At 44.9% G+C, this 61,155-nt stretch overlaps 1 protein-coding gene across 1 annotated transcript; it reads right to left on the bottom strand.

Annotated features, from left to right (window-relative positions):
• Positions 1 to 3,882: 3,882 nt before the first annotated feature.
• LOC126531558 (sodium-coupled monocarboxylate transporter 1-like) lies at positions 3,883 to 47,093 on the bottom strand. The gene is made up of 17 exons (XM_050179121.3): positions 46,542 to 47,093; positions 30,222 to 30,413; positions 29,113 to 29,181; positions 28,254 to 28,305; positions 26,585 to 26,652; positions 25,575 to 25,655; positions 23,015 to 23,088; positions 20,711 to 20,851; positions 18,816 to 18,945; positions 18,138 to 18,226; positions 14,650 to 14,759; positions 14,210 to 14,277; positions 13,208 to 13,294; positions 10,902 to 11,062; positions 9,465 to 9,562; positions 8,427 to 8,557; positions 3,883 to 7,761 (listed from the first exon to the last, which is right to left on the bottom strand). Exons 1-17 carry the CDS (start codon positions 46,686 to 46,688, stop codon positions 7,651 to 7,653), a joined length of 1,809 nt encoding a protein of 602 aa, XP_050035078.2. The 5' UTR covers positions 46,689 to 47,093; the 3' UTR covers positions 3,883 to 7,650.
• Between the last annotated feature and the right edge of the window lie 14,062 nt (positions 47,094 to 61,155).

Raw genomic sequence — 61,155 nt, 5'->3', positions numbered from 1 at the left:
TTGTATAGTCAGATGACATTGTATCGGACATACGCATTGTATCTCACATGGTATCTGACATGAAACATATGTAGATATGGTTTAAGGTTGGGCGAGTTGGTTTGTCATTATTGCGCCCCGTCTCCTTTCTCTTCTTCTGCTCGTCTTTTGGACCGTGGAAATAATATATAGATACCTTTTTTTTTTTAACATTTGCTTTCTGCAAAATGCAATCTTCGTCTCTATTTCTCTCTCTCTCGCCCTACCGCTCTCCTTCTATTTTTATCACCCTTCCCCTCGGGCAGTGTAGCCAACCGGAACTGCCTCTGGTTAACATCCCTGCCATTCTATGCATCATTTTCTCCCTCTCTCTATTTGCAGGGATTTCATTTTTCAATGAGAAATAAAGAATGGGGGGATTGAAGGCGGGACGATACAGCAGCATTTCAGGGCACCCATCTGCAGTGGGGACCTTTGTTCCTACATCGCAAGTGGGGACATACTTTCCGGGGGACATATTTACCGGGGACTTTTTTTCCGGGGACTTTTTTTCGGGGACTTTTTTTCGGGGACGTTTCTTCCGGAACCCAGAAAGATGCACATGGGTCAACATTTCTCGCAGGAAATTATCGTGCCATATTTTTGGTGAAGGAAGTACGGTGATTACATCAGATGGCTTGATTTTCTCGAGACCCAGTTCTCTTGCGACATTAAACGAGGGGCATTTGCTAAAAGACAACGCTTCTGGCGTTGTTAACATGTTGTTCATTTTTATATTTTTTTGTATACTTGAAAAGGGCGTAAAGGAGGGATACCTGGATACCTTGCAATGGTGTCGACTGCTTCTTTTCACCCGTCATTGAGGGTAAACAAATATAGGAAGGCCATTCAAAATTTCGAAGTGAAGAAATTTGGGTATCAACCAACCAACGAGACAGCCTGCCGCGTTGCAGACCGATCGGGGAGGGAGGGAGGGAGGCGAGAGTGTTATACAATACCCTTTCTGCTTCTCTCTCTCTCTCTCTCTCTCTATATATATATATATATATATATATATATATATATTAACGAGAAGAAAGGGGGTTAACCGAGGGGCCCGATTTTTATTAGTCATATCATAAGAAGCCACCAAACAACGACATGTTTGTTGGCTTCTTATGATATGACTATATATATATATATATATAAACGCATTAAAAGCCTGGAACTTGCATTTCGAGATTAGGGTATAACAAGCGCCCACCACTAGTGATGGCAAGAATGCGACTAGCGATGGCAGAAGCCATGACAAACCGTTCTTGCAAGGAAGACTTGTGAAATCGGACTCGGAACACCCATTTTCGAAGGCGTGGCTGTGCCGCCGCCTGGCGCAGAAGCGTGAAACGATAGCACGAAGCCAGTTATAACGTGGTCTCCGAGATCTCGTACGCGGCGTAACGACCTCATTTTAGACCCTCTTCCTGACCATGCCCACGCGTAACTTAAAGCGCGGATCACGGAGTCAATAGTTCAATTTTGTCCTTATGGGAGGCGTGCGCAGCGCATTCAGGACTGCTCAAGATTCAGAGCGTAGTTTAGGTGCCTGCAGCTGGCAGTTTGCGCTTGTTCTTGCTTGAATCTTCACTTTTCTCGCTCCGATTCCCTTGCCTTTTAGTAACATGGTCTGTTGCGGGGACAACTGTGCCTATAATCACAAAAACGCACGCTTGAATTGTTCGTAAGAGCAAGTTCCCGCCCATCCTTACGTTGGACATATTATATAAGGCGGCCGGCCAACGGAGAAAGAACACCTACGAACGAGAATCCTTGGGAATTTGGCCCAAAATCCATATACGGGTGCGGGCAACGCGCATCATGATATCCACATAGGCGCTCTGCAAGCTTTAAATCTATCGTATGCATATGTACTATGGCACATTCCGCTAGGCACACCCTGCGGAGCGTCGACGCACGTTTAAAAAATTAGATAGGCCAGTATCCTAAAGAAAAATTCTTACGCGAGAGACGCAAGCCAATCGCAATGGCGTGCATATTATTAGCGAAGGCAGCCACCCATCGAGAAACAGCACTCACGAAGTATCCTAAAGAAAAGTTCTTACGCGAGAGACGCAAGCCAATCGCAATGGCGTGCATTTATTAGCGAAGGCAGCCACCCGTCGAGAAACAGCACTCACGAATTACTATTGATTTCTCGTCCTCTTTCGCCGGGGCAGGGCAGCTCTCTCTCTCTCTCTCTCTCTCTCTCTCTCTCCCGATACAAAACTCCCGATACAGCTGTCTGTTGCTCAACACGTGCTCCGTAAAAGTATTTTTCCGAGCGTGAAAGAAGCTCGTGAATACTCGCAAGATCGCCGCGCGACTGGCTGCTGGAGGCACTTTCCGTGTATTCGCGGCTTTCTTTCACGCTCGGAAAAACACTTTTTATGGAGTACGTGTTGAGCAACAGAAAGCTGTATCGGGAGTTCTTCATGTCGCTCTGCAAGTTTCTCATTGACACTTTTCATCTAATTATAATATTTGGGAAGTTGATTAATTAATGAAGAGTAATTTTTGACTAGACGGAATGCAAAAAATAATCCGGGTATCTCCAAGCGACGCCAAACAACATTACCTTGGTTCTGTCCAGCTACGTGGCATATGCACATTTTAAAATCTTGGTGCATGACAGCTGGGACATTCTATATAGCGTTGAAAAAGGCGGAATAAGGCTATCAACGTCATATGGATGTCGAGTACAATTTCATTGCCGTTTTGCATGAACGTTCGACTGCTTGGACTTGAGAGAGCGCTGCGCGAGCGGGCACCGCTCTCTGAAGTCCGTGTGGTCGAACCTGTCATTACAATGCTTGTCATTAGAATGCTGCAGAAGGTCATAGATGCTTGTTTGCAGAGCGGCCTTATAGAACTGGAACCGAATTCAAGAAGGTTTTAATCAGCAAACGCTATATTCAATGAGCCGGCTTCCTTCGTTAAAGGGACACTAAAGCGAAGCAATAAATAAGTTTAGACTAATGAAGCATTGTTTGAGGACCCTGCATGCAGTCATTTCAAAAGAACAGTTTGATTATTAGATGAGAAAATGAAGGTCCAAGTATAAGTATTTGAATTTCGCGCCGAAACCCCAGCGCCGGCACGTCAACGTGACGTCAGGGATTCCAAAATGTGTTTTCGCATTTGGGCCGCGTTGGCTGAGTAAAGGTTCCCGAAAGTTGCCATGTTTAATATTTGGTTCCTTTAGAACATAATGTAGTCAATCTGTACCGCTATGTATAATTAGTAGGCCCTAGAAGATGCCATCAAAATCCAAGACGTCACAGCCCCCAGGTGCGGGAACTCAAGTAGGCATCGCCACCCGTATTTCGTTCTTGCGCTTTTTCTGGCTTACCAAACGTCTTATCGTTGTAAGAGTGGTGTTTCTGGTGTTGTAGAACGGTAATTTACTTATGCAGAAGAAATCATTTTTCACTTTAGTGTCCGATATCGCGACTGCCTGGCAGCTGCCCTGCGAACAGTTCTAGTGGGAGTCTTGAGGGCACTTCTGTAAATACGGGCATATGGCGGGGAGAGGAGGGAGGGACGTAAAGAATGTTTAGTCGCAACTGCTTAGTTAATTACCTGATTCCAGTGAAAAACCGTAGAATGCTCTTCACTTGAGTGTGTGTGTGACGATGGAAAGAAAGGAGGTGTACGCTCACTAATGCGGTGCTGATAAGAACATTTATGCGAAGTGCATCGTTGACATCGCACGTTCGGCGTGCGGTAAAGGAGCATTTCACTGAAAAAAATAGTAAAAATTTTAGAATTTTACGTGTCGGAACCGCGATCTGATAATGAGGCACACCGGTTTAATTCTGATCGCCTGGGGTTCTTTAACATGCACCTAGATCTTAAGTACACGAACGCTTATTTATTTATTTATTTATTTATTTATTTATTTATTTATTTATTTATCATTTCGCCCCTGCCGCAATGCGGCCAGGAATCCAAAATACGACCTCATGTTTATCAGCGCAACTTTATAGCCTCTAAGCCTCTGCAGTGGGTAGGAGCATTTCGAGCTTCCGAAAGTTCATGATCTGTAATTTACAACATTCTAACATGCAAATCCTAGCTATCTTCCTCGATCAACTGCGACGAAAAAAAAATCACAATTAACATTATTCGCAAAGATGAATACGCTTTTCTTGCGGTCATATATTCTTCTACTTATCGGAGCCACCTTGTGGAGCGGGCAACACAGCTCGATCACTTCGTGGCTCATTCCTTGAAGTTGATTTATGTTCTATTTCGGGAAAATAAGAACGTTAACTATTACGCTCTTAGTTGTTCCATGAATAAGAACGACCAACGCTAAAACGATGCTGAACATTTTATTTCTTTCGTCAGCTTAGAAATGGCGTATATACAAAAAGCGATTGTTTATTGATAGTGCTCGATGTACGAATGGTGCGATGTGGGCGAAGTTCGAGTGGTTCGTCGAGGCAGGCCTGCAAGAGTGCTCTAGCAATTTCAATTCAACACAAGCAATGGGAGAACTGCAGAACAACATTATCAACAGCAACCAACAATGTGGATTGTCACCTTTACTCATTTTACTACATTCGGTGTTTCTATATAACGGAAGCATCTGAACAGTATAAAAGGTACGTTATAAAATAAAAATATCTTCCTAACAACACTCGAGGGGCACTAAATAATCCATATTATATTCAGTGCCTCTTTATTGTACTATGTACATCGACTCAATACTGGCCGCACTGTGACTGTATTTGCATTGTGCAGCAGTTAAAACACTCATTTTTGGTCCGCAACAGATGTCTCGCTTGAGCATACATTGAATATCTACTGCAAGAGTTAAAGAGGTTGAATAATATGCCATTGTAGGAACTTGCGGTTGCCCAAGCCAGAAATGAGGTCCTATATAGTAAGGCATGAATACCGAGAGCAACTGAGAGTATCATAATAAAACTCGCGCTGAAAGTCTCTTAAAAAAGCAAACAGTAGCTCGACAAAATATGATTGAACTTTGAGTAGCGCTGCCCAAACAGGACACTTGTTTTCTGATTCTCCCAGCTAAGCAAGCAAGCTCACTTCGGACACTAGTTTGACAAAAAAAAAAAAAACACTTATCAGTTTAGACCTACGAAGTATTCTTTTAAAACATTATTTCTGTTAATTCAGAGGCAGGAGGTTGATTATGAGAGTAGAAAATGAAGGGCAAATTCCCCTTTTTTTTTTGAATTTCGCACCAAAAGCTCAGCGCCAGTACCTTAGCGTGACGTTATGAATTTCATAATTTTTGTGTATGCGTTTATGTCGTTGTAGTGTCGCAAAAGCTTTCGAAACATGTTAAGTTCACTTTTTGGCTTCTTTAGAATGGTTCAATCTAGTCCTCCGACAAATGTCATGGTGTCGCGGTGAGCTATAGTGCGGGAACTTGAAGGCGGCGTCACTACTCTGCTTTCACTCTTGCTTCTTGTCTCAATTATCGAGCCGATAAAAAATGCTTTTTTTTTCGCTATTGTGAAAACGTTAACTTCTTTCGACTTTGTTTTTTCGGTATTGTGAAAACATTAACTTCTTTCGACATCTCAACGACCTATTTTTATGTTCGGAGTCTCTCCGGAAACATTCATGTCTCTCAGTATACGCTTGCTTAAGTCTTCTTTCGTTGCCTAGATAAAGTTCGCTATTCCGACTATAAGACGACGTTTTCACTATCACTGTCTGGTATTAGTACCCACACACTCTAGTCAGTATATAGGTGGAGTACAGCAAAGGAGTCAGGTTACGATATACTCTACAATTTTTGCATGTCGCGCGGTGGTCAAGTATGGTTGATACAGATGTCTGGAATACTTGAATATAATAACAGAAAAAAAAAGACAAACTCAACTACTTTTTAAACGAAAGCAGGCAGCTAAGACAAAATTTTAAAAGACAGCATGTACGAGATGCTGGCACCTGGGATTGAGATAGACAAGTTACTGTAATGTATTAAATAGAGAGTGCAAATGAAATAAAGTATAAGACGGAAAGAAAGAGAGAAAGAAAGAAAGAAAGAAACATTGCGAAATGTCCTGGCCTTGACTCACAAGTGCTTTTGTAACTTGTAACTTTTTCACTAGTTCTCAAACGGTTAACTTCTTTTTTCATACCGATAGCATTCTCTTGATGCTGGTTTAATAGAGTACAAAAGAAATTAACGGCATGAAAAAGAAAATAATATTAACGTAGCCGCACGTAATTTAGTTGTGTATTGTTCTGCCCTATTTCATTTTGCCGTTTCGAAGCTATTTGGCGTAGCAATTGACTGCAGTATTATTTGGTAAATGCCCTCCTGCAAGCGCAATGACTAGTAAATAATCATAGGTTAGTCGTGACCTTTATACAGATGGATTGCGCTTGGTAATGAAACCTGTCGCAAAGCACAATCACCTGTCAATGAGGCAACTTCTGTGCTTGGTGAGGTGAATGCATGTAAGTTCAATAAACGGTCAAATGTCGCACCAACAGTGAATAAACAGTTGAGGGGCAGCCATATCCATTCGTTACGTTCGTCTGTGAATCGCATCTCTTTGGGCATACAGCTGATGGGCACATGGCTGACCGTGGCTGTTTAAGAAAGGGGACTCGAGATTTAGGAAAAAAAGATTGGAGCGATATTAGTTCCAAAAATTGGGGGTCGCTTTTATCCTTGCCGTCTATATGGACACTGTTCACATGCCATCTACAGAGTTCGTCTACAGAACTAGTTCGCGTGAAGTAGAGCTGGCAATAGCATCCTCGATTAACGACACAGTGAAACAGAAAAAAAAGTAAGAGCCAATCGCGAAAGCGCATATAAAATTTCTTGCGTGCTGTGGCTTCTGATGAGGGCCGTAGAAAAGGAAGAAATATGAGACCGAACTTAGACTTGGCAGTGCAATCAGCTTGCACAATGGATGGATGACCAACACATTAGGATTGCAACTGCTTCAGCGCACTTAAGTGGATATTTGCAATCCTTAAGTTTTTCGAATGTCTCGACACTATACCTTAGTTCGTGCGCTGACGTTTTATAGAAACTTGTCTCCAGTTTCGCGCCTTTACTAAAAACCGCGAGCTTCTGTACTTGAGTAGAATATTCAGATTTGCTCGCTTCGAAAGAGTACCTGGCTAGGTCTCGTGGCAGTCTCGTTGTGCCAAAAGTATCCCAGTCACACTGAGTACTGAGAAGGAGAACATGACAGTTTTATGACGGAAAGTGACAGGAAGCGTTCGGTGTATCTCGACGCTGGACGAATAGGTACTTTTGAGATGATGTTGTGCAGTGAAGAGAATAAAAAACGGCAGTAAGATGTCCTTCGAGCTAGGTCGGAAACGTGCAGCAAAAACCTGGAAGTATTCTCGTTTCCCACAGTATAGTGATCCCCGAAAGGAGGCTGAGTAAAAGATCGTAAAGCGAGACACTGCGCCTATAGGGTTGCCAGATGCCTCCTACAGTATTTGGTCGTTGCCTGAAAACGACAGCCCCGAATCATTTTTCTTTTTGTACCGACTCCACTGCAAGGCGTGCAACATATTTTGCGAGAGTGCTATGTACATTTACAATTCGAGGCAGATAAACCGAGGTATGCACAAACGATGTAAACAGTTCGTCAGCCTTAAATATCACAGTCTTTTCGACGCCTACATGGCCGTGTGTTCCGCGCCGTCGTCATTGGTCATAGCATAGTTCACGTGACCGTTGGTGTAGCCGACGATCTCGCGGAGTTTCTCCGGTTTCTCGGTGGTCCTGTCCTGAAAGAAGAAATGGGGCATGTGTATGCATGACCAGTATCGACTCTGCTGCTGCTAGCATAATTACAAGTAAGGTGCCGTATTTTTCATTTACTTATTCAGTGTGGTAGGACTTGAAACTTCGCTAAGCTTGGGACTGGTGCCTGAAATATATTTAACTTTGTTCTCTCCACCTCTCTGTCGCTCTCTCGTTACGTCGCTGCAACGATGGAGTGCCTCCTGCGACGGCTTCTGGACATTTCTATTGGGGAGAGGGAAAATTGCCTCTCTGGACTGTTGCGCGGGCGATGAAAGGCACGCGCTGCAAAGCTTTCGTGGGGTGCTCACGCGTAAGGTCCAGAGCGCATTATGGCGAGATCGGGGGAGCAGCACTGGCACCACCGGCTGCTTCAGCTACGAGAGGCGCTGCTTTAGCATCTTGCTTCAATCGGCGTGCCGTAAATGTTATCTACGCGAACTTTAGCGTATGGAGCGATCAAACGGCTTCGCTATGACTCGTTAGCTGTGACCAACCAGATTTACGCAAAGTACTCGTGCATTAGGGCGTCATATGTTGCTGCTCTTCTAAATCAGTAGCATGGCCGAAATATAATTTGTTTTTATGTTCCCTTCATTTCTTTGGGCGTCCTGGTTATTTTCGTATTATCAAGGCGTCACTCACTTACCTCCACCTTCGCGGGCACGCATTTTTGTTCCTTGGTGCACTCTGGTTCCTCTTTGGTCCTCGTCCTTATGTAGAACTCCCTAATTCCCGGCGCTAACAGGTTTGGATCTACATCAGCCGAGTTCTTTGTACCTGCGTGGGAACATGAAAACGACAGTCGCTTTTTCTTCTCAGCTAGTGTGCCGATATGGTCGTGGTCCTTTAAATAAGGTACATTAGCTGTCTTTATTAGAGGTATTCTCAGTAACAGCATTCTAACATAGGTAAGCTAGAACAAGTTGATCCAGTGCGGGTCGCATTTCTCTCTACCCTTGCGTTGACCATGCCGTTTTGCTTCTGAGCGCGAGTTCACGGGAGCAGTCTCGGATGCGGCGGCCGCATTCCGATCGAGGTGCAAGGCAGCATCGTGCACTGCATTTTGGGCGCAGATAAGAAAAAAAAAATTCTGGGCAATTAAAAAAATAAAATACGGAGCCTTTTCCTACGGCCTCTCATAGCCAGTTAGCTGTTGTGCGGGAATGTAAACCCCACGAATTAACCGTTCAAGACCAACAGTCCAGTGATTAACTAACGGTAACGTTTTCTCAGCGCAGAAGTAAAAACCTAGCGTCCTGTGTCAACGTTTCTCTTTATCCCGCTCTGTTATCTACACAGACAAAGTGACAACGAAAAAAAAAAAACGCCACCAGATGAATATGAATGCTTCTTACGACTGCTTAACTGGCCTGGTCTCTCAGGCCAGTTAAAATCTCAAATATCGCCTGTCACTTTTTGACAATCTGTCAAAAACATGAATACGAAAAAAAAGAAAGAAATGTAAGCATATCCGACATTGTATAACGTGAAGGGGCGGTGACGAAAGGTAAAAAATTCGTACATATTAGGAAAAATCGCTACGAGCTTCAGTACTGGGTGAACGCGGCATGACGTAGCTTCGCAAGCATAAGGTGTACTGAATTTGACGGCCATCTTCCTGTGACGTGACATTTTCGTCGCAAGTCGCACCACTGGAAGACATTGCAAAGACATTGGTACTCACCACGAATAAGCGTGACAAATACAGCTACGAAGATTGTGGAGAGGAAGCCGATTGCTGGGATCCACATATACGACACGTGGTACAGGTCGTATAGGCCACTGAAAACAAGGAACAAACGAAACATGGTTTACACATTAGTGAGTGTAGAGGGCTCGCGTGTCTGATGATCAAGCACACTTGGAACGGTAAACAGGACATCACGTTTTGCGCAGTTTTCAGTAGGTTAGTCTGTCTAGATTTATATATTCGGATGAAATTGAAAATATCGGACACAATTGGGTGCAGCTAGTTCGCCAACAATAAACTGTTCAATTTTTAAAAGGGGACAACAAGAGATAACACGAGAGCATTCCAGCAATACAGCAGTTTTTGCAAATGTTTCTGAACAATACAAAAGAAAACAGCAACACGACGGCAAGCTCTGAAGTTTCTTCGATTGGACATACGTGCGCACTTGGATATACTGTACAATGTACACACGGACTGCTTCTGCGGGCATTGTCATGCAGCCCGCAAAGGCGTTCCTAGTGTTACGCAGTGTCACCGTACAATCCTATACGTCACCCAGTGTACAGTCACAATTTGTCAGAAAGTCCTGTGTCTTTTAAGTACCGTACCGCAGCAGCGCCTTCATAGCGGATCGCGCTGATGTTCGCGTACGCCAGTTTCCAAGGATCTTGTTTTCTGTCATTGGGCATCCGCTAGCCCCTCCCCCAGTACAGGGTAGCCAACAGGAGATAATCTCTGGTTAACCTCCCTGTCTTTCCTTTACCTTTCTCTCTTTCTTTCTCTCTGTACAATGTAAGTCAAAATAATCACTAAAATGTCTGTAAGTGCGTTGATATATGAGAAATTACAACTCACGCCATTAAAATCACGAAAGGAAATTTTGTACAGAGGACGAATATGTTCACCAAGGGCACTGACAGCATTCACTCCTAGAAACAACAACGCTACTATCATTGCCCAATAAGTAAACAAATAAAAAAAATCAGATAAGCGCGACTTCTCCACTCTTTCAAGTTCGTGTTATCTCTATTAAACTATTATTATTTTGTATTAAAACACACATACACAGCGAGAGAAGGAAGTAGGGAAGAAGCAGGCTGGCAACTGCCACCGAGAGGGCCACAAAGCCTGCCTGCTCTTTAAGAAAGAGGGGATAGAAAAGGAGGTTGAAGATAAGGAGAAGGGAAGTAAAGAAGAAAGAAACAGCAAGATGGCATGGCCACTAGGACGAAAGTAAAGCAAGGCACACAGTGAGCATGTAGGAACAGAACATACACGCAGGTCGCCCTAATTACAGAAGGATGTAAAAATACAAAAAAGTAAGCAACCATAGCACATTGGTTGTTACAAGCAGTGCGAATATCGTTTGTAAATGAACAAAACAAATATAGCGCTGTTACGTCTGTCGTGCCTATCAGCACATCTCACCCGGAGTGGTATGTTCGCTGAGGGGGCACTTTGAGCGTGTAGTTGAAGGTGCAGGCTTCAACCGTGGTGCGCGCGATCACAGGCTGCCGAGGGTAGACCATGCCGCCGATGGCCACCCAGAAGGACAATGCCATGCCCGTTAACATGGACATGATAACGGTCTGCAGAAAAAATAAAAATAAATGAAAGAGTGCCGGTGCCTATCAGCTATGTACACTGCGAACAGACCTGTCAGTACAGTACAGTACAGTATGCACAGTACAGAGCACAACGTCGTGCTCATATTTGCCAAATGGTGTCTCCATGAGCATCCCGGCATGCGAACACACTAAAGAATGCTAAGACTCAGACACGGGCGCCCTCTTCTAATGCCAACTTTCCCGTCTGTAGCCGATGACACCATACACCACAATGCCGGTAGAAGGTTTTGACCCTATGTATACGTAATTGCTCATACTCTTTGCTACATGAGAAGATGCTGGAGAGGTAGAAAGAGGCAGCATTATGCTGGTTACGTCATGACACTTAGTCGGCGCTCGACGACCGCGCGCAAAACTAATACGTACTGCAATGAGTGACTGTGCCCTGCTTATCTGCCGGCGTAAAAGTGGCAGCAGCGGCGTATACTTCAGACAGACGTTCTTGCTCCTCCGTTTTCGATAGTGGGTATCTTCGAGCAGTCGTCGTATGCACATTGCGCGCGTCCTGATTCGGGTGCCACTTCTTAGCAGCATCGGCAAGTTAATTTCGTATTGCGGTATGCCCGTGCAGAAACCGCAGCCGAAATCCATTCAGTGCGTGGCCTACTGGACGCCGGCTGTGCATGAAACGCAGTTAGGCCGTGAATACATCGGGAGCATTGCGAGCAGTGAAATCGATGCGCTGAATATAGGACGAAGTATTGGTTTCAGTTATTGCCGGTTTATATGATATCCGTCTATATATGCGACCGCTTCACGGCGCCACCTCTGTGGAGTTAAAAATAAAAGAAGCGCAGCTCCAAACAAATCTGTTTTCTTTCCCTTTTTTAATAAAATGGGTATATTCAAATAGGAAAATCAGCTACTGAGAAATAACCAATGGCCTGTAACCGTCTCGCCGCTCTCTCTCTCTCTCTCTTTTTTTTTTTTTTGCATCCCGAAAACACACGTATAGTCGACCCTTTCACAATTAGCCGCGTATGCCTAGTTTTGCAGCCGCATCCTTCGAATTATTTTTTTTTCTACCGAGTGATTCACGCACTTGCAGTATCATTCAACCACGCTTAGCGAGCGTGACTGTGACGCCGTCCTGGGAAGCTGCGCATCCGATTCGGCAACGGTCTCGGCAATGCGTGCTTTCTTGTTGGTGTCGCCGGCAATTTCACAGCGATAGTGCTTTTTCTCGTCGGTTGCGTCTTTGTTGCTTTATACTCCTTGAAAGAAGTCATGCGGAACTCGAGACAAGTTACTCCAAGGTCATAACCGATATGCAAAGCAAATGGCTGTACGTTATAGTGCCACGCACCTACTGAACTATAAGCCATTAATGTATGTTTCCTCATGTTTTTCACTGCAACGAAGTAGGTAAGGCCGTGTTGTGAGGTAGTTTTTGTATACTCGAGGTAGGGCTGAGAAGTCCTTGAAGGGTGAGTAATTGCCACAACTGCTACGGCTTTCGTCGGAATTCTGCCGTTATATTTCACATAAGATAACGCTCATCAACAGTGCTAGAACAAGGGCTGTCACAGGCTAAAGTTTTCGTTTCGACAAGGGTTACTTGTCAGGGCAAATAATACCGACCACCAATTCGTGCCATTCGTCATCGGAATAACTTGCCACAAGATGATGTCTCCGAAATAAACTGTGACACATTTGTTCAAAAGCTGAATATCTTATGCTGAAATGTTGAAAAGCTTTTGAACATCGGTTGATGATCCTGTTCTAATTCCCGTGTCTAGTGCCTTTAATTACTTCCTGATTTGTAAACACGTATGTTCGTTTACATATACATTTGCTTTCGTAGTTTTACTGTTAGCTTGTGTACGGTTTTTTATTTCGTTTACTATAATTTCCTTATATAACGCCCGGAAAGGGCATTTAGGGTGTGCCAATAAAGAATAGACATTTGGAACTTATTCCTGCTTGGATTACAACGTTAATTGTCATTGAATTGCGAGATATTGAGGCACTTATAGGACGAACGCGGCCCAGGTCTCGAATTTCGGCAATGTGCGTCCACTCAGTTATCGTTACTTGCGTGGTACACTGTGAAAGAATAGGAAATGAAATCGCAAATCGTTGGCAGCTCAAAGCCAAAATACTCACCCCGCTTTCGGACCACGGAAATAAGAGACCGAGGAAGAATATGCCTCCGGAAGCGCCTACGAAGCACCCAGTCGTGACGAAAGTTGCCTGGGAACAAAAGCGGGACTCACTTTCACATACGGTCTTGCACTATAGTGCAAATCGATGCAAATGATGTATGTGCAAATGTAGAATTGTAGATAAACAAAAATAGAGTATGTGAGTTATGCCTACGCTGGCAGGGCTGTGGAGCCGCGTTACAGTCTCAACAACTGCATCAACCTCTCTGGTACCACTCGTTCAACCCTTCCCATATTTGAGAAGGGCTGTGATTTTACCAAGATGTTCGGCCATAGTAACTCAGCGGTTATCTCCCGTTACACTTGCCTTGAATAGACTGGATGACAGGCCATTTACAGAAGCAAGGATCTTGGGAGCCTGGCCTCACAGTTCATTAGCCCAGAAAGCAGTTCGAGCGCTTTTTTACTACCTGAAGGCAACAGACTTGAGTGCCCGACTATAGACACCCTACACCTAACTTAGTGTATGTGAAAGTGCGGTATAGACTCATGCTTTCTCTCTCTCTCTCTCTCTCTTTCACTCCCCATTCCCCTCCCCACGTGTAGGGTAGCAAACTGGACTCAGTCTGGTTAACCTCCCTGCCTTTCCTCCCTCCCTCCCTCCCCCTTTCTCTCTCTTTCTCTCGTTACACTTGGATAAACATGTTTAATATAATCATGTGACACTTAACAAATAGAATAAAGGCATAAATTAGTGCTATTTGGTCAGACATACACTGGGAGACTGAGTAGTGCTAAAAGGACAAAGACGGACATGAATTATGAAGTATGAAGTATACTTCAGATACGAACTATGAAGTGGCGCCGTGCGTTGAATTTCATGTCTGTCCCTTTTGTCCTGTTAGTCCTGCTCAGTTTCTACTTTTAGCAAATGAATACGACGTTTTGATGAATTGGCGAGCAGCTTGACCAGATTCGAAGCAGCGCATTCAGGTTGACTCACCGAAAGGATGGAAGGCAGTGTGCCTGCGAGAAATGCGATGACCACCGTGAGGAGACCATAGGCGGCAGCTGAAATGGAAGCAGAAATCAGGTTCCGGGTGGTGTCAACTATAACAGAAGGTTAGGGCCCGTACAAGAAAATTGTCTTACATAAAAAAAAAAAAAATGAATATTTATACGGCCATTCGTGCGACTGCTGCTCATACCGATAGGCACGATAGCATACAATCGCCCCACGGCGATCACAGATCGTGTATTGCATTTATACGTGAGAGAAAATTTGCGAATACGGGCGCAAGTGCTGAGTATGTGTTCCCCTCGCATTACGTCACTGAGTTTGGTTTGATAATTTTAGTACAAATGAACTGGTGCCAATGCTGGAATAGAGTTCAACTGCGATATAGGGTAGAAGCTCGACTATATGATAAGTGCTACACGCACCTATCGCCTTCGTTGCCCACATGACACCCCTGGGAGACAACTTGAGCTTGGGCTTTAGGAAATCTTCCCACGTGATGGCGGCCAAGGCGTTGTAGCCAGACGACATCGTGCTGAAATAAAGACATTAGAAAGCGATGCAGTCTTATATCACGGAAAAAGAATACGGTGAACTGAGGGACTCGGAAATGTGCCAGTGTTAGGCAGCGCCAATCACGAAGCCTGGCCATTGTGGCGGATGTGGAAGAATGGAGGAAGGAAAAAAAAAAATAGGAGAGAGTGTCACTTGAAAACCTTGAAGCTTAGTCATAAAAAAATATGAAAGAGGTGTAGACCTTCGTCACATGATAGGCAAGTGGTATAGCTTCTACAGTCACTTCGGGTTGGGTGCGTCTGCTACAGTGGTTTCATTTCGCCTATTCTAAAATGAGCTGAAATGATCAAGCAAATATGCATTAGTTCAAAGTGCGCTTCTGCTCATATGACGAACCTTAAAGAGTGCGTGGGAAAGTTGGACCACGCTCGGGCGTATTTATTGCACGAGCTTGCAGCCGGGAGCGCTGGCGACTCCACTAACCGTGGCGGTAAGCGCAAGTTATGGCTTGGAAATTTCGTAATCGTGCGCCAAACGCAGAAGCTTTCCATGAGCTCTCCTCATGTTTCAAGGAGGCGTCACTTGATGCGCTATGCGACCATGTGCAGCAGCAGAAAACCGCCTGCTTTTTCTTCTCCGTGCTTCTGACTGGGACGGAAGGCGCCACTAAAATTTTTACCGACCAAACAACCACTTGAGTTGTCCGGCAGCCATGGAGGACCGAGTTCCCAAAAAAAAAACAACGCGCAAATATGCGGCGTTTCCGGCTTCCCCGGCGTTTTGCGTTCGTTGTCGTTTCGTTCCCGGATACATGCGTTTTTCTTTTTTAGCTGCACCAAATTTTTAAAATTTGCCTCTGGTAAATAGCATAATTATAACCCAATTACTCGATGAGGCGGCCATTACTTCTGTGATAAATCAAAATGATTAATTGAATAATTAACATAATTGCGCATTTATATTTTTCACAGTATTCATTGCCGGGTTACCAAGATTTTTTGCGCAGGCGTCCAAGCAGAAAAGGAGGAGGCATCGCCGTTAACTTTTTCCTTTTTCCAAGCTGAATTGAGCTTTCTGCGCTTGAGCAAACCTGTTCTTCTTTTGTGTGTGATTCTATTATCGGTTTACCGACCTCTCAGTTTCAATGCCCGGCTTTTTTTATCCGAACTTGATTCTACTTTGTCATCCTTATCACTTGAAGAGCACATGTGCACCATAGGCGCCATCAATATTCACCTTTTGCGTCCCACTGTAGCCTTCGTCGCACATTGTCTAGATAGCCTTTCCAAATGAGGCTTGGTCTGTAGCATTTATCGAGCGACTCGTGAGGAATTTTTGGCTGGTAAGCTCGTCGTTCGCTATCGTTCGAGCTCAGAATCTATACACTCTTAAAATAATTGTTTACACCCCGTGGAGCGTATCTTGTCCCACAATGATAATCATCGGTCTTGCCCGCATTTTCTTTCTTTAACGCTGCGAGCTCGGTACTTCCTAGTCACAAACGGCTTGCGCGTTATCAGCTTGACAGAGCATTGTCGACAGGAAAGTAGCCAGCGCAGCGTTTTCAAGAAAGGAAACGCAAGCAAGACAGATGACGATTATTGTTGTTTGGCAAGATAAGCCACGAAGGGTGTATATTGTTTAAGAGTGCAGCCGTAATATTCGCTACACTCTTAGGCAAAGTTACACTCTTTGGAGTGTATCTCTGCCACACAACGATAATCGTCATCTGCCTTGCTTGCTTTTCCTTTCTTGAAAACGCCGCGCCCGCTACTTTCCTGTCGGGAATGCTATGTCATGCTGCTAACGCGCATGCCGTTCGTTACTGGGAAGTGCCGGGCTCGCCGCGTTAAAGAAAGGAAATGCGGACAAGACAGATGACGATTATCGTTGTACTTCAAAATGGTGTAATTTTGCTTAAGAGTGTGTAGTAGAAACCAAGGTGTAAGAAATACTCTTTATTTGAGGACAAAGTTTCCAACGGTGCGCGCCCGTCGGTCCGCTGACGGTAGTGACTATCGGTGGGACGATGCATGCTTCAAGACAAAAAACGTTTTATATCTCGGTGCCACAGCAACCGTGCCGCTTCACGGAAAGTGATTAAGCAACGTGGTGAAATTAGGTCACTGACGGAGAGAAAAAAGCGCCCACCTTAGCAGTATGAGCACTGATATGTCATTGAATTCGGATTCCCGTGAACCGCCGCTTGCTATAGGAACTGGAGATAAACCGTTTCCTTCTTGAAGTTGCCGACAGATAGTCGCTCTCGCCAGAGGGTCGACAGGCGCACACCGCAGATACATTGTCTGGTCGATTATTTGCGCCTCGCAAGGAAGCCTTGTAGTGTCCCCACATAAAGAGTATATTCCTTACGCCGTGGTAGAGACAAAACTTGCTCACCATTACTTCGTTTGCGGCGGAATGAGTTGTCCACATACTGCGCCGGCATCCACAGGTTTAGGGTTAGAATTGTGCTAACTGGCACAATCAATTTTTAAAAATTTGGTGCAGCTAAAGAAAAAATGCCACTCTGTATTTGCGGATATATGTATAGACAACTTGGGGGAACTGACTTTGTGCTGTCTCCTGTCTTGCCGAGGAGACAACTTGGGTCGTTGGGCATGTGCCCGAATAGCTTCGGTCATTGTAATGTGCCACTCGGTGTGTGCCTATCCTTAGCCGAGGCCGCAGAATGGATGTGCCACTGTGACGCGAGGGGCGTGAAGCCCTTAATATATTTAGATATGTGTCGTATACTTCTGCGTGCGTACCATTCTACTCAACATGCTTCCCTCGACGAGCATCATATACCGCCTTCGTCATCGTGACGCACAGCTAACAGCTGCGGGCGACGAGGCTGTGCTCGTGCCATCCACAGCTGATGCTACCTCGCCAACTCAAACAATTTAAGCTTCGTGTCATTTAGATTTGAAGATTGCGAATTGTGTCTGTGTGTTTTTCAAAAAGTATATGAAGATTATTGTAAACCTAACCCTAATCTCGAATTATCTGTAGCTGGAAACCGCTTATTTCTACTGTATTTTTTTTTCTTGGCGTCGTTGTCTGTTGGCTCCTAGCAGTTATTCCAAAACTGAAATACTCACATGACGCTGATGCTAACAGGGCTTTTTTTTCTACATGTTCTTTCGCATCAGTAGCACGAACTAAGTACTGCTCGCCGCGATCCAGTGACACGGCTTGTAGGATCTCGGGCTTTTTACTAGGTTTCTCGATTTGTTGAATTAGTGGACTAAGCACTGTGACTTACTGTCGTTGCTAGTGTTAGTACTTCCCTATAGTTGTTTCCGCTCGTTCTGACCAGCGTATTAAGTGCTTAAAGATCGGCCAGACATTTTATTAACCTGCGTCTAGTGATAAAGCTACGTGACCGTCGTACCTGAGTGATCCGCTGTAAACAGCCGTGACGAACAGTCCCGTCATGCCCGGTAGGTGGCCCAGGGAGTCCATAACAAAGTACGGCATCATCTGCGACCAAAAGGGGATTCAGCGTCAGCAACTGACCTGCATAGCGATGTCGATACTTTATTTCCTGTTTGTTTAAAATGAAGTTCTGATACTACTATGACAACGATGCTACGATATGACAATAGAATAAGTGGTGATACCTTGTAGTAAATGAATGTAAAGTGAAAAGGCATTCAACATGGGCAAGGTATCCTTGAATGTGTTTGCATATATAATACACAGTAGCGTGTAATTGTATCTTTTCTGTTGACTTGTAATTCTGTACTCATAACGCTCAGCATTTTTCAAAGGTGTTTCTACATTATAGGAAAGAAATAATTGTTGAAAGGATGGTAACAATTATTATCGTTTTAACTACTACTACTACTACTACTACTACTACTTCTACTACTACTACTACTACTACTACTACTACTACTACTACTACTACTAATAATAATAATAATAATAATAATAATAAGCAGTAGTAGTAGTAGTAGTAGTAGTAGTAGTAGTAGTAGTAGTAGTAGTAGCGTTTTTGGCTGCATTCTCACGGTCAGGCCCGTTCTTACAAGCTGGCCAGAAAATGTCCATGCTGTTCTTCACTTGCCTCGTCGTACTTGTTGATGACGGATGCCTTCACTGGGTCGCACTGATGATAAATCGCGAAAAGCACGAGACCACAGAGCGAAGATAACGTCAGCGTTCCTCCGACACCCAGCATGTTGACGTACAGCGCCCTGCGAATGGGAGCCTGTTGCGTGAACAGTGGTTTCATACAAGAAGTGGAAATCACGTTGTTGTATGATGCCTCAGGAAACGCTTAGGTCACTCTATTCGTCTTCTACGCACGGGAACAAACAAATCACTTTTCTCGCATTCATTCATGTGCTAATTGTGGCCATGTTGTCCTTGCAAACTTCTTAACCTCATCCATCCACCTAACTTTCTGCCGCCCCCTGCTGCGCTTCCATTCTCTTGGAATCCAGTCCGTAACGCTTAATGACCATCGATTATCTTCCCTCCTCATTACATGCCCAGCCCATGCCCATTTCTTTTTCTTGATTTCAACTAAGATGTCATTAACTCGCGTTTGTTTCCTCACCCAATCTGCTCTTTTTTATCCCTTAACGTTACACCCATCATTCTTCTTTCCATAGCTCGTTGCGTCGTCTTCAATTTAGGCAGAACCCTTTTCGTAAGCCTCCAGGTTTCCGCCCCGTAGGTGAGTACTGGTAAGACACGGCTGTTGTACACTTTTCTCTTGAGGGATAATGGCAACCTGCTGTTCATTATCTGAGAATGCCTGCCAAACGCACCCCAGCTCATTCTTATTCTTCTGATTATTTCAGTCTCATGATCCAGATCCGGGGTCACTATCTGCCCTAAGTAGATGTATTCCCTTACCACTTCCAGTGCCTCGCTAACTATCGTAAACTGCTGTTCTCTTCTGAGACTGTTAAACGTTACTTTAGTTTTCTGCAGATTAATTTTTAGACCAACCCTTCTGCTTTGCCTTAGCAAGGCAAAGCAGAAGCAAGGCAATAGCAAGGCAATATCAGCAAGGCAATATACTTAGCAAGGCAATATCATCAGCGAATCGCAAGTTACTAAGGTATTCTCCATTAACTCTTACCCCAATTCTTCCCAATCCAGGTCTCTGAATACCTCCTGTAAACACATTGCGAATAGCATTGGAGAGATCGTATCTCGCTGCCTGACGCCCTTCTTTGGTAAATACTTTGTAAGCAACGGACAGTAAGCTGATCGGTCTATAAGTTTTCAAGTCTTTGGCGCACCCTTTCTTATGGATTCAGATTATGTTGGCGTTCTTCCAAGATACCGGTACGCTCGAGGTCATGAGGCATTGCGTATACAGGGTGGCCAGTTTTTCTAGAACAATCTGCCCACCATTCTTCAACAAATCTGCTGTAACCTGATCCTCCCCAGATGCCTTCCCCCTTTGCATAGCTCCCAAGGCTTTACTTCTTCCTGCGTTACTTGTGGGATGTCAAATTCCTCTAGACTATTCCCTCTTCCATTATCTTCGTGGGTGCCACTGGTACTGTATAAATCTCCATAGAACTCCTCAGCCACTTGAACTATCTAATCCATATTAGTAATGATGTTGCCGGCTTTGTCTCTTAACGTGTCTCTTTAGGGGCTGTTATTTGCACCTAGCAGCTGTGATTCGATGAACAACCAAGTTGCACGTCACCTGCGAGTAGCTGTGACACCGTCCTCTTAAAGATGCTTCTGAAGTACACAGTCGCTTTGCCTCGTAGTGATTACGTCCGTCTATAGTCGCAGTCATTAAGTTGTTCCCACGTGTTATTGAGGTTACGTTTGTCACCACGACCGGTGCTGTGGTAACGCGCCATCATATACCGTACGATACAAAGTACGTACGGTACTTTGTATAACTTACTTTGGTAACTCAGGATAACTTTGTACCCGTGCGATACAAAGTCATCGAGCACCGCAGGTGTAAGTGCGCATACTCACGCGCGAGCCTTGTTGATGGATTGGAGACTGCAGTAGCGCTGAATCATGGTCTGGTTGGTGCACAGTCCCATGGTCCAGGTGACCGTGGATCCGATGACGACGCCCCAGAAGGTGAACGTCTTCTGAAAGTTGAAGCTCATGCTTGCCGTCGGGAAGCAGTGCATAGAGAATTCGTTAGCATACAACCCCGTCGATGCAACCGCGGTGTGGCGCGCAAGTCACTGCGCTGTAGTGCATTGGTATTCTGAGCTGATGCACTCTTATTGCTGATATTCTGGTGCATTGGTGTCCTACCGCAGGGCCATGTCGGCTAAGCACGTGCGGTATAATGAGAGCGGCGGCTAGTAAACCATGCTGTTAGGCGAGCATAGAGACAGCGAGTGCTAGTATTAACCGTGGTTGCTTACAGATGTGTCGGGGGTGTTTTTGCACTTAACACTTACGAAAGTGCCTCATAGAGACCAGTGTCTCTAAGGAAACACAAAAGTGCCTTTGTTGCGCGAGATGCATAGGTAGCGCTAGTACATGGGCCAAGGACGAGCCCTCTAAATGAAGGGATGGCCGTTCTTGTATAATGTTGAGTGTTGAAATTAAGGACGTTCTTTGTAGTCCCTGTGCCGGAGGACATCGAACACATTGTTAAGGTGTTAATGGATGTAAAGAAACGACTTACAACGCCGAGTCATACAGTGAACTTCTGAGTCATGCAGCATCAACGGAGTGCTGCTATGCTACCGGAAGCACACGTAGTCTCCTGACAGATAACAGCTATGACAACCCTGTTTTGTGCTTGTTTGTACAATTCGAAGACGAAGCTATGCATCTGGCAATTCTGGGGTAATGTGTAGCTTACCGGAAGTGCCCAAGTGGTGACCAATGTTGTGTTCTCTAGCTAACCATTTGTGCCTTAAGGACTGGACTTCAACAGATAGTTTTATAAGTAAGACGACTTGCGTAAATGTAACTGAATGGTTGCCATTATTGCTCTCTGCACTCGCTATATCTCGTTCCACACGTACAATTTACTTTTAATATTTTTGGTGCCTTTGGCTATTATGCAAACAACGCTTTTCCTTCCTTCCCTCTTCACCATGCATCCAGAGTGAGACTGCAAATTTTGTTTTCAAAGGTATTTAACGAAATGAGCATATATAAAATAGATAACAAAGTAATTAGGAACATAAATAAACAATAAAGCTTTTTCCATATGTTTGTACAGCTATACACGAGCAGTAATTTTTCTGTTTGGGGAGCAAATGTTGGTTACTGACGCACTACATCGTATATTGATACCTCTTGTATATAGTGGTGCGTGCTCTTCAACAAGCATTGTCTAAATTTGTCAGTAGTACGACCCTCAGTTCTTCATGTAGTATTGTTTTCTTATTCATGTTGTTTTCGTGCATGAGGCGCGTATGGGAATCGTCACCATTTCACGAGACATCACCTGCAGCTATACACCTTACAACTCACACACAGTATGCCTCGAATTTCAGTCTGCGTGCCTCATAATCAGATCGTGGGTCTGGCGCGCAAAACCCCAGATTTCTTTACAGAGAAGTTGTTTATGGCTAGGGTTCTGTGTCCGTCAACAACTCTGTGTGACCAAAAACTATCATCATCAGCAATGGCTCGTGCCATTGCTCGCGCATTCGTCCTCGTCTTCTTCAACAGCTGGCTCCGCTGCCGCTCACCATCCCAGCGTTCCCATACTGCCCCTCCCTCTGCTAAGGCGCTGACGGCACTGGCCCACTGCCAGTCGGTGCGGTGATTTCAGTCTCTCATTCGTTGTCTCAATATTTCGCGAAATGAAAACACGAATGTATATAACGAATGTGTAACACGAATGCACGCGGATACATAAAAATAAGTGTACGTGCGTACTTTTCTCACGATGAGCGCCGATAAAGTCAATAAATGTGTTCGTACCTTTGTTCAAAATTCTGTGTCACCTCTTTGGCGTGTGCTACACAGCTTCGCTGGTCATCCATTCACCTTCGCAGAGTGGAATAGTTCATGTTTTTTTTTTTATTTAGATCTTTAGCAGTGTTTTCTTAAAGAAATCGCTTAAGACAGCTTCTGCAGCTTGAAAAGGTAACTCTGAGCACCCAACCTGTAATTTGACAATCTAAGGCAAACTTATATTTTATAGCTCGGAAACTTTCAGCCGCTCTTCCAGTGATTTTTCCAGACCTTGTGCGCATGCACCACTCTACACGAAGTGATACAAATGTGATAGAGTCGTGATGCGCACGTTCCGTAGAATCAGAGCTTTGATGAAGTGACATGCATATGTATACCTACTCAAAAAACTCAAGTAAGCCATGCTTGTCCACGGTGTCGAAAACGGCGGCAGGCCCACCAGTGATCATCAAGCCCTGTGAGAATGACATGCAACAACAGAAGTTAGAAAAGCACACGTACCTCTTTGTCTGTTTATATATGCAGCCGCTATGGTAGGTTAACTTAGTCCTATGTTCTACACACTTGCCTTGCTTGTGGCTGCAGAAATCTGAACAAAACAAGGACGTAACAAAGTACCACAACAACAGTGCTTTTCTTTCTTTTTCTCCCTCTCTCTCGCTCTCTCTTTTCTTTTTCTTTTTCTTTCTGTCCGCTCTGTCTTGAATTACTTCGCGCAATTTGTGGAGCTCCACTAAGTGTTTTGGGCTGCTGAGCACGAGGTCGCGGGATCGAATCCGGCCGCGGCGGCCGCATTTCGACGGGGGCGAAATGCGAAAACACCCGTGTACATAGATTTAGGTGCACCTTAAAGAACCCAAGGTGGTCAAGCATTCCTGAGTCCCCCACTACGGCGTGCCTCATAATCAGAAAGTGGTTTTGGCACGTAAAACCTCGTAAGTTTTCACAGTGGTAACGAAGTAACAAAACGCCACTGTAACGCCTTTTGTTTTGTTTCTTGATTCACTTTTACATCTGGAAGTGCTTGCACGGTGCTTCTATAACAGCGCCTTTAACAAGGTCGCGATGAACAGCACAAAGCTCAAGATAGAGCGAAATGCTTAGGGAAAACATGACAGTCAATGAAAGTGACTTACAGAGTTTAAAAATTCATTTCGAAAGTTGTTCTCTTTCAAATACCGAAATTTCTTTCGCACTCTTTAATTTCAATACGATTAATTATAACATGTTGGTACACTGTACAACATTACTTGGTACACTCAGCCATAAATTTGTTAAGTTGAAGCCCATTAGTCTTAGGTCTATAGGAATAACGTTCCTTGCCAACGTTAGTGTGACGCAAGTTAAGGAAAAGAAATGCGCATGTCACGCGTAGATGAAGCACCTTTTCGCTGATGTGATGTGCAATTGAACACGCTATCGCAATAAAACATTCATTTTCACATTAACAACGGCGCCCTGTTTCCAATTGTGAACCGAGACAAATAAGGGTGAAATTTCGTTATCGTTGAGTGCAACCCTGACATCTATTTCAGACATTGTTACGAGCTCTATGGAGGACGCCGACCTGCGGCAACAGTGATTATATTTCGTTGGTCGTGCATGTTCTTCTCAAAAAGGAACGTCCTCATGCACTAATTTATCTGATAAACTCCTTCGGTGCAGGCGTCGCACTTTAAACATATTTTGTCGTTGGATTTCTGTAGTGCCAATATAAGGTGGAAGTCAGATACCGTTCTATTGGAGCACTCACAATGACGCACCCACATTTTCTAACTGCCTTCGTTGAATGCACACCGTGGGGGCTCAGTGTCTGTGGGGTTATGCTGCATGAGCACGAGATAACGCGTTCGATTATCGACGGCGGCGGCCGCATTTAGATGGAGGCGAAATGAATTAACGATCGTTTGCTTAATTTTGCACGTTAAGCAAACCCAGATAGTCAAAAAGTATTCTGCATACAGTCTTCCACTATGAAGTCTCTCGTTGCCCCAGTGTTACTTTGAGATGTTAAACCCCATGCACCGATCGTGAATCTTTCGTTAAAACTTGTACTACGCACCACCTTGCCGTCCGACTGCGTAATTCCATTCAAACAATCTACATGCGCCTTTCCTTTCCAGTTTTGAGAGCGGCATTGTACTATGAAATAAACTTTAGCTCAGCCCATTTGGAATACCTTTAATCGTTACGTTTGGCAAGCCCAGTATTGCTGGCAGGGCTAAATGCTCAAGCAGATTAAATGGGGAACATCTCAGGGTGCAGCAAGTATGCTTTCCAGGATATTCCTGCCACTCATGCAGAGTCACGCTTCAGCAAAATATGCGACCGTATTTGTTGCTTTCGTTGCAAATGAGGCAGCGTGTGACAAAAGCGGCGATGAAAAAAGGTGCACTGTTGGCGGCACCTACACACAATATGACAGCGATGGTCGACTAGGCAGTGCACGTGCAGTGACTATCCTTTGAGGCATTATGACGCAAGCGGCATGCTTTCAGCGGTATAGTTTCTGCAACCAGTGCAACACATCTTCGGGTAGTTTGTCAAGGCGACCGGAATTACAGTTGGGGGTTCATTTGCACTAGCATTTTGCAATATGCAGCAGACTTGGGAGTGTAGACCTTTGGGCAAAGCATTGGTGATAGGCGGAGCACTGATTGACTGGTTCGTGTTGTCAAAAGTACTTTTGGCCGCATGTGACTTGCGCTAAAAAGAGCTCGAAAAAGACAATGTAAACAATCCCAAATTGTAGTCATCTAGGCACCAGTGTGCACTCCATCAAATTTTCCTTTTCGCAACTAAACAATAGTTTGTTCATATATTCCATTTTCGAGAAAATAAGCGTTCATTGCAACTAGCGCAGCCATGACAGCTCTGTGCAATACTGCTTGCTTGAACAAATATTGCAGCGTAGTTGTAGGAAACAAACGGCTAGCTTTACCTTGATGAGAACGATGAAGAATCCGGAAAGCATGAGCAACATCTGTATGACGTCGGTCCAGACGACAGCCTTGATGCCTCCCTACGAAGGAAAATTGCCTCTGTAATCTTCGTGACTGTGTTTCGAGACCACTGACAGGAACCAGACGTCGGGTTTAGCCGCCATCTTTGTAGGTTCAAGGGCATGCACAACATAGGTGTTATAACGGTAAAAGCAGTAAGCTAATGAACTCAGGCTGCGGGGCTCGTTGCACGGGCGTCACAACATCAAACACGCATGACATGATGTCTAGTGCGGCATGGTGGCACAGTGTGAACATAAACTACAAAACTTGAGGTAAAGCACTAAAGAGCCCGCAGGACGACAGAAGGAGACGAAGACACACAGCGCTGCGTCTCCTCCTGTCGTACCGCGTGCTCTTTTGCGCTTTACCTCAAGTTTTGTAGTACCAACTGGCCCACCAGTCTGTTCTTATAAACTACAAGAATGGTTGACCCCTGGCGATATACATAAAGGGGGATGCGCAGGAATTACGCAGCAAAAAAAAAAAAAAAAAAAAAAAGACACTTAAGCTATTCACATGTCCCTCTAAGAGTTTGGCGAATGTCTGGTGGGCTCCCCTCTGGATAGGAACACAAGGCATGCCTCTTCTCTCCAGATACATTACATACACAAATAGCTAACATTAGACCGTTAGCTTCAAGTTCTTCTTCTCATTGTGTTGTGTTAACGACAGTGAATGGTTATCTCTCACAACACGTCGTTTTGGTACCTCAACATTCCAGCAACGAGCATAACGAGCTGTCATATATTATTTTGTATTTACGCTGAATCAGAAAAATAACCAATGCGCTATTAGACAATTACGTGACGCCGTGTTACGCTGTCGAGCTCATTTGTGATCTTCTTGAGCCTCTTTCAAACTAACACACAATTGACATTGTAAAATGTTGATTGTTTGATAAAATTAAAACAGCCAATGACAGTTAATGGCGAGTGACAATACTCACAATTGTCGTGTAAAAGGCGCACACGCTTCCGTTGAGCACAATGGAGAGCCACACTGGAAGACCAGTCACTGCGTACAGAGCAGGTTAATGAAGAGAATTAGAGCTATTACTGCAAACCCAATATCCTGCCAACAACGAAGATATTTTTTCCTTTCTTTCTTTTGTGTGCGTGTGTAGTGTGTGTGTTACAAGAGTAATATACACGGTTTAAGATGGAACATTCAAAAGAACAAAATGAGATTTTGCCGCGTTCAAGAAATACAAGGTATGCACTCAAGAAATGACCTGCATGCTTATATTAAGGCGATGGAGGCAGTGAAGCCACTCTTTTCATCAAAACCATAAAGGGGCAGAAAATTTGTCAGTGATTAAGCGCGATGTAGCGCTGGGGGGGGGGGGGGGGGGGATATTAGTTCTGGAAATGAAAGCGCAGCCAGAGCCCTTTACTGGTCGCGAAGCTCCATCCTGAATTTTGCCGCTCATTGCCTTCCGTCACGTGATGATTTAGTTCGTGTTCATCACAGTAACCTTTTTAAAGATGCACATTTTCGTATTCTTATGCGCTTGCAAACATGTACCAACCGCTTCGCTTAGTGATACCTTTACATTCGACAAACGTAACCGAAACATTAGAGCCACTGCACAGCAAGATGTATATAAAGCTTAGGCGGCAAAAAATGGGAAACTGATCACCTTTATAAGTTTATGCAATAAGACATTTATCGACATTTATCGTAAGACATTTATCGTATCAGGGCGTGAGCGTGACATTGCTTTTCATCGGCATGTCCACTGAATTTTGGTTCGAACTAAGTCAATCAATCAAACAATCAATCATAGACGCCCGAATAATTTTCATTGTTCTTGTTTTTTACTTTCACGTGGAGAAAACTGTTAAAGACGGTGCTGTCGACTTCTTTGCGGTTCTTACAGCCTTTAACGTATACGTTGTTGCTTTATATTAGCATAGTGCATTGCATTACATATAGATAACATCTGCTCTTCCGCATTCCGCAAACTATACTTTTTAAGACATAAGCTTAGAAATTCTCCCCCTAGCGTAAGATTACTTGCTTACAATTCACTAATTAGACCAAAACTTGAATATGCATGCGTTGTCTGGAACCCATTTAATAAACACAATATCACCCGCCTAGAAAAGGTACAGAGAAAAGCTGTAAGGTTTATTTACTCTAAGTTTTCCCCATATGACTCACCCTCTGAATTAATGCAGATGAACGGTATCCGATGTCTTGAACAACAAAGAAAAAATTTACGTTTGCAATTTCTTTTCTTGCTTTGCAATCAAGATCTAGCTATTAACCCTTCTTCATATCTGTCGCTTTCAACGTCGAGGCATACACGCCGCCATCATCCTAATTCCCTGACGCCGTATTTTGCGCGAACAGATTTATTCAAGTTTTCATTTTTTCCTCGCACTGTATAACCGACTAGAATGATTCTTTATTGCCTTTCGCCACAATTTGATGTTTTTTAACTTTGTTATCATTGTTTTGTTGCCATTTAACCTACCCTGCTTGGACCTGTACAAGGTTTGCAGTATTGAATAAAGAAAGAAAGAAACGCTCTTAGAATTTAATTCTCGGAAGCTAGGGTCACAATCTGGTTTATGTGCACTGTACGCGGAGATCGTAGAGAAAGCACTCACCCGACCCAAGTGCAAGTGACGGACCGTATAATACTACTCCCATGTAGAAACACTGTAATGTAAAAGAGAAGTACATTTAACATTTCCAGTAAAATATATATGCACACCCAAAGCACATATTGGAGTCTATGCGAAGCGAAGCTTAAGTAAAGCGATCAATGAAGTGCCTCACAGCTCACAGCGATGCGTACAATTTGGCGGGGACAGGCGTATACACAGAAAAATACGGCACGTATAAAGCAACATTTAACGATTCTGTTCCTCTTGTGCCGCAGTGAGATATACACGTCCTGAAGAATTGGCCAAGAACGGCCACGCCCCTGTGATACCTACTGAGTGGCTAAATCAAAGAAAATTAAGTACATCAAAGAATCCTTTAAATATAACTCTCCATTCCATTAACCGATCGGTGTGCTTTAGAGATGCATGATGGATCGACGTATGACCATAGTTGCTATTACATTTTTTTAGGGAAAACAGCGCGTAAGACGAGAACTAAAAAAGATCGACAACGCATGCGCTGCCACGTAGCGACACTTGTGACGGCGCATGGGCCGTCGATCTTCCTCAGTCTTCGTTTTACGTGCTGTTTCTCCTTCGAAATGCTTTGGAGATTCCTGTGAGCGGGAATTATATGTTCAAGTTTTATGTAAGTAGTTATTCTTTTTGTTGGACAGATCACAGCTGGACATGCGTGGTCAGCATACGAGGTTTATATGAGCAACTTCATGGGAACCTTTATATACCGTATATATATATAAATTCGGCAAGGCAGCTGTCCGGGTCAGGAAAGTCTGGGAGGGCCAGCAAAGAAAGCTTCACTTTAAATAAATACAGTTCAAATCTAGCCACAAATTACCATTTGAACCACAGTGATGGCGGAAGTGAACTTTCGGATGAAGACAGAGTTGTACCGCTTCTCCAGGTACTGCACAAGAAAACACGAGCACCGGCATAAGTATCCTGAACGAAGTACACCACCCGCCGCGTACGGCAAACGCCTTATTAACGCACAACCTAAGCAAGTACAATTCTCGGAAAATTGAGACAGTCTATACGACAGTATGGCAGCAATTTTTTTCTTACGCAAGCATTGAAAGAATCTCCGCAGTGAAAGAAGAAATATTCATCTTTTCGCTCTATGTAGTTATCTAGGCAATAATTCCGTCCCCTTGCGCAAGCTCTCGATACACAAAATCTGCTGCTGCTCGATTCTTATTTGTTTTTTGTTTTTCATTCTTTCGTCGAATGGTTAGCTTTTGATGACTAACTTAGAGTGATGACATTACCAGGTACGGTCAGGTTACGCCATATGTTACCGTAGCACGTTGAAGAACCCCAGGTGGTCGAAATTTTCGGAGTCCTCCACTAGCTACGGCGTGCCTCATAATCAGAAAGTAGTTTTGGCATGTAAGATCCCATAATTATTATATGTTACCCTAAACAAAGTACCAACTGTCGCCATTATTCTTGCAGTGCCGTCGTCTGGCACATAATCTGGAACGCTTCCAAACGTGTGCCGTGAAATATACCACTCAGCATAGCGAGTCCTCTTCGATTACTGCAAACTTTCTCATATAAATTCTCGCGCACGCATACTTTTAGGCGCACGTCAAAGAGCTCCAGGGGTCAAAATTATTTCGTAACCCCCCCAGCGGCGTCCCTCAAAGACCACGTGTTGCTTTGGGACATTACAATCCACAATCTAATTTAATAACAAAGATAGGTTGCGTGATGTGCAGTTTAATGGACAATCGTGACGTGTCTATATGGTTATTCACTAAAAAAATTGACATTATTCAGAGAAATAAGGAGTTTGTAGGTCGTATACCCTGCAGAAGATCTTGTTATCCTTTGAGACCGTGATGAACAGAAGTTAAATATTCGTGTGACGAAGAGGGGGACGTCAAACAAATAGGTTTGAGTCATTCATACAGTTGACTTAGCAGCCTCACCAACCGGCCTTACCTGGTTCACGCTGATCATGTCGATCTCGTAGAACACGGGCAGAAAGACGTGAGCTGCCAAGAGGATGCCGATGACGACACCGATGAAGTTGACCATGTACTGGGAGCCGTTGATGAAACTTTCTGACGGCACGCCCAAAATGGCGATCGCTGACAAAAAACTTGCCATTATGGACATTGTCACCGGAAACACCTGCAAAAGAGTTGGAAAAATCATTCGCTTCGACCACATGATGGAGAGATACAGACCTCACAAACTGTCGCAGCAAAGGGTCACAAATTTTCACTGTTGCAGTTCTTACGGACAACAAACCCGCACCAGCGACTCTAGCATTGACAAGTAGTAACTGTTACCTTGTACTGTGAACAGCATCCAATGGCTGTGGGCATGTGCTCTGTTTTTATATCTCTCTCTAACTCCTACGACGTCACTGCATGCTTGCACGTCTGGTTTGCAGTGCTGTGAACCATCATGTTAATTAGTGAAGCCCGCATGCCCGTTGTGAAAGAATCCGAAGAGTGTGTCTCGATCTGCTCTTAAAGCGCCAGCCTATCGCTCATCGTTTTCAACCGCGGCGTATTTCCATGTTCAGAACGACAGCGCTGACTTGGATGTGTGGGTGCCAGTGCCGATCGTTTCTTTTTACAACAGATATGCAGCATTCGTTCATGGGAAGAACGGTTGAGAGCGCTTTAAAACAGATGTGCGAGAGTGCATAAGCTCTCGTTTATAATTTTTTGGTCAAGGAGGTAAGGCGCACTTAGTTGTAGTTGTCCGGGATGTGCCTGTTCAACTTTCCTCATAGCTTGTTGCTGGTTCACTTCAGAACTGTGATATTGCGTCAGCGAAACAGCAAGGGAGAAGGCATTGTTTCCGTCTCATTTCGCTTTAGCCTGAATTTTTTCACTTCAATGCTGTTTGCAGCGAACAAGATATGCGCGTTGATTCAGGGTCAGTGGTACCGTCTAGTGGTAGATCTCAGCGTCATGTGCGAGCGCAGTTACAATTCAATCCTCATTTGGGCGCGAGCACGAGGCCAATGCCGAAGCCAACATTTGCGCTTTTCAGTTTCTCTTTCTGTACATATGCATTTATGCAAAGGCCTGTTACAAACTAGGCCCTGCTCGACGTTCACATTCACCGGTGCCTCATGAAGCTGTCAAGCGGGCAAGTTAAGTGCACTTACGGAGAGTGTCACTCTGTTTAAGTGCACTTTGCCAAATTTAAACGTCGCCAGTGGAGTGTACTTGGCGAAGAGTGCACTCTGGTCGGAGTGCATTCACGGAACGCACTTTGCTGGCCGAGTGCGTAGCCTCACCACCAGCGGTTTGAATGGTACAAAATGTAATGCATAAAAAAAAGGACACATAAGTTCATTTTAGTTCTTGAACAGCTTTTAACAAAATAACCGGAACAGAACTCGCTCATATTCCATTTTAGCAGGATCAAATGCAGTCTCGTCGCACACCATCATGTTGTTCTGGATTGGCTAGACATTCGCCTTGGCCGGCATTGACTTGCAACACTCTTATAATAAAGACATTCTGTTTTTCTGTTGAGGATATACACTATGGTTGTTTTCATCAACAACACAACGTAAAACGATAACTTCTTAGAAATTTCGTCTTTTTAATGTACATCTTCAAAAAACGCGCTCTTACGCTGTCGATTTTTTTTTTTTTTTTTTTTTTTTTTTGTACTGCGAGTGCGCTCTATTTTCCCGTTTTGCACTGCGTAACCTAGAGTGTCACTCAAGGCTCCGAAGTGCACTCCCCGTAAGTGCAGTTAACTTGCAAGCTTGACAGGGGTGTAACTTTGCACAACGTAGGTGTTCTGCGCCCGTATTCACAAAAAAGTTCTTGCGCTAAAGCCGTTCTTAAGAGAACATGCCAGCCACTTGTAATTTTTCACGTAGAACCCAAAGCAGCCAGCCAAACGCAGATAGCACTTAGGAACAAAAAACTTTGTGAATTTGACCCCTGGGGCCGAATTGCGCAGAGATTTGTGGCCTCCGGGGTCGAATTCACAAAGATTCTTCGTAAGTGTTCTTCGCCATAGGCTGGCAGCTTTCGCTAATAATGTGTTCAGCGTCAGGATTAGCTGAAACCTTTATCTTACGAAAAGTTATAGCCTACAGGATTTTGTGAATACATGTCCTGAGGTTGAATTTAACGAAGCTATATTCGCACGTACTCTTCGCCATTGCTTTCCCTAATAATATGTCCCCTAATCTGTTCAGCATCAGCATTGGCTGGAAATTGCTTTTATGAACATATCTTACGCTATGGATTTTTGTGACTACGGACCCTAGGCCCTTATTCACAAGAAGATCTTACGCTGTAGACTTATTCATACAAGAAATTTCAGCCAATCCCGATGCTGGACATATCATTAGCGATGGCCACTGGTAAAGAGCACTTACGATCGAAAAGCTTTGTGAAATCGGCCACCGTATTTTTTTTTTTTTTGCTTTCTTTTTTGCTCGCATTCACAAAGCGCTCCGTACACTTCGTTGATGTTTAAAAGCTATTTTTGGGCATCGGTGAAACATTATATGCCTTCTTTCTTCTATATTATGTGTGAAAAAAAAATAAATAGAAAGCTTGGCCTCTGGTGGGCCGGCCATCCCAAAATCGTGGGCATAGAAAGCAACAACAACAACAAAGATAAGAAAATTTTAAAGCATTGTTAAAAGTTTATTATAACAAGATGGCAGGACCGTAACAGAGCAACGCTTTAAGGAAAAATTATTCCATTAATCAGATTTTCTGTTTTACTTTCACGTAAGCCTTTCTGCTGCCTCACGTACAAAAATTTCGAATAATAACAACGCATGGCACTGGTCGACAGTTGCCTTTGATATCATGTCACCGACACTGCGCGTGTGGGCTTATTAAGCATATCTAAGTGCGCAAACCGGCCGCGCAAGAAAATCAGTGACACCCTTTCTTTCTTTCTTTCTTTCTTTCTTTCTTTCTTTCTTTCTTTCTTTCTTTCTTTCTTTCTTTCTTTCTTTCTTTTGCACCTGTGGTGGTAGCTCAGTGACGATGCTGAGCTTGAGATTGCAGGTTTAATCCCGGCCGCGGCGGCCGTATTCCGACGGTGGCGTAGTGCAAAAACACTAGTGTAGCGCGTTAATTGGATCGGCGCAAACAACTCCAGGTGGTCAGAATTAATTCGGAACCCTCCACTGACGTTCCCACGAATCTGGCGTCCCTGCGATCCGCGGCGCGCTGCGAATGTGTTCTCGGTAGCGCCCATGCAGTTTTTCGTATTTCTTACTATCATTTACACGTTTCGTTTAGTTATTTACATATTTTGTGCAGACACTCCGCCTCATTCTGCAAACATGGTGGAGTGTCGGGGCAGAAGCGTGAGCTCGAGCGCGTGCGCAGGACTGTGCTGTGGCGGATGTTCTTTCTGAGCCTGATCGTCGCGCTCGCTGTACTCAGCGGCTTGAGCCATGCTTGCTGCATTCGCTGGAATGACAGAGCTGCTGGCTGAAATTAAACACCTCGGAAAGGATAATTGAACGTCGCTGTTCGAACGCACGGTGGGTTCTACATACCACAGAGCTTTTCGTGTCTCAGAAGTAGTGAGTGCAGCTGTTCCGTGAATACAGTTATAGGGCTGGTTAGAAAAGCATTCTCCGTATTTGTCAGGCTGATTTCTTGTCTTCGGCTTGATCGAGTATCGGACGCACAGCTGCTCGTTGAAATTTCAGGAATGGTTCCCAATGCACGAGGCACTTGAAAGGGAAGTTCTTCGTTTATTCGTACGTCACGGCACATGTCGTTTGCGATAGAAACGTCTGGCCAGTTATTGTTATAATGCGGGCTTGTTGGTATCTCATCAGTACTAATCTGTCACATGCGGACGAGGACAACAAAAGGTATATCAACACGCCGTGCGTGCGTGCGTGCGTGCGTGCGTGCGTGTGTGTGTGTGTGTGTGTGTGTGTGTGTGTGTGTGTGTGTGTGTGTGTGTGTGTGTGTGTGTGTGTGTGTGTGTGTGTGTGTGTGTGTGTGTGTGTGTGTGTGTGTGTGTGTGTGTGTGTGTGTGTGTGTGTGTGTGTGTGTGTGTGTGTGTGTGTGTGTGTGTGTGTGTGTGTGTGTGTGTGTGTGTGTGTGTGTGTGTGTGTGTGGTGTGTGTGTGTTCTTTTGTCTTCGTCTGCATGCATTACGCCAGTATTGCAAGTCACGCCAGAATCGGCCGGTGAACTCTGATGCGGTGAGCTCGACATGCCGCCGGTATAATTGTTGTTGTACTTCCTTTGAGTTAATGAAAGTTAGAGTTAAAGGCACTCTAGGGGATTGGCCAAGAACCGGGCTATTCAATATAACAACAACAAAAGAAACTTTAAAAAAAATTATACGAAAGTTGGCGATAGGTCTGTCAAAAGAACGATATTTCAGATAATTTGTGAAAATGAAAGAAAAAGGAAAAGGAGAAATGGATCTAAATTCGGTAGACATAAATGGAAACCTGAGGTCGGAATGTAGAGTTGAAATTGCATTGATCAGACTAGAACACCCTGCAGCGCAAACCTTGCCTGACTGGTACCGGTGCTCGAGTCTACAGCTAAGCGTTCTTGCAGTCTTGTCGGCCGCCGACGTTTGTTGCATATATTGCAGCCGCGACCGTGACTGTGGCATTCTGCTGCTGAGCAAGAGGTCGCAGGTTTGATTCCTAGCCACGGTGGCCACGTTTAGATGGAAGCGAGATGCAAGGACTTTCGCGTACTTACATTTGGAGGCATGTAATAGGAGAACGTGCTGTCAAAATTAATACGTCCGTCTTGGCTCAGTGTATTTTTTTGACCCGATGAATTAATTAATACATGCTTCGCTAATGACATCAACAAGAATATAGGGCAATGCGCCGTTCTCAATAGCACTCGCTGTCACTTCGGTCGAGCCTATTATCTCTTGTTGCTCCACCGTAGCCCTCTAATAAATGTGTATACAAATTCGCCCAATCTACGCCCATTGGTAAGTAGCTTACAAAAGCTCAGAAATTGCGTTCGAGAATGACTTGCGGTAGAGAATGTAGTTATATTGTAGGTCGCTGTTACTGCAGTCGAGTGAACGTTAAAGCACAGCCTCATTTGATAGTGTTCGTAGAGAAAGACACGTTCCCCTAACGCAACGAAAAGAAGCCCTTGTCCTAGAATCAGCGCTGTATAATGGCTTTTGAAGGGGATAGGAGCAGCAAACAGAGCACTGCAATATTCGAACCGTATACCGGGCGACGCTGAGTTTGTGCGGTGTTACGTAAGCTAACCGCAATAAGAGGCTTGCCTTCGTACATGTAAATCGCAGTGTCTTGTTCTCCGGACGTTGTCTAGAAAGGGGGATCCTAGTGGCTATTATGCTTAAAAGCAAATTATTTGTAAACTAGTTTACTTTGTGCTACGTCTACTGATGCTCTAACGATACACCATATCGCGAAAGAGAATAAAGGCTAGTTGAGTGCTGACTGCAATATAACCGGCTCATCTTAGTTTTCTTGTGATACAGGGTGTCTCCGAAACCAACACCAAGACTACGAGGGACGCGGTATTGAAGGACTCCATATATCATTATTTTTTCCACGCGGTGTTATTTAATGAGCACTTAAAGCTCACTACAAAAGCGTTTTCGTATGCCGCCCTCACTGTAATGTGGCCGCCGCCACCGGTAACCTAAACCGCGAAATCGTGCTCGTTAGGCGAACGCCACTGAGCCTTCGTTGTATAGGTACACGTACTCAGGGCAAAAGCTTTTACGAACGTCTGCGGGCACGGCCCCCTGTGGGTGAATGCGCAATATTTCTCGTTCGTAAGTGGTCAGCCCCTATTATCAACTATGGGCCGGTCGCCTTCGCAAGTACTTTGGCCAGCATCAGTATTTGCTGAAAGTTTATCTTACGAATAATTCTTGTGTAATAGCTATAGCTTTTCGTGAATACGGATTCTGTTTTTGTTTTTTCAGCTCAGACTGAACTGTATAAAAATTTAGAGGAAAAGAGATAATGAAAGGCAGGGAGGTTAACCAAGGCCTGACCGGTTGGCTGCCATATACGTGGAGAAATGGAAAAGAAAGATAAGAAGGAAACCAAAAGAATGAGAGCCATTGTGCACGCACGCGCAGATGAATCTTCACTCGTGTATAGTCACAAGTGCTCGTCTAGTCTGGTTTTCTTCAAGAAGGGCATTAGCGCTTTCGTGACCTTGTGCGTACTGTAGAGGTCTGTGGCCAAGGCCCGAGGACCTTTGCTTCAGAGAACGGTCTGTCGTCTAACCGGCAGAGATTTGTGCGCAAAGCATACCGTTGGGCGTGCCGTTTTAAAACAAGACCTCTTAATAGGGGCAGTATCAATGCTGTTCTCTTCTTTCCACAATGCACGTGCCTTCCCTCCCCCATATTTTGGGCTGCGGAGGCCGGGGAGGCACTGTCGAGGAAGTCTATAGAGAATCCTAGGAAAGCTACTTTGCTGCGTGCACAGACAGTGTTCCCTCTATCCCACTTTCCTCTTTCTGTTCCCCCTTTCCCTTCCCCCAGTGTAGGGTAGCAAACCGGATGCTCGTCTGGTTGACCTCCCTGCCTTTCCTCTCTTTGCTATCTCTCTCTTCATTCGTATTAGCGAAGCTAGCACCGTTTCACAGATATGAAAACCTCCCAAATGTACAAGTACGGCCGTTGAATCCGCACAGTAGAGACCACAGAACGGAAATGCGTGCTACATCCAAGGTCGGTAATAAATTGGCTTCCGTTACGCGAGCCAGTTCATGCCAAATCGGCTTGATGCTTCATTCACTTCATTGTTGGTGTCATTAATCTCGCTGCCCATGTGATTATGGCAACGTGAAGACATCGTGATATACATCGCGCCCCTTAACGATAGAATTATTCTGCTTTTATTACCACCTTCGCCATTAGTAGCTAATTGCCCCTCGTATTCTGTCTGGTTGATGTCATTCGCGGCTCTGTGCTGTCATCCTCAGGCTAGTAGCGAAGCGCGTTGTTAGTCATAACGACGGAATTATGCTGCGAAGGTAACAAGGCGTAACGCTGGACTCCATTTGTTATGACGGCGACTTTCTTGCTGTTCGAAGTGCGCATTTCCCGTCACCGTCCACTGAATATGAGCATTTGCCCGACAATATCCTTGCTTCAGGCCGGACTCACTGCCGCTGCTGAAGATGTCGCAGCAGCTTGGAGGCCACTGAAATACATTGTCTTGCCCATTTGTGTACGTTCGTATGTGTTCACGAGATGCACGCGTGAACCACAGCTCAAGGCAGATTGACGAATTCGCTTGTCATGCTCGTCACACCAGGCTGAGACACTCACCGAGCTTTACCAACGCTTCTTGGTACTTTTTGTAATGTTTTTCAGAGCGAAGCTGTTAAGGGCTAGCTGCCTCAGGATCCCGTGCCCGAGTGTAGACAAAAAAATTAACTCCCCATACGTGGACCGATCCCGAAGATAGTGCAATGCTGAGCCGACTCTCGGCGTAGGTGAAGCAGGCGTTAAGCACTCCCCATACGTGGACCGATCCTGAAGATAGTGCAACGCCGGACCGACCCGCGGCGGAGGTGCAGTTCGCCATTAAGGGGTCCACATACACAGCTTCGCGGGTCATCCTTCTTCACAGAGTGGAAGGACATTGACTTTTTTATGCTTCTAATATAAGCCAAACTCGGCCTTTACGAAAGAATGTTAGCGTCGTTAAGTTCGCAAACGTTCATCATTCTCTAAGCAAAATGGCTGACAATACAAATTCCACTCTTCCAGTAACCTACGCAAAAAAAATTACACAGCTCTTACGATTCCTTGAATCCTGTGCGACCGGCTCATGTTGATAAGCCATGTGTTTACACACACTCATTTACGTTTTGCCGTCTTCCAGTCTCATTTTTCGTTCTCTTTCTCCTCTCTCCGACTGCACGATAGCTCCGGTATAAGCCTTCTTTCTTTTCCTCGCCCTCCTTTCGATTTTGCATAAACGGGCAGGCATTCGTTAACTTAGATAAGGCATCGCACCAAACGCCCCACCTGGAACAAAATACTGCCTTGATATGAATGAAAATTTTTCTTTCGGAAGTTAGGACGGCGCGTTTCTTTCTTTGCTGATCATAAACAACAAAAGGCGCATGCTTTTCGAAGTTTCCGGAGTTCTATTTTATATTGCGACGTGCACAGCGAGGCGGTAAACTTCCAGAGCTTTGCAAAAAAGATAGGGCGCACTTGGTGTTAATACTTGGGGCATTGCCTGTTGAGTTGAGCTTCTGTTGCTAGTTCACATCAGACTGGCGACCTTGCGTCAACAAAACTGATCCAATATGTCTTTTTTTGCTAGCAAGCATTTACCATGATGTCGAACATCAAAAGCGGTATTCTGATTGATTAAAGGAACTTAGGTAACATTTTTGCGCAAGCAATCAGTGGCAAAAGGGAGACGTATGCACCACGTCCATCTGCTTGCGCAAAAATGTTAGCCAAGTTCACGTAACAATACACTCAACATGCCGCAGGTCTACGGATTAAACAAAGCCTCTATATCTTGGCTCCGCAGTTGACATCATAATTTAACCAAGGCCGGATAAAGGCGTGCGAGGGAGACGACATGGCTTTTGTCATATGTTGCTTTTTCGACTTTTTCGACTAATGACTTTTTCTTCAATGCTGCTTTCAGCACTGACGTACTATATAATGGGGTGATCATTTTTCAGTTCTCCCGAATCTTTTAAAAGTCGCCTGTGGCAGACAGTGTAATTTTGGCCCATGAGTTGGATTGTTAGACGACGGGGACATTACCAGTACGAGAAATCTAAACACATATTCAACTAATAATAATAATAATAATAATAATAATAATAATAATAATAATAATAATAATAATCCTGTTTTATGTCCACTGCAGGACGAAGGCCTATCCCTGCGATCTCCAATTACCCCTGTCCTGCGCCAACCGATTCCAATTAGCGCCCGCGAATTTCCTAATTTCAGTCTTCTGTCGTCCTCTACTGCGCTGCCCTTCTCTTGGTACCGATTCTGTCACCCTAATGGTCCACCGGTTATCTAACCTGCGCTTTACATGACCTGGCCAGATCCAGTTCTTTCTCTTAATGTCACTTACAATATCGGCTATACCTGTTTGCTCTCTGATCCAAACCGCTCTCTTTTTGTCTCTTAACGTTATGCCCATAGCGTTCTTCGTTCCATCGCTCTTTGCGCGGTCCTTAACTTGTTCTCAAACTTCTTTGTCAGTCTCCAAGTCTCTGCCTCATATGTCATCACTGGTAAAATGCACTGATTGTACACCTTCCTTTTCAATGACAATGGTAAGCTTCCAGTCAGGAGCTGGCAATGTCTGCCGTATGCGATCCAACCCATTTTTATTCTTCTGTGAATTTCCTTCTCATGACCAGGGTTCCCTGTGATTAATTGACTTAGGTAAACGTACTCCTTCACAGACTCTAGAGGCCGACTGACCATCCTGAACTCTTGTTCCTTTGCCCGGCTATTTATCATTATCTTTGTCTTCTGCATATTAATCTTCAATCTCACTCTTACATTCTTTCTGTTAAAGTCCTCAATCATTTGTTTTAACTCGTCTGCATTGTTGCTGAATAGAACAATGTCATCGGCAAATCGAAGGTTGCTGAGATATTCGCCGTCGATCTTTACTTCTAAGCCTTCCCAGTTTACTAGCTTCAATACTTCTTCCAAGCACGCAGTGAATAGCATTGAAGAGATTGTCTCTCCTTGCCTGACCCCTTTCTTTATAGGTATGTTCCTACTTTTCTTGTGCAGAATTAAGGTGGTGTGGAATCTCTGTAGGTGTTTTCCAAGATACTTACGTAAGCGGTCTGTACCGCTTGATTACGTAATGCATCTATGACTGCTGGTGTCTTTACTGAATCAAATGCCTTTCCGTAATCTATAAAAGCCATATAGAGAGGCTGATTATACTCTGCGGATTTCTCGATTACCTGATTAATGACATGGATGTGATCCATTGTAGAGTATCCCTTCCTGAAGCCAGCCCTTGGTTGGCTAAAGTCCAATATTATTGGAGATTATTTTGGTAAATATTTTATATAATACTTGGAGTAAGCTAATGGGCCTATAATTTTTCAATTCTTTAGCGTCTTCCTTTTTGAGGGTTAGTATAATGTTTGCATTCTTCCAGTTTTCTGGGACCCTTGCAGTGGATAGACACTTTGTATAGAGAGCCGTCAGTTTTTCTAGCATTATGTCTCCTCCATCTTTGGTTAAATCGACTGTTATATTCCATCTTCCCCTGCCGCTCTTCGTCGTTTCATGTCTTGCAGGGCCCTTCGGACCTCATCGCCAGTTATAGGAGGAGTTTCTGTAGCCTGTTCATTACTGTTTCCAATTGAGGTATCCTAACTCATAATTAACAAAACTAAGTAACCAAATAATTAACAAAAGTCACTAAACCATTCCTTAATTAATTCCTTTGTGGTACGTATTGCAATTTACAAATTGTGGCCGTTGAAATTAATCTCCAGGATAACATACCAGTGCCGAGATATTATTTACCAGAAGTGCGGGACGTAATTATATGGGCGTTCCAGTTACTCTTGTGCTTGAATGCATAAAAGAGCATTGTGTTAAAAAGAAAGGACATGGAACAACAGTGCATTTTTACGGTGAGTTTGATGGCGCTTATCCCAAACTCGTGTCATTTTGGAAATTCATTCGAAGTGGATAGATACCGCCTAGCAAACTCACCGGCTACAATTAATAAATTGCAATATGTGCCGTAAAGTAATTAATTGAGACGTTAATTAGTGAATTTTCGTTAATTCGATAAATATGTGTTTTGAGTTCTCGTGCAAGCAACGGCCGCCTCCCTGAATAATCCAGCTCAAGGACCAGAGTTACCTTATCTGCAACAGGCAATATTTAAAAATTCCGGAAAGCTTAAAGATGATCCCCCCATATATGTGCGCTGCATCAGTTAATGGCCGCCGTCCTCTGTCCGATCTCAGCGTTATACGACTCCCCCCCTCGAGCGCAGCTATAGGTCATTTCATCACGGCGTAAGATAAATATATATACGCTTTTGGTGAGGAAACTGGAGAGGCGCGATCGACCGGATAAAGTAACAGCGGCGCGTGTACACCCATTCTGTGACGGCAGCGGATATCTATCGGTTGGACGACGCAACTTCAGTTAGAACTCGGGCGAAAGTGGACAAGGAACGCTCGGATAACACGAGCAGCCAGAGAACAGCGTCTGCACCCGGCGTCACGTCGCCATATCTGCGGATTTCCCGCGAAGCACCGGTTGCTATACTGTCGGGAGATGAAACCTTTTCTGGCTCGAAGTTGCTTCGTACCGCCGGCAGGTCGCCGCTGCCGTCAGTGGACCGACGAGCACGCTACGTTACCTTTCCTGGCCGAGAAGCGCCCCCACCTAAAGAGTATACATATTACGCCATGCCCTTCTTCCGGGCACACACGTGCTATGCCATTAACAAAGCTAACGTTCGCACTTCTCAGTCTCTCTGTGTTTGCATATGCATTCATGTAAACACCTCCTAACCCCCTAGCCCGCGGTGTATTACTTATGATGCATGTAGAGCAATATTAACCTTGGCAGGATCATAAAGAAAGAAAATCTCACAAATTTGCTCGGAATCTGTGTCCCTCTATATATAGCAGTAAAATACATAGTTACCCTAACTCCCGACATAATTTCTGAGTTCATTCCTTTCTTAAAGTATGTATGGCGGTAGCTCCTCCCACAACACACAAGAAATTCGTGAATAAATGGGTAGTTTTGACAGTTTGCGCACTTGAAAGCGGCACGCAAAAAATACCAAGGTGTATGTTAGCTCTTCATCAGTGTATTGTCTCCCCTCAAGTTCATATTCACCGGCGCATCATTAGCTAACTTCGCCACGACGCAAGTGTTCTGGGTCCGCACGCACAGATATGTTCCTGTGTTAGCTGTTCTTACACGAACACGTATTACCGAAGGCGGCCACCTAAAGAGAAAGAGCAGTCACCACCGAAACGCTTTGCGAATTCGACCCCTCATTCGGCTTCCACGCGTCGTTCGCAATGAGTTGAGGAGTCCCGGAATACTCCAAAGCTAATCTGTTGTTGTACTCCACTTCGTCCGAGGCTTCATCACGGCGAAGTACATGCGCATTCCTGCATTCCTCGGAATTGCCCTATCCGCATGCAAAATGGTGTGAGGCGCCCGGCCAGCGCCCAGAGCAAATGACTCAACTTTCTTTAACGGCTGAAAAGAAGCAATCCGACGCGGGTGACGTCGCCATTACTTATTACTTAATTTACTACTAATTTACTATTCTTCAAAATTATTTTTAATACTTGGTAAAGTTATTCGGTGCACCTTCGCCGACTCCAAGAATTCGTCTTTTGTCTCCCAATGTTGCAACATCGTAGACGAACTTTGGCTGTGAGCGGCACTATTAAAGTACAGACACTGTGGCTGGCCCGGTCCTTCGGCTACTATCTTTCAAACGTATGGGGGCAACGCGATGCTGTCGTTCGTGCTTTGTTGTATGACTTAGCATCGGGCATCCTCCGCATTAAGGTATCGTGCGGGCGAACATTTCTAGGTACCTGGCCGGTTCCGATTCCATGGCGCGCGTTGGTGCAGCGGCCACTCCTCAGACTCATGACAGACGGCGACAACCCTATAAAAACTTTATATTTAATGTATATGGACCATCGCAAAAACGCGGCGCTCCTACAATGGTGCAGCACCGGTGGACAGACAATGAAAAAGAGAGGGGAGAGATGAGAACGCGGAATTCTGGGAGTACAAGGTTGCTTGGCTAGAAAGAGAAACCGAAACTTGTAACAGAAACCGAAATTGCGGTGGATTAAACACATGGTTCCAACACATGGCCCTTTTGACGCCTCCTGTTTCCCCAACCCCATTGCCCCTGGTTAGGCGGATGATCAATCTTCACTTTAATAAATCTTATCATTATGATTATTACGATATTAGAAATGTTGGCAATGGCAGTCTATATATGCCACCAGTCTCCCCGCAACGTTAAATTGCTGCACAAATAAAGTGATAGCTTAGGTGAAATGAGTCCTAAACGCAATTACGCAGGCGTAATGCGAAGGTTGTGGGTCTGACTCCCACCGGCAGCAAATTGTTCTTTCGTTCACTTTCATCTCCTTTATTTTGTCATTTTTACACTTAATTTAAAACTACAAATAACTTCCCTTATTATTTCCTTGCCCTCATTATCTGTTGGCTTCATATGTTTGTGACCGCGGAAGTTGTGGCTAACCAAGACCAGGGCCCTCGTTTCCCCTTCTTCCCTTTCATTACACTCTGGTAGACATTTACGAAAAAAAAAAAAATACAGCCCACAGGAAATAGATGTAAATCTGGCTCTGGGTATATTGCGCTTTAAATTTGATTACATATTTTAAGCATTTCGGTGTATTTCACACTTGCTGTCAGCTAGCAGTTCGATTCGCCCTTGATGAGTATGCACGCTGTTGAAAAGTTTAGTGGCAGCAAGAACACAGTCAGTACGCAACAAAGGGGAAGGAAGATATAGTCAAGACGGGCGAGGGTTAGATATAACAGCACACCATTGCTATTAATCAAAGAGATATCCGGACTGTTTCAAAGACAGGTCCTCCGTTTTCACTCCAACCTACTTTTCGTAATAGGAAGTCCGTGCTCAAAATCTGTTTCGCACAGTACATGCGTAGGAGATTTCGTTTCTCTCGGGACACTAAATAAATATAAAACATTTTTTTTAATCTGCGCGAAGAACATGGCCTGCCGGCCCTAAGAGTGTCCCGAGCAATGAAGATGTCGAAAAAATCCTGCATGTAGGGTAATCGCCCTGCCGTGAGCCTCACTGGAAGGTGCTTACGTAACCTGCCCCCGAAATTATGCGCACATCGCCAGTACGCTGCACTATAATTGCGGCTGTGTGTCGACACTCGGCGCGCAAGGTTGCCGCATACGCAATCGTAGCAAGTGTGAGGAGGTGAAAACGGCAGGCGCCGCGGCCCCGCAGACAGCGTGCGCATTGTGCAGACAAGCGGAGGACGTTGCACTGAACTTCCATGGACACGGTGCAACCTATACACGCAGTTCGTGCATTGTGCACGAGAAGCGTGTTTTGTACGAGTCTCGCTCTTTCGTTTCTTCTTTCTTTCTTGTTTTGTATCTTGTTTATAAAGATGTCATCCTATAACTTTTATAGCATTAAATGTGTCAGGGTATCTGGCTTGTATGGAGTCAGCTTGTATGACAATACTTTGTGTGACCTGTGCTGTGTGTATACCGCTAAATTTTTTTTAGATTTGTCATCTTCCTCAGGCTGTCCTCTTTTCTCCCCTTTTTGCTATCTTCCATTTCTATGTTTGCATGTGCACCTTTTCTATAAAAGTAGGCAGCGTTGTGTCCCTTCCGGTGGCAGTTGCCAGCCTGCTCTTCACTTTCCCTTTCCTGTATAGTGTACATATGTTATCAAAACAAATAATAATAATAATAATAATAATAATAATAATAATAATAATAATAATAATAATAATAATAATAATAATAATCTGTAAAAGGAATAACCGCTGCAGGCAACACCTCTTTGCGGAAGTAGCAGCGTGTCCCGCCCACGACATTATATTCCAGAGTTCTGATAATCCCCGGATAAATCACTTTCACTCTCCTTGGTGACAAATCGAACGTACTTCTTCCTAATTTATGAGAGCACTCCGAAATGTGGTTAATTGTGTATAGGACATCCAGTTACTCCAGCAAAAAGTGTTGCAGTGTAACGAGAACTAAGAATACACGTCACCAGAAGGGCCGCATTCCCAAACGATCGCTCCAGGGGTATGTTCACTTCTCTGTGACGCAACGCCTAGCCAGGCATCGCAATGTATCCATTGATTCAACATATTCGAGAACTGAGCTACATGTCACAGTTCGTTTCGTCACATCCGCTTTCGCTGTCTTAGCCAATCAATTCGCTTTGAGTATGATATCCCCATGGACGTTTGATCGAAAATACAGGCTCAGGTAAAATGACTGTGGGGTCACGTAAGAGAGGACAGAGAGAGAGAGAGAAACGGCTAGAAGAGAGGATCGAGAGGCGGGGATGTTAACCAGACGTACGACCGGTTTGCTACTCTGCGCGGGAGGAAGGAAGTATAGGAGTAGAAAGAGAGAGAGCTTAATTTCGCGCACATTGGAAGGAGCGCGCGGGATGGTCTTGGCAACCGTTTGTAGACAGAGAGAGAGAGCCGCGTATTATGGCATTTGGCCGAAATGATGTGACTTGGACACTCGCGGAGTGAACTTCGTGGGGCTTGAATTTGGCAGAAATACAAGTGTTCTAAGAGGGACGGGCGACCTTAACACGTCGATGTTTCTTTCGAGAATTACGGTGTTTTCGATGATCATCTGAAGAATTCTGGGTGACATTCGAAAACGTTACAATTTGACATATATCTGAACATCAGACAAATGAATATCAGAAGTGACCGCTTGACGAAAAAGATAAATAGTCCATAGTTCTCAAGGAATCATTATCACCGAATTGTACCACTTTTGTACAGCGTCCCATTTCATATACTAAGACTTCTTGATCTCTTGACCTAATGTTCTTTAAATATTGCAGATATAAATAAAGCCCGCGTCCTCAGATCATGGGCTATTTCGTTTATAAGGATATTCAAAATTATGTTATTTTGCGCCCCACACATGCATGTAACCGTTTGTGCTTCTTTTTTTCGACAGCTACTGAAGTCTTAACACATAAGCGTGCAATTTCAGTAATTGTCTGCTGTTCACATATAAGTTTTCATGTTTGCGCGATACGTACACCGCTAATATAGACAAAATAAAATTAGTGAGATGTCAGCATCGTGATAATCAGGCAAAAAGGACATGCTCAGTAACTAAGAAGGGTTTTTTTTTTTTTTTCGTAAGAATACCTTGAATTGCCCTGGACGCTTTCCTCATTCGCATTTTTCTCATGGTCAGGTCCATGTCGACAATCTGATCACGACGAATAAAGGTTCCCAGGTACACGGTCTCACTTTAATTTTATTATAGTAACTCCGCGAGTGTGTTTTATCAATCGTGAGAGTGTGCTAAGGGTGGCCTGCAGGGTATGGCTTGAAAGTAGGTTACGTTACGGAAATTTTACTGGCCCGGTAAATGGATACTGCAATATAACAACGGTGTACATGTATTGATAAACGTGGCCGACATCCAACAAAGCGAAGCTCCAAGAAAGAGTCACTAACTTCGCTTGGCGTGCGCACATCGCGCAATCCTTGCTCACCTGCAACTGTCGGTTTCCCACGAGGAACTCCTTGTTGTTGGTACTGCGGCGGCCTTTCCAGGCGAAGTAGACGCCGATGAACGAAGAGAGGCCCAGCACGGCCACAAGCACGCAGTAGTCGGCCGCGTGGAAGTACCGCACGGCCATGACGAGGGTGTACTGTGCTGCCGAATCACGGGGCCACGACGACTGCCGTCACAGCGATGCGCTTCTTGACAGGCCCTCGCTCCGTTCTTCGGATCCCGCCCGCTCACCCCGGGTTCCAAAATCGCACTGCTGACGCGCAGTCTGCGGAGAAGGCAAGCAAACACCCGAGCGCGCGGCTGTGAGCAGCTTCTCCTTTGTCTTCCGGAACTCGCGGAGTCAAACGGTAAAGTGCTCAACGGGCGGGCGTCAGCGAGCAATCGCGTAGATACGCAGATACAATTCCTGCGCGTCGCGCGCGCGGTCTCGCGGGCCGGGTGTTCCCTTTCCACCGTTCGCCGCTCATGCGCCGACCTTCGCGCAAGCAGGCAAGCGCGCGAATGGAGAGTTTCGCTGTCGAAACGAAGAGCTGTGTCGGCAGTGCGATTGCACGTGTGTGGACTCGTCTTCTGTGCCGCACGCGAGAGGCTGCTTTATAAGGAAGGACACTTGGGGAGAGCGCGTCCTGGGAGTACCCCTTTGCGGAAGGACGACTATCCGTGATAGTATTGCTAAAGTATTGCCGCTTCGGGCGCTCACCTCGACAAAGAACGAGCTACAGCACGCTATGGAGGCCACCGAACCGGAGAGTGGCAGCCTGCCGCGCTTAGCGCCATTTTGACAGCTGTGAAGTATCAGGGAACAGCGAACTTTTATTGAGGAGCCGTGGAGGAAGTGAATGAAGAGGAAAATGAAAGTGACGTTCGCGGGCGGCAATCGGCACTCCGACGCACGGGCTGTCATGGTGCGGGAATCATACCTGTCACCATCGCGGGAATTTGCGACGCCTATACATGAAACGCACGCTACGCTTTCACGTCGTGTCTCAGTCAAGATTGAAACGCCAAGGGTTTGCGCTGTCGTGGTTCATCGTATAAGTGGCTGAGTCAAACAAACGCTCGAATTGTTAAGAGGAAGTCGAACTACATTGCCATCGTCATGAATCGCAGAGCCTACGCATATCATAATGAATGTCAACGTTCTGGCTGGCGCATCTGTGATCACGACAGAAACACGCTATAGGAATGTGCATTTGTCCACACCTGTGGCAGTTGATTTTAAGACTGGTGACAAAACCTTTCCACTGTCCATGGACTTCGCGAAAGGGTTCAGCCTGGGCTGCGTAGGACCGCAGACAGCAAAAAGTACATTATAATAGACTACACATTGCGGCACAAGAGAGAAAAATAAACGTAGAAACAGGGAAGTTAACCAGAGAATATTTCCGGCAGGTTATCCTGTACTGCGAAAGGGGAAATGTGGTACGAAGGATAGAAGAAAAGAATGAAAAGAAGTGGAGAAGTGAAGGATCAGCAATATAAAGCTAATTATTTGCAGGGGGTAACCGAAAATTGCCAAGCCAATCAGAGCCAGAGGAAACGAATACTACTATATAGACCTTCTTGGACAGATTCTGGGGACGTTTTGTTTTAATTCTGTGAAGTGCAGCGTTGTAGGACGTGCATATTCTCTGCTGTGTTTGTCGGGATCTGTTGTGTTTGTTTCATAGGTTGTGGACCTAATGGACGCCGCGGCCTCCTACCGTTACGTAAGCGATGAGCAGGTTGCGGCTAAGAATCGATTTCAAACGGTGCCGCTTATGCGGTTACTTGGAATGGCCGACAGCCATGCTTGCGACAACTGTGGCTGCGAGAAGACGATCAAGAACCTCCTCTGTAACTGTTCCTGCTACACATCGCATTATGTGAAATTTATTTGATTTTATTTGTTTTCTCTATCACCCCTTATTCACTTAACCCCTTTCCCCAGCACAGGGTAGCCAGCCGGTACTAATTACACTGGCTACCATTCCTGTCTTTCCTTCCCTTTTCCCTCCCTCCCTCCCTCCCTCCCTCCCTCCCTCCTCTCTCTATGTCCCTTAAATGCAATCGCTGTGGTTGTACGCCGGATATATCCCGCTAGCTTCCGCTCACTGACTAATTTATCCCTTTGCTTCTTGTGTTACTCCCAGCTATGGCGTTGCGCTGCTGAGAATGAGGTCGCGCGTTCGATACCACACCGCGGCGGCGGCACTCCGACGAGGCGGAATACAAGAACACCCGTGTGTCGTCCTTTAGGTTGACGTTAAGGAACACCAGGTGATCGAAATTTTCGCTGAGTGAAATAGGGCGGTGCCGGACACAGTGTAATTGTAGAATAGCTGGAGCGCGGATGATGATGTAATTGAAACCAGGTCAACCTTCGAGAATAAAAAGCTGGTGATTTGGTGGGGGCAATTTTTGCGCCTGGAAGTGGTTTTCAAGCTGCTTGTATAAGGCAAGCTTACATAGCCTGCAGTCATTGCAATCCTGACAATCCAGTAAACGATATGCCATTACAGTCGCTCAGGTGTGGCATGTGGACCTACGGCTTCTTTGGCTCTTCCTGCGGATTTGGCGTCGGTGTCTCGCCGAGCATATATAGGCGTGGTTGGTGGCCTACCACACAGCTGGGGCAGGAAGAGAGAACGCGCGCTTGTTTGCAGGAGAAAGAAGGTTCACACTTAAAAATCATGAGCTATTCCACTTTGTCAATGTAGACGGACGAACAGCCAAGCTATTTAGCGCACGACACAGAGGGGACACATAATTTTGAACAAAGGTACGAACAGATTTATGGTCCTGATCGGTGGTCATCGTGACGATAGGTACGCACACACGTTCTCGTATCACCTTTGTTATAATATGCGTGAGCATTTCTATGCCTACGCAAAGAGAAATTTGTCCGTCACGTAAGGCAATGAATGGCTCATACCGCCTTAAGCAATGGCTGATTTGCTTAAGCACTGGCAGTCTGCTGATCTTGAAAATGGGCCTGTTGATAACCAATCAACTGAAAATGCATATCCAAGTGGTGAGATGTGTAAGCTTTTGCACAGAATGAAGCGATTTTACAGCAAATTTGGGAACTGAGTTTTTGCACACGCAGAGTTGCTCACGGGCACGAAATATCCACGGAACCCTAGCCATGAACAGCTTCGCTCTAAAAAGATACTTGACTCATATCCAAGTATTTCTCTTCAGTGAAAGGAGCTTGTCGCTTTAAAAAAAATTTCTTAATAAATACTGATATCTTAGGTTTACATTAAATTTTAGTGTCTTCTGAAAGAAATACGCGTGATGTGAGTCTAGGCTTATTATGTTGTCAAGTAGTTATGTCTCATCTTATGTACGTGCACTTAAGTTATGTGCATTCTTCTGGAAAAATGGGATTTTGTATATGTTCTCGGTTAACTAGAAGTACTTGTACTTCATTATGCAAATGTGTGTGCGTTATCCTTCTTTTTTGCTTCCTGTATTCACTTGCAGAAATTTTCATTCATACTGTGTTACTTTATTCAGAGTTACTCGGCAGAATTCGTGCGTCATTTTCTTTTCCAAGTGACAAGGAACAGGCGGTGCCACCAAAGGCGCCAACCTCTCCTATTAGCACCATGTCAATAAAGAGAGAGAAAGAAAATGAGAAAAAAAATAATGTCGTCAGATAGACTTAGCGGGAGGTTTCCGCGGTCGCGTGGGTAGCAAGATGGGGGTGACTGATTGATCACATGCTCGCCAGAGGTAACGAAGCGTTAAACATGCATCACTATGCTTGATACTTCCGTGTACACACATGCATAGTCCGAGTGTTTTCTTCCCCCCTCTCAAAACACCACGTTAACCTGCAACTCATCGCCGTATTCACGTCGCATAACACGAGACTATGTGAACTTGTCTTTGCATTTAAGTATAAGGTGTAAATCATTTACGTAAAGGGGAGATGAAATACAAGTGCACGCACCAAGTGCCTCTTTTCATAGCATTTAATTGAAACGATTCAAGAAAGACTCGATTAAATTATATTGTGATAAGTGCGTTGGATCTGCTGTATTTTTTTCTCCTGAATCTCACTAGCGAATTTCTCCTGAATCTCACTAGTAATTTTCACCTTAATCTCACTAGCAATGCCACCCAGGTATGTCAACATAGGTCCAGCAAACCAGTATCTGTTATGAATGCGCTCCTGAGAGTAGCAACGTGAACGGCTGGCCCTAGTTAAATTTGATTTTCCCTTGCAGCGCAAAAGGTACCAAAACTTAGCCTGCCGTGAACCATTTTGAAGAATAAAAGGGGGCAACGCACAAGAAAAAAAGAATAAATAAACGAAGCGAAGAGTGGAGAGGATGACTCAAATCGTGCAACTCGCAACTAAGATTTATTTCAAAAAGAAATTGTAGTATATGCAGAAAAAAAAAAAAGATATATTCGCGGAGTTTTGCACTCCTGTGTACCGGGTGTTTTATTTAAACGTTAACAGCACTTGTACAAATCGTCTGCGGCATTTAGCATATTGACACGTGTACAGTTTATCTTTCTCGGCTGACTACGTTTCACCGCTTAACAAATGTTATCACGCAGCGCAGGACGCGCCTGCATGTATAGGAAGTTTCTGGAATGTTATCGATGGTTCCACCCGCTGTCTGTCACCGAACCTTGTGTAATCTGATTGCATGTATGCGCGACGTGAATAGTGTAGAACTTTGTGGAAGACACGCGGGTCCCAGCGATTAGTCTGGAACATTCGACGATTGATGTATAAAAGCCGACGCACTTGACCCGTTGATCAGATTTTCGACGATCGCCGACCATGTTCGCCGCTATCGTTGTGCTATAAGTGTAGCCTGTTTTTGTGAGCACAGGTTCGCCCAATAAAAGTTAGTTTTGTCTTTCACAGTATTGCTACTGTGTTCTTCAACGTCACCACCACGTGACAATATATCTACTTATTGAACTGGACTACTCTCGAACAGGTATACATTACTTACACTGGAAATCAACACGCACATTGACAAATGAACAAAAGTTCACTGGATACCTGTAGCAGGATCGACGACGTAGTGGAGGGTGAGGAGAACGGCGGCTGGCTAGGGACAGGCCATTGGGAAGCTGGCGCGTAGCTCAGATCACAAGCGGCAGACGCGAGTTGAGCGGGAGTTTTATGCGCCGAGGAATGACCGTCAGCTAGGGCCTTCTGCTCAGTAAAAGATATGCTCCTGTTTATTGTGCCTTATCGTCATCACTGATTTTGCACGCCACATACCTTTTGAAGTAACTGCTTTAGTGCACATATTGTAATACATGAATTGAAGCCACTGGTTTCACAAGGCACATACATGTGGAAAGAATCCTGAAAGTCGCACCAGTTTTGTGATAACCGCAGTATACCTTGCCATAAAGTGCGCCGTTGTCCCACTGAGCTTTTACAGCGAAGCTGCGTATAGCTGCCCTCCGACAGTGGTCGATTGCTGTGCGTCTACGCGTCGCGTCGACACGAAAGAAATTTTCGTCTCTTCAGTTTCTCGCGAATGCTCTCTGGCTCTCAATCTGTAATGTAGGTATCTTGGAAAAAATTATACGGAAATTGGCCGCTAAGGCAGCTCTATCATTACGCCGAGTTTCATTTATTTGTGATAATTAGTTAGTTCACAGTGAAGCTGTAAACGTTACAGACTTCCCGTCTGCTGTCAATACGGCCGTCTACGGAGGGAGTATGGTTACAGAAAACGGCTGTAACTGTGGGTTTATCAAAACTATCGCGAAACAAATTATATGAATATTAGCCGCAATAATGACTCTAACATTACTCAGAGTGTCATATAGCTCTCATAATTACGTAGTTCACAGTGAAGTTGTAAATATTGTGGAATTCCCTTCTGCTATGCGGTGGTACTTGCACACGTCACTACTTAATAAAGGAATAATAAATGATTTCACAGTCCAAAGATACATTCTTTGTCAGTGTCATTCAATAATAATAATAATAATAATAATAATAATAATAATAATAATAATAATAATAATAATAATAATGCATGCGTCGATTGAGGCAATACATACCACAGTTTCCCTGCTCGTCCTTCTTCACAGAGTAGAAGGGCTGAAGAATTTTTAAAATAAAATGCTATGTTGAATCTCAAGAGTTATTGGAACGCCAATCAATTTCGTCGCAAACTCTGGGAACGCATAATTCGAAACTGGTGTAATCCTCCAAACTTATTCCAACTCGATCTCAGTTTAAATGTCACCGGCTAGAATTGGTAAATTGCAATATGTATATAGCGTAATGTAATTAGGCTAGGGGTAATCAGCACTTCTTTTAATTAGTCGGATATTGACTTTCATTTCATGCGTAAATAATATCTACATCTCAGAGTAATCTAGCTCAAGAAGTAGAATTGGGCTGCATGTCACGGGGGATGTTTAAGCATTATGTTAACAATATTATAAAACAATCCGTATAGTCTATCTAGAAAAACGTTAAAAAAAGTTATGCAGACCCAACGCACATATTCGATCTATATATGTGAAGCGAACCTGTAGTGCAGCAGTTAAATTAGTTTATTAAATTCTGCGTTTTTACGTGCCAGAACCACGTGCGATGTGGTTATGAGACACGCCGTAGTGGGGGGGAGGGGGCGGGGCAGTACTCTGGATTAATTATGACCACCATGGGTTCTCTAATGTGCACCCAATGCACGGTACATACGTTCTTTTTTTTTCTTTGTAGTCTTGTTTTGTTTTGTTTTTCTTGCATTTCGCCTCCATCGAAACGCGGTCGCCGCGACCGATCGATATTCGAACCCTCGACCTCGTGCTTAGCAACGCAATGCCAAAGCCACTATAAGCAACTACGGTGGGTTATGCTATAAAACTAAACGTGACGCATGCATCTGTCTATTTATTGTAATCCCATGCAACGTGTAGCACAAGGCAATGTTTAGGTTCATGCACCGCGGGGATCACGATTTTGATGTCATGCAATTTTTTCATGTTTATGCGCTACGCCATTCGCAAGCTATGGCGAAATGTAATCGAGCAATTCAGGCGGGTGCCCACTGATAGACGTTCACTCACACAGCGATGTGTCACGAGAACGAAGGCGATGTTTGTCGAGGAATACATGGGGAGGAGCGGTGTACGCAGAGAGAAACGAGACGCGGAAGACTGTGGTAAGGTTGACTGTTATGTTCACCCGTTTCGTTCCTGCGTCTGTCGCCTAACAAGAAAAGCTGGAGCGCGCAGGTTTTCGCGCGGATGCATGGCGCACATTCCTATAGCCCCAAAGAGTTGGCGTTGGCGCGAGAGAAGTACGAGAAGTGGGATTTCGTAGCGGCGATCTTGAAGTGTATAGTGTCGCCGTATTTAATCTACATGCAGCGTTTGTTTGTTTGTTTGTTTGTTTGTTTGTTTGTTTGTTTGTTTGTTTTACTTAGAACAACTTTTTAAAGCCCACAAAAGTTACTCGAATCGCTTCACTACAGATTATGTGTCCAGGCGGACATGATTTGAATGAAAGACCAAAGCAGTCAACTCACGTATGAAACTAATTACGTTAATCAACTTCAAGCGCAACTCGCGGCTGCAGCGCTCCTTTGAGGTAGCAGGGCGGCGCAAGATGAAGCGCCAGACTATAGACATCCTACACCTAACTTAGTGCATGTGAAAGTGCGGTATAGACTCATGTTCTCTCTCTCTCTCTCTCTGTCACTCCCCGTTCCCCTCCCCAGTGTAGGGTAGCAAACTGGACTCAGTCTTGTTAACTACCCTGCCTTTCCTTCTTCCCTTCCCTCTCTCTTTGTCTCTGGTCCTTACGAGGCGATAAAGCTCTCCTTCTCCCCTCCGCTGCTGAAGTGAGTGAAATCGGGAGTTTCGCACAGAGCCAACAGGAATTAGATCGCGGGAAGGGGGAAGCGCCACGGCACACTTCTTTTCACGCCGCCTTGGTATACGCCACAGGAGTATTGCAACACGAGCTGCGCTTCGTAGTGATGCATGCGCAAACAGGTCAACCCGACAAATAATTTGAGACCAATTATTTTGATTTGCATGACCGTTTTGATACGTTCAAACACGGAACATGACTTCTGTGGCGATTTCCTTCAACTTTCTAATATAAACACCTGCCGTAAACTTTGTACTAAGTAAATTGATGCAATTAGCTTAATTAGTACAATGATTGTTTTCGTTTTTCGTTCAAATGATATCCGCCATGGGCACGTAATTAATCTGTGGTGACGTGATGCGAGTAACTATTGCGGGTTTTTTTTTTTTAATTGTTCTAAGTAAGCACACACGTATAAGGGGTTCCGTCAGTTGGATATTCACGAATAGACGTGAAAGGTGCAGCCAACAATACCGACTCGGTAATTATTGTGTGTCTAAACAGCGTAATGAAAACACTTACACGGGCTGAATAAATGAGAGGAAAAGGCGCTATATGGATTAATTATGTGTTTGCTGTAACATTGAGTGACCCGCTGCACGTGTCTAAGATCTCATGTGCACGACTCCCGGTTCACGCGTGGCTCGTCGCTGTCCGTTACCGGCTGAAGTCGGCTCTGAACTGCGCTTAGCATCGGCGTCTTCCCGATCGCGGCCGAGCGAAGGCGGAGAGCAGACACTGACGACGGCGGCTTTCAATAGCAGCCGAGGCGTGAGGAATGTAGCACTATTATATAGCGCGCAGCTCACCAACGTTCGGCGGAGCGAAAAACGAGAACACCCGTTCTCGGATATGGAAAAGGCGAGAGTGACGTCACTTGGATAGAATCGATTTCCTGCTTTTTTTTTTTTTTTTTGCACGCGGCGGGAGACGGAAACCACATATTGTTGCGCCAGGTCTTTGTTTCAATAGTGCATGCTGCGCAAGGACCACTTACCCACAAACTATCGTGTGAAGTGACATGCATTACACTGGTTCCATATTTTTTTTTTTTTGCACGTGCAGGTTAAAATGTACAGTCTGCAACGAAAACTGGCACGCAGTCTCAACTGAAACTCACTAAGTGTAGACGCTTATCACTGCATATCGCAGCGTGCATTACGAATCCGCCATTGGCGCACTGTGTGCCACCAAAATGATCGCCTGAGGCGTCGATTCCCAGAGCTGCCCTCAACTTCACGCGTTGACTGGGTGCGGCGCCGCGCTGGCGCTATAAAGTCATTATTGAAAGGCGTTGTCTGGCTCCGAAGGGGTTAAAAAACGCTGCCAGGTGTAAAAAATAAAAAAATAAAATAAAATAAAATAAAATGAGATGAAGATGAATGGCTTGAAGGCATTACCACAGTTTTACTACAACTGGACGCACCAGACTGACCACGTGATGCTCTTTTTGAATAAACCGTAGCCTAAATCTCCATACTGTCAAGAACCACAAACAGTATTACACGTTTTGATCCTTCGCTCAAGACATGAAAGGGAAAGGAAACAGTTCTTGACGCACTTAATAAATACCAAATGCCTCATAGAACACTTTTACTCGGAGATGGGTCCCTCCTGATTCAGCCTATAAGGACATATTCAAGTCTCAAGGTGCTATACATATCTTACACTAATTGTAGCCCTATAGCACATTGTGATAATCAGTCTTACCCATTTTTATTTCTGCCAACCGCTTTTCTCATTAGAACACCAACACGCCTGTACTTGGCGAAATATAGTCGTTTAGGTTGTCACGCCATTAAGATGAAAGTTTGCTTAATAATCCGGCAATGGCACCTCTATGTATACGGAGCTCCCGCCGTGTCGGCCAGCACGGCGGGTGTTACCGAACGTTATCATCATCCTGTGCATGTAACCCTACCTACGAGGAAGGGTAGCATTTTTTTCGAAAGGCAGCACTAACGGACGGGGCCGCATGAATGAAAGGTAGAAAAGAGATACGGCGCTGACTAGCAACTGAAAATAACTCGCAAGAACAACGCACATAAATAATCCACAGACACCACGTGACAGTAGCGTGAAACAGAATCAAGCAACAGCGAAAACAGTTCACCTATCTAAAAACACGCACACGATGTGACAGCCTGCTGGGCAGAATGCTAACATCACTTTAAGTCAAGCTTCCTTTAAGCATTATAGGTTACACGTATGAGGGCATCAACAACCTTTTCGAGCCATGGCCGTCAATTGGGTTGAGTGGCGCAAATTGTTTTTTTTTTTCTTGATTGCTCGAAACGGGCAGTTTATGCCATTCAGCGTGTGACCGATATGTTTAAAGGAAACTTGTTTGAGTTCGGTGATGTTAGTATTCTGCTATGAAGGCTGTCGCTTGTGTGTGCATATACAGGATGTTCAAAATTAAGCTTTATGGTTTTCTTAAAATTAACAACTGGGAGGCACGCGAAGACCACCTGTGTAAATAAGTTATGTGACCAGGGGGGCACAAAGTGAGATGATAATTATCGCTGTCAGCAGCCCAGTTAACCAAAATTGAATAATTAACTTTTCGTTGACTGCAGTAAGTGGGTATGTGTGTATTGAAAAGTTACAGGCAGTCGTGTTTCTATATACGCAGTATCAGTTGGGAGAATTCTTCTAGCGTGTCTGTGCACCGAGTTATCCGACTCCAAATTTTAATTGTCGGAGTTGGCGAGTTTGATTACCCTACGTGGGAGCCCCATTCCGATATCAATGCCCCAGAACTAACAAAGAATATAAAAGGGAAAGAAAGAAAAGTGAGAAGGCCATTCGTATACTGAGATTTTGCTATGAATCAAACAGCCCAGGTGTTCGGAATATGTACTCTATATAGCTGTCCGTCATAAATTTCCTAGCATCCGAGGCGTCATTGCAGGGCGCTGAAAATTATTTAGTCAGTATGCGCACAATGGCATTTGCACGGCATAATAAGAGCCAGAACGTGGCAGTACAACGTGGGAAACGCGTATTAAACAGTTGGGTTGTTAATCTGTGGAGCAAGTCCGTGCACAGACTTTAAAAAAATGGAAAAGCACAGAATAACTCTACGACGATGGACTGGAGTATGGGGCGGCGCTAAGCAAGGGACATTAGGTTTTATGGAATACAGTGGAAAATAACATAGAGAAATGACCACTATCGCGCCTCGCGTTGAGCACTCGGCGTCAAGTGGGCGCGTGCTTGTGAGCATCTTTAGGTGTGGTGTTTATGTAATATCTTTCTTTCCGCATAGATTCGGTCCTTATTCGAGCGCCTGTTCTTCTCTCCTCCTGGTATTAACATACGTTCTTTGATGCTTTCGAACAGCGACACAGTCGCTGCACTTTCTCGGTCGTGTACCATATCGTGAAACATGCCATGCATGTCTGATGAGCATCGGAAAAGCTGGTGCCCGTGGAGGGCAGTCACCGTGCGCCCGATGTAGTATATGTGCCGAGGCAGCAACGGCAGTCGCAGGGCGGGAAGTTGTCGTTTGGCTCGGCGTCTGATTCAATTTCCCTGCGACGACGACGGCGATGACGGCGCGTCCTATGATCGGACTTCAAGGCACGCTCTTGACAAACACCGCGCCCTCTGCGATGCATGCGTTACAGGCTCTGAATGGGCCTTTCTTTTTTTCGGCCGTCCCGCGTACTGCTTACGCCAGAAGCGAAGAGCAAAGAAAAGCCACCATGTCGGGCTGTCGCGCATCGCGATGGCTGAATGGGTGCAGTTCCGCTCGAGCACAAGGTCGTCGGTGCGTACGACCTCGGCCACGCCACCACCATTCTTGGGAAGGGCAACTGCGAAAGAACGCCAAGGTGGCTGGGAGTTACCCTATAGAACCGAGACATACTAGAGATCAGTCACATCAGCCTTGTATCCACAGCATGACGCAATATACGACAGACGGAATAATCGTTCCGCTCAAACGACAGCCGCGGAGTGCTTTTCCGTTCGTCTCTCTGTGATTGCAGTATATGAAAGCCTACCTATTTGCCCAACATGTTCAGTTCTATTAAGTCAGTCTGTCGCTCAGGACAGCAGTCATGGTCTATAGTGGTTAGGACGTCCGATTATATAGGCGGCGAGAGGCTTCAAACCCACCGCCCTATATCTACCAGTCAACTTGGGTACAGGCGTCCCCTGGTCCCCTGGCCTGACGGCTGACTTTCTTTCAGTGGTCTGCATCTGGGGTCAGCGTCTATGCATCCCCTGCGCCTTCCACCTCCGCGGCGTTTTTCAATCCCAGTTTCGAGCAACCCTCACCATGCATAGGTGGCTCGTGTACGCAGTTTTTCACGCGGTGCTTTGGTAGTCGCGTCCATAGTAAGGATTCTTCCATTTGAATTCCACCTGTTAAAGGATGGCTCGTTTTTTAAGCGTCGAGGCTGCGTAATGTGCGTGCACCTAGCCAACAGCGCGCTTATGCCTACAGGTATTTTACCAGAAGGTACCCGGCGGTAGCTCAGGTCTAGATCCCACAGCCGCGACGGATGCTCCAAAGCTGTCTGTGGTTGAACAAGAGGCACCACGACACGACAAAAAGAGACCCCTTTCTAGATTTGAACCCGAATAGCCGAGCACCATGCTGGGGGACGTCTCTTCCCATTAGAAAACCGAAGGGTTGCCCGTGGTACGCGAATTCGAACTCGGCACTTTAGCATGCTAGGCGGAGCTCTAGCACCAGGTTACCACCATCGGTCCTTCTCTGTGCCTCCTGTGTCATGCTGGCATATACCCATTATGGATGTCTGGCCTAGAATGGGCGCGCATTCAGTGGCACATATCTAATGAGCCAAGAATGGATAGCGCAGATATAAGAACTTCGTAAAACCCGTTTCATTAATGCGCTGTTTCACAAGGACATATGTGTTCTTTAGAAATACTGAAGAGCAGAAATAATATGTACAGGTTTTATATCGTGATGTAATGTTTCATTACGCAGAACTCAAATGCGCTCACTCGACCAACTCTGTACTACATGCGCCGATTCGCTGTGTCTTCGGCGAGGCAGCATGGAAGGACGCGAAACCAGGGATAGCAGGAAAAGAAAGCTTCGCTTTAAAAACGGACGGACACAGCAACCCCAATTTAGAGCTCTTATCGACTGCCATAGTAAAATGTATACGTTTAGTAGCTGTTTCGCTTTCAGCTGTTAGTGTCGGATTGGTTCTCGTAGAACGCAGTAAAAATGTTTTGACATCAAACATTTCAACGTTTGGCGCCACTTGAGACTAAAACCAAACCTCTTCTTTGTTTGGTGAACTTCAACGTGCAAAAAAAAAAGAACACTAGCCACAAAGCATGTGACGTCGTGCATTAATAATTACAGACGTGGTGACACCAGGTGGCTTGGATTAATGAAGTGCGCCAACTCTTTTCATAGCCCCTGCGTCTCCTTGAGAACTCCCTCAACCAGGCTTATAAAAGGCGACAGTGTTCCGAAAGCTTCCGGACAGAGGCGCAATAGATATCTGTCCGCGTACGTGTAAAAGCAAACAAGAACAACAACAAAAAAGAACGGTATAAACACAAATGAACTGTTCGCAATACTGTGCACATATAATTTCCGTACAGTCTACGCAGGGTCATGTAAATGCCGCGCGCAGCGCGGGGAATGGTATGCGTCTTCTCCGTACCGTTGCGCAACGTGCTGTGTGCGCATAGAGTAACGAACGTCACGTGCTTGAGTTACGATTAACGAGATCCTCTGTGTCTTTGGAAGTGATTCGCGGTTCTCTCAACTATATAAGCATATTTTTAATTTATTTCATTTCATTTATTATCACCTTGAACGCTCGAAGGCATTACACAAAGAGGGGGGGGGGGAGGGGGCAATGCAAGCACATGTCAATTTTTCCCTTACCATCCGGTCCAAACGTTATGCGATAGTGCTACAATGCACGCAATGTTCGTCGAAAGGCACTTAATGGAATCCAACAGCTAAACGATCCGAACCTTCCAACGCCATACACGATGGGCCGCTCAGAAGGAAGAGCACGTTGCGAAAGTTATGTCACACCGCGTGTGCCGGATCGAGTAGACGAAATATTCCGAGAACACAGAGGGGAAATCATGAGGCACGCCGTACGCACGCAAGCCCTTCAGGCTGCAGACTCGGTGACCGATGAACGGCGAAAGCGCTTTTCCGCCCGTTTCGTCACAGTCGACTGGAAAGAACATCGAGAACATCGCCTCTTTTGCGTATTGTCGGTGACGTCCGTCAATCGGCCGGTTAGTATAGGAAGAGTCGATTAATACACTAAAGTGTTAGGTGAACTATAAATAATTAAGGCATTAATATTTTTAAGTATTCGAGTCTTAACGTTGCCTTGTCATCAATCTCATACGCACTTCTTCATCTTCTGTCTCTCTATCTCTCTCTCTCTCTTTATCTCAGAAGGCTGTTTACGGTTAGGTTCCCCGCAAAATTCAGGTATCAGAATATAACGGAAGATACGTCACTAATGGACATTGCAGCGCGTAATCAGCACGACCTGCACAAAGGATAGCCAGTTCTGACCTTTGCCCCCTCTCCCAGAAGTGAATGCCTGTTGTAGGCTTTCGATACCTACTCTCACCTCAGCAGCAATGTTCGGGCGTTGTCTCGGCGTTCTTGTTGAGTTCGGTTCGGCATGTCGAGGTCGAAGCGTGCGAAAATTATTTGCATTCCGTGAAGTCATATTAAAGTATACCCGAGCGCGAATTT

The sequence above is a fragment of the Dermacentor andersoni genome, chromosome 5 (assembly GCF_023375885.2).
Source record: "Dermacentor andersoni chromosome 5, qqDerAnde1_hic_scaffold, whole genome shotgun sequence".
Classification (NCBI taxonomy): Eukaryota; Metazoa; Arthropoda; class Arachnida; order Ixodida; family Ixodidae; genus Dermacentor; species Dermacentor andersoni.
Note: the sequence above shows the minus strand (reverse complement) of the source record. Positions and strands in the feature narration are given on the sequence as shown.

Bases quoted from the DNA above. Each gene is read 5' to 3' on its own strand.
- LOC126531558 (XM_050179121.3), bottom strand. From the start codon at position 46,688: ATGGCCGTGCGGTACTTCCACGCGGCCGACTACTGCGTGCTTGTGGCC. The intron at 30,414-46,541 runs GTGAGCAAGGAT...ACTCTTTTGCAG, and splicing joins TGGGAAACCGACAGTTGCAG to GTGTTTCCGGTGACAATGTC. The intron at 23,089-25,574 runs GTAAAGCTAGCC...TCATTCTCACAG, and splicing joins TCTTCATCGTTCTCATCAAG to GGCTTGATGATCACTGGTGG.